At 37.7% G+C, this 72,089-nt stretch overlaps 3 protein-coding genes across 7 annotated transcripts in view; all 3 read left to right on the forward strand.

The window, feature by feature from the left end:
* Positions 1-2,431: 2,431 nt before the first annotated feature.
* LOC102692054 (calpain-9-like) lies at positions 2,432-44,839 on the forward strand. 3 transcript variants are annotated; one of them, XM_069178678.1, is made up of 24 exons: positions 2,432-2,635; positions 5,194-5,445; positions 9,455-9,524; positions 12,206-12,324; positions 20,270-20,403; positions 21,740-21,914; positions 22,620-22,697; positions 23,603-23,688; positions 24,255-24,329; positions 26,906-27,066; positions 30,458-30,627; positions 30,968-30,979; positions 31,089-31,297; positions 31,729-31,783; positions 32,687-32,701; positions 34,187-34,249; positions 36,190-36,247; positions 37,622-37,686; positions 38,546-38,614; positions 39,141-39,219; positions 39,359-39,475; positions 40,300-40,352; positions 42,209-42,278; positions 44,523-44,839. In XM_069178678.1, the coding sequence occupies exons 2-23, from the start codon at positions 5,209-5,211 to the stop codon at positions 42,233-42,235; spliced, it is 2,127 nt and encodes a 708-aa protein (XP_069034779.1). In that variant the 5' UTR covers positions 2,432-2,635; positions 5,194-5,208; the 3' UTR covers positions 42,236-42,278; positions 44,523-44,839. The 3 variants fall into 3 exon arrangements, with proteins under 3 accessions (XP_069034779.1, XP_015204861.2, XP_069034780.1); XM_015349375.2 differs by having other exon boundaries at positions 2,433-2,635; positions 42,209-42,283; positions 44,524-44,839; XM_069178679.1 differs by lacking the exon at positions 30,968-30,979 and having other exon boundaries at positions 2,433-2,635; positions 42,209-42,283; positions 44,524-44,839.
* A 3,210-nt stretch (positions 44,840-48,049) lies between these two features.
* LOC102691853 (alpha-1,6-mannosyl-glycoprotein 2-beta-N-acetylglucosaminyltransferase) lies at positions 48,050-57,883 on the forward strand. Of its 2 annotated transcripts, none has more exons than XM_015349302.2 (2): positions 48,050-48,155; positions 49,382-57,883. In XM_015349302.2, the coding sequence occupies exon 2, from the start codon at positions 49,675-49,677 to the stop codon at positions 50,959-50,961; it is 1,287 nt and encodes a 428-aa protein (XP_015204788.2). In that variant the 5' UTR covers positions 48,050-48,155; positions 49,382-49,674; the 3' UTR covers positions 50,962-57,883. The 2 variants fall into 2 exon arrangements, with proteins under 2 accessions (XP_015204788.2, XP_015204781.2); XM_015349295.2 differs by lacking the exon at positions 48,050-48,155 and adding an exon at positions 48,722-49,258.
* A 5,432-nt stretch (positions 57,884-63,315) lies between these two features.
* Positions 63,316-72,089, forward strand: part of rnf8 (ring finger protein 8, E3 ubiquitin protein ligase) — a 12,933-nt gene continuing 4,159 nt past the window's right edge. For both annotated transcript variants that reach the window (XM_015351261.2, XM_015351266.2), the window contains exons 1-5: positions 63,316-63,522; positions 64,370-64,498; positions 68,453-69,148; positions 70,160-70,222; positions 71,535-71,624. In XM_015351261.2, the coding sequence (XP_015206747.2) occupies positions 63,397-63,522; positions 64,370-64,498; positions 68,453-69,148; positions 70,160-70,222; positions 71,535-71,624 (1,104 nt within the window). In that variant the 5' untranslated portion in view covers positions 63,316-63,396. The remainder of the gene's footprint in view (positions 63,523-64,369; positions 64,499-68,452; positions 69,149-70,159; positions 70,223-71,534; positions 71,625-72,089) is intronic.

Below are 72,089 nucleotides of genomic sequence, written 5' to 3' on the forward strand. Positions count from 1 at the left end.
CTTCTTCTATCTTACTTAATGGGAGCACATAAAAAGAAAACTGTGATGTTAATGTTTGTTTAAAGTGGAAACAGTTCACAGCCTATACAAGCTAATAAACAGGATATGGGTGGAAGGAAATATGCCGGACGAGTGGAGTGTTGCCCTCGTTTGCCCAATTCGCAAAAAGGGGTCAAAACTAGACTGCTCGAACTACTACGGGATCTCACTGCTGAAAGTTGTGTATAAGGTTTTCTCGAAAGTACTACACAGTCGTTTAGATGCCCATGCTGCGCAAGTCCTTGGAGACTACCAGTGTGAGTTTCAATGTAATCGGTCAACGACGGATCATATATTCACTATCAGATGCATTTTAGAAGTGCTATGAATATAACACTGATGTCCATCAACTATTCGTAGATTACAAGTGTTGTGTTGATAGAGCATACTTGTACCAGACGCTGGGACAGCTAGGAGTTGATCAGGCTAGTAAAGATGACCATGACCAAAACAAGTGGTAAGGTGAAGGTGCAGAACCAGGTATCACGTGAGTTTCAGGTGAGACGAGGCCTTAGACAAGGAGATACTCTCTCGTGCTTACTATTCAACTTAGTTCTAGAACTAGTGATACGGAAAATCGACATCAACAGAGGAGGAACATTACTGAATAGATTGGGGCAGTATTTAGCCTATGCGGATGATGTCGATTTGCTGGGTAGAAACGTCCGAAACCTCAAAGAAAACTTTATTCAGCTGGAAGAAGCATCAACCAGGCTTGGGCTGACCATCAATATGGCGAAGACCAAATACTGTACATGGTGATGACCAGGAAGGGCACCATCACCAGCAATGCTTGAAATCCAGGGCTACCAGTTCGAGAAAGTCAGTACTTTTAAATACCTGGGATTGCTGATAGCTGAGAAAAATGAAATCAGTCTGGAAATTAGAGGGAGAATCAATGCAGGAAATCGATGCTACTTTAGTGTGCAGGACCTGATGAAGACCAGACTTTTGTAGAGGAGGGTATTGAAGGTGATATATCGGACCATTATCCACCCTGTGGTAACCTAAGCAGCGGAGACATGGGTGCTGACAAAGCGAGATGCGGAACTCCTTAACACGTGGGAGTGAAAGATCCTCCGAAAGATCTACAGGCCAGTCCAGGAATGGGGAGAGTGGCGAATAAGAACCGACGTTGAGCTCTACAAGCTGGATGAGGATCCCCCAATAACCGGTAAAAATACCGAGGTAAGAGAGGCACGGCTACGCTGGCTTGGACATCTAGAGTGGAAAAACGATACCAGAGGGGTACGGAGAGTCTTCTGTCAAAAGCCAGAAGGAAGGCGGCTTCAAGGGCGTCCCTGCAAGAGACGGATGGACGATGTTGAAGGAGGCCTCAGAAAGTTGAGAGTAAGAGGATGGTGAAGACTGGCTCAGGACCGAGAAGGGTGGAGGAGGCCAGGGCTCTACAAGGGCAGTAGCGCCATGGGGTTAGGTTAGGTAATGGTTCACAGCAGAGTCTTTAACGAGTAATTATGGAAAATAATGTTGAAGATGAGTCTGTATATAAACAATTAAGAATCTAATTTCTAAGAGATTGCAGAAGCATGTCTGCTTTTTGGGACTGTGACAAAGTGAAAGAATTCAAACATGTTCAATATGTCCTTGAATTCTAAATCATTTGTTGAATCTGAAATAAATCATTTGTATATTTACCTTTTGTTTTCCTTGTGGTTAAACTGTACTTTTTTTTTATTTAGGAAAAATATTAGTTCAAGTTCAAAAGTTATTTGCCATTTGTAACAAGTACATTGGAATTCTTATTCATGTTTGTTCCCTTAGTCTACCAACAGGTGAAGACAATATAAAAAATAGTAAAAAAGTAGTGCAAAAAGACAGTATCATCCAATATACAATACAACACAAAGTGGAATATACAACATACAGTATTGAAAAACAACATACCATATTAAACAATAGTAAATATTTTACAATGGTAAACAACAGTGTGCAGTAGACAGTGCAGAAAATACAATATTCAACAATCGGTCATAACAGATTGTAGTCAATCAGGTAGTGACTTTGCAATAAGCTATTAGTTATTTGTGACATTCACCCCTTGGGTATAAAAGTTATTTCTGAACCTGTCTCTCTGTGTTTTGATGATAATTGTAAACTTGCTTTCAGTTCTGTTGTATCTAATTGTGTCAATTTATATATTATACATTTGTGGATACTTTATCTTCTAGACAATTTCTATAAAGTACTGTACATAGTACATGAGTGAAAGTAAGGTGTAAGATGAATGTGTGTAGTGAGAGGGGAAACGACTTTCATAGCCACAGGTTAAAGAACAAGGTTTAGGTGAGCTAATATATTATGTTCCAATAAACTAAACCAACCTGTTTTAAAATTTTGAAGAGCATGTGGGAGGAGTCACCTTTAGAGTGCTCTGCCAGAAACCAGGGAAACAGACTTCAGTCAAGAGTTGCGTTTTCATGAAGATAATGTCATGCTAACAATTTTGACTGTCTGATAAGCATTTAAAGATCTGAAGGCACAGTGAAGACAGACACAAGTACCTTTTTTACATTGTTGTTCACGGGTGGGTGAAGGCCTGCTCAGAGTTTATCAGATTCCTGTTACGCATAAGCAGGTAAGGCTTTTGTATTCTTTCAGATTCTCATTCAGACAAAAACAATGTTTTCAGAAACTAAGTTTTGATGCAATGGAAAATGTAAAGTATGTTATATATTTATTATCAATATAGCATATATATATATATTTAAATGCTCACTTTTATTGTTGATTATTTAATTATAATTTCATTAAGTGACAGAAATTAGGATACTAATAATGCAGATGTAAACTGACAACTGCAGTAATTAGCCTTCACTTTTACAGAACAATTTTCTAGACACTTTATTGATATGCTACTTAGAGAATCAATGTATATTACTGATCTATGATTGAAAAAAATGGAGCAGTGTGTAGACTTTCTTAGAAAGTGTTTACTTTGCTAGATAGGTCTTGTTATTCTGTTACACAGCATGTTTCCTCCTAATTATCTTGTAGACCTAGAACACAGTTATACTGAGAGCAGGTACTTTCCCAGTGCCGGTTCATCCTGCAAGACTTCAAACTGGTTTAGGTTCAAACTATTTCAGAGCTCACTATTCAAAAATAGTTTAAAAAATGTTTTAGTTATAATAGATGCTGAATAGAGTTTAGATAATAGGCAGACGTATGTTTCTGTGAATCGGAAGAAGTGGTTAGAAAATTGGTGGAGTGATAAAATCCACAAATCCGCCTTGTGGCAATGGGCACAAGGCAGGGTAGAAAGTCCTGTCATGCAATATTATTAATACTGACTAATCAGCTGTGAACTTGTTTATTGGTAGTTAATAATAACTTAAAATATTTTGTCCTTTCAATTCTTCAGGTCTTCCAACTGAAAAGTAGTCTTTTTTTTGTCTTATTTTGTTCTAATTATTCTGTTTTGTATAGGAGTTTTTCTTGGAACTTTACCTCATTTTATTAAAATGTAATTTTTGCCTATCGTAGGCAAACATTTCCCGTTTTCAAGAGATGCAAAATTGTAAACTACTTTAGCTTGATTAGCATAGACATGGCTGGAGAAACCATGAGAAGAGATACAGAAACCAAGAGACCAGACAGAAAAGATGGCCTTTCCTCTGTCCGATTGGAAAACGTTAGGATATATAGTAAAAATTAGCAAGGGGTGTTATCTTAAAAATGTATTATGTACTAGTAAAGTCTCATTTAGAATATTTTGAACTTACTGTATTTGGTCCCTGCATTACAGAAAAGATATTGGTGCTCTAGAAACTGATAAGTGCAACTAGGTACTGTACAGTATATTCTGGATTTTAATCACAAGGGGAAAGAACTGAGTCTTAAACAGAGAGACAAGTACTCAAAATTCTTAAAGGGATTGAGACACTTCGTCAGAATGAATAGTGAAACACAAACTAGACAACACAAGTGAAAACTATGTGGAATTGCATTTAAATGGGAACTACTTCTTTACCCAAAGGATTGTAAGAATATGGAAAAAGTTACTCTGCCATGTTTTTAAACACAGAAACCCAAGGTTCCTTAAAAAGACAGCTGGATGAGATAGATCAATAAGCTATTAGATACAAAATGGTCATTTGTAAACACTCATATGTTCTTATGATAAGTTTTAAGTTAGTCCTAACAATTGAATTGTTCCTAATCGAACAGAATCCATATGGTCTATTCAGTTAGCGAGTTTACTTTAGGTTATCAGGTTAGGCTAAAGATCTGTAAAAATGTATTGTATATACAGCAAATAAACAAAAGCATTGCATCATAATGGTTAACATTTGCAATTTACAGTATGTCTTTTTTGTTTCTGATTAAATTAGGTATCCATCCATCATTTACTATATAAGAAATCTTATTCCTATTCTACCTATACTTATTTCTGGTAAGGGCTGCAACAGTGTAGTCACAAGCAGAAAACAGGACAACACCCGACTCCAGTCATAACTTAAAGTTATTAAAAACTTAAATATACTACACAATGTCACAATTACTTTATTTTTAATATCATTCACATACTGTCACATTCTGTATAACAGATGTAGTACAGTATATATCTCTAGGTCTCACATGTTTCAAAATTATTTCTGACCTGGGCTCAATATTTGAGAAAAAGTGTTGAAAAAATGTTTAATTGAGAGCAGTAAGTTTGAAGCAAGTGTGATTTTATGTTTTAGTTCTACAGTGGAATGTTTGACATCTTAAACTCTGAAACTCTTCATAGAATGCCTTTATGGCATCTAAGTAAGATAAAACTTGTGATTTCATGAATAATTAGATTTATTAATAAATAATTGATTTTAATCATTAGATTTTTTTATGACAAATTGAAACATTTTGCCTTTAGAAATAACATAATGCCAGTCCATGACTCACCTGCCTTAATGTAATTGAATTAAATTAACCCTGGCAAGAAAACTCACACATCAGACAACAACGAAGATCATACATTTATGATATGTGTCCTCAAAATACAATTAACAAAGAAATATTCCTCAGCTAGCTTCATAATGCCAAACAGGAAAATAAAACCCTACTTATTTTCTTGATGCTAGATTAAAAGATGAAACGCCAAAATATCACATGTTCATCTTTAGCTTTACTCTTCCTATTTTAACTCCACAGACTTGAGAAGCAATAATGCCTCCCCCTGGAGTCTGTCTGAACATTATGAGGGATCGTCAGAGGCAAGAAGGTCATGGATCTCTTAACAATCCAGAGAAGTTCTGTGGCCAAGACTTTGAACAGCTGCGCACCTACTGTCTGATAAAGAGAGTGAGATTTGTGGATGAGACTTTCCCACCAAGCAGAGATTCTATTGGCTTTGGTCTGCTACAACCAGATGAGATGGCAAGAGTTGTATGGAAAAGACCAAGGGTAAGTCCAGGGATTTAAAAAAACAATTCTGGTTCTCCTTACAGCTGACATAACAGCATCTATTTAGAAGTCACAAATTGACATGGAATGAAAAGCATTTCCACTTCAATACTGTTTACATAAAATGATAAGTCAAACAATGGCTAGCATTGTCCCTTGTCTCAGTTCCATTTGCATGGAGTTTGAATGCTCTACCCTTGTTTGTGTGGGTTTCCTCTGGATGCTCCAGTTTTCTCCCACAGTCCAAAAACATACTGTACTAGTGGTTAATTGGCTTCTGGGGAAATTACCCTGGTGTGAGTGTATGCCCTGTGATGGCCTGGCGCCCCACCCTGAGTGTATCCCACTATGTGCCAATAACTTCCGAGGGCACCCCAGTGACCCTGTTTTGGATAAAACAGTTAGAACATGGATGGCTAGATATGTCTCAACATGTGCTCTATACAGTAGAGAGGAATATTGCTCATTAAGGACCTAAGTCAGCTCTTTCCTGAAGGAAGCCAGGGTATGAGTTTCAACAACATGGCTGGGAAACTTGTTACACACTCCCACATCTCTTTAAGCCAGCGGCCATATTACCCTGCAACTCACATCTGGTGACCCCATGAAGCTAAGAAGAAGTGAGCCTGGTTAGTACCTGGATGGGAGACCTCCTGGGAAAGCTAAGGTTGCTGCTGGAAGAGGTGTCAGTGGGGCCACCAGGTGGTGCTCACCCTGCGGTCTATGTGGGTCCTAATGCCCCAATATAGTGACAGATTCACTATACTGTAAAAAAAGACACCATCCATTGGATGAGATGTAAATCTGACTCCATGGTCATTCAAAATCCCAGGCCATTTTTCTAAAAGAGTAGGGTTGTCACCCCAGTGTCCTGGCCAAATATCCCATTGACCTTAGCCAATCATAGCCTCCTAATAATCCCTACAATCTATGAATTGGCTTCATCACTCTGTCTTCCTGCCCCCCCGGATAGCAGATTGTGGTGAGCGTACTGGTGCACTATGGCTGCTGTTGCATCATCCAGGTGAATGCTACACATTGGTGGTGGTGTAAAGCACTTTGAGTGGAGTGTCCAGAAAACTGTAATTGTAAGCATTTATTATTAATTATAGGGTACAAACTATACTTTGAATGTATGCCTATTGGAAGGGTCTATATTGTGTTACTGGAGGAATATGTATAAAGAAGCTGAAAGGGTATCTCAATGCTCTTTTCCACATTTGTCTGTATCATTATATGAATTGAGCATAAACACCTTTAATACTTTTAAATAATAATTCACAATACGATCTCTCTGTTTATGTCTTATTGTTATTAACACTTAGACTATAAATCTTTCAATTATTTGTGAAATACAAAAAACATCAGAACAAATGGTTACTAATAAACTGAAGACATTATAAAGACATTATAAAGCTATTTCTTAAATGGTTTCAGTGAATCAGCCACCACAACATGATTAGGTAGTTTAGCAAACATTCATACCTCCTTATGCAAAGAAATTACCTGGATCTGGAAGGTACAGGATTTTCCAGCTATAGTATTTGTTTTTTTTTATATTTCGCCAACTACAGTCTTGTTCTGTGACAACATGGATATTGTAGCCTTGACACCTATCTAATTTTTAATAAATAACTTATTATTGATAATATGCATTTCAAAATATCCTGAATTTGGAAAATGATTCATGTTAGATATTTGTGCTAAGGCTTTGGATGAAAGACCAGAAAAGGTTTATGAAATTAATCATTACTTTAAATGTTTGATTTCTTCATTTGCTGACCCAGTAGATTATTAAATATAATAGCAAATTACAGCAGCTAAATGATTAAATAGACATTTAAATGGAAACAATAACCATCCTTTAGTGTGAAATCATTTATTGTTGTTCTGTTATACATAGCTATATTTCTATACATATATACATAGCTATATGTTTGTATCTTCAATCAGCAATCATTTTTTTATTATGAAAGAAAACATTTCTAACACATATCATACATTTCCTTTGAAAGTTTTTCAGTTGAGATGTTGTGCTGAATTTAAAAGCAAATTAACCACAGATATTTAAATATTCTCTCACATATCGAATAATTCTAGATCAGTGCAAGACTTTATATCACTGGCACATATTAGGCAATAAGACAATTTTATCTTAATTTTAGTACAGTCCAGTCTCCATCTTTTGAGGCAAATGTTCAACATCCATGTCTGAGTTTTGTAAGAGATGGGGAGGTTGAACAAAAGGATGGTTCTAAAATAGTGTCATTATCTTGTTTGCCTCAATATACAAAATATTACTTTCTGATGAAAAGTAAGCATCTCCTCACAAGTAGTAGTAGTGAGTGCTGAAACTGCAAAATGTAAGTATCAAATTTTAAAACATATTTAATAACTTTCATTAACCTTTTCATATTAGTTTACTCTCTGTTTGTAATAGATTATATGTCACGGACGTCCAAAGGGACTAACCGTGGGGAGCAGGAGAGCGGAAAAAGACCCAAATGCGTAGCGGCGAGACGGGAAAAAGGCCCGGGCTCATTAGTGCAAAGAGTTCAGGAATGCCGTATAGAAACCTATGCCCTCAGGGAGCGGACGTTGGGCGCCCTGGTGCTAGGTGGGTCTCAGGACATCCGAATGTCAATGCTGAGCCAGGACAGAGTGCAAGACCAGGAAATATATAGCCCAAGGGAAAGAGAGGGACAGGAAGGACAGCAGACAGGAAACTAGGGACAGGACAGAGAAGGAGCGCCCTCTGGCTGCAGAGGGCGTGACATTATATGCATCATATGCATACCATTGTCATGAATAAAATGATTCACTGCTCATAGTAAGGACTTTTAAAGTGTCTTTGTGCTGTTATTGAAAGTCATGAGTGTGGTATAAACCACATTTACCACTGGCTCCACCCACACTGCCTATCCCAGTGTTGCTTTCCCTTGTCCTGTGTTTACCTAAGGAAAGAAGCAGAAAAATAACCATAAAAGTTGCATTTGATTACAGTTTATTTGAACCATAAACTATTATTCAACTAGAGTGTCTATATTCAGAGTTAGGAAAGTGATCCTGACAAAATAAATAATTTTGTGAATTAATTCAGAAAAAAGAGCTTTTTGACTTGCAAGTATTGCAGTTTGCTTTGTCCTTCTCAGCTGTACAGAAAAATAATTGCCATGAGTAAGCACTGAGAATATCCAGATCATTCACTCAAAATAATAAAAAAAACAATGTACTGTATATACACCCTCTAAAGGTACAGTATAGTTTTATCAGAGAAATACAGTATTATGTTACCAAACATAACCTTATAAAAGGTGAAAGGGAAGGAGAAGGTGTCAACTACATAAGCTAACTGAGAGATTCTGATGTGCTGGTCTTTCCTGAAAACCAAAGCATTTAAAAGATCTAGTTAATAAAATTAATCAAAGTATACTGTATAAAGATTCTGTTAATCACTAAATAAGATATTAGCTGGCTGGTGTTTGAGGGAACTGTAATATCAGCTAACCTACCACTAGAAACTGGCAAAGGTCTTTATCATTTGTAATTATAGTAGACACTGTGAGATTAATTAATGAGATTAGTGGAAGAGGTCAATTACACATGTTCACAGGGGGTTCACAGTAATTAGTGGACCTCAGGGATATAAAGGGCTGGATGGGTTTTGAAAGCAGTCAGCAGGAGGAAGGCTTTTCAAGAGTGTTGTTTGCAAATCTGGCAAGGTTTCTGCACTAAATCCCCCTCTGGTGTCCAGTATAGGCCTTTGTGAGTTTTAACCTGCTTAGATTCATTGGTCACCACAGGGTCTGTTGCAGACATACTGTATAGTATCAAATACAAAAATGTTTTTGGTACTTGGAATTGTATGATGGCAAATATAAATGCAAAATATTGATAAAAAGTTGCATCTTTACAATTTTGTCAAAGTTCATCCCAAAATGCACAGGTTATAAGAGAGCAATATGTCAAAGTTTCCCTTCAATAATGATGATTTTTGTGTTCATTTTAGAATCTTCACAGTGATCCTCAGCTATATGTGAATGACGTCTCCAGGTTTGATCTTTGCCAAGGACAAGTGGGTATGTATTTTTGTTTTCCCAAAATTCACTCTGAATTGAATGCATGCTTTCCATATTCACCTTGAGTTGACTGATAAGTTGACCCATTTAAGTCCTACATTCCATATAAGTGATATTTTCTTTATTGTGAATGTTTAATGCAATAAGTCTGGTTATATGCACTTTCTTATCCTGCTTCCACAGAAATAATACATATCAACACAGCACCCTTCTTGCATGAATTCCCTGGATCCCTTTGGTCAAGGAAAGCTGAAAAGTAATTACTTCATACAAACCACCTTTCATATCAATGTTTTCTGATAAAAAAATATACTTAAATTTTAAAGTAAACATTGTGCTCAAGATATCAGTGTCAGCTCAGGATATATTTTATTGCAATTTTCTTAGTATTCCATATACACCAGCATAATCCTATGAATAGCACCAATTACATTTGTAGTTTGCACAGTTTGTAGTTTTTAGTTTGCACAAAATACTGTAACAACACCCTTTTAGAAAAGTGAAACCTTGAAAGTGATGAAGTGATACGCTGTTAAATGTGATAGCTGTCTACTAGTTATGATTATTTTGTATATATTTTTGTATATAAGGGATTTTGTGCTGAAAAATAACTAAAAGTGCCACTTCATAGCAGATATTCAATATGTTCCATATATAGTTTGAAAGTTATGTAAGGACATCAGCTCAGCGAGAGCCAGTCACCACTTTCTTTTAAGACATAGCTTGTGGTATTGTTATATCTGAATTTGTATTTTGAAAGTTTTGACACTGTCAGGAATCACTTCTAAAGGGTCTACTGACACCTATATTATTGTGTATAAAAATATCAACAATTACAAAATTTCAAAATCAAGAGATTTATTGAGCTGTGTCATTAAGGTTGTGTGACGATTATTTTATTTGATAAAAATAAACATAATCAGGACCCTAGTAATACAGAAGCTTGGATATTTTTTAATTCAACTTCTAGATTTCCTGAACACTTTTAGTCTAGCTTTCCTACTCCCAGGTAGTGTGACCATTATACTAGCATTGCACTGAAGGGTTTAATAAAATGAAGATAAATATTAGTCTCTACATTAATATTAAATGTACAACATCCATTTGTTATAATTCCACACCTATTTCAATGCATATGGTGTCAAAAAACAAAAATAATTTCCAAACCTTTGGTCTCTAAAATTTTCTAAAACCTATAAATTATTGTATACGGTATTTTTATTGAAAGATCAGTTTTGTAGAAACCTATGTATGGAGCTATGGCATATCATCCCTTGGAGGAAAATATTGTAATGATACGGGGTTCACGTGGGCGCCCTCGCCTCTGCCACATCAGATTGGCCCCCCCACCATCAGCGTTACAATATTTTAATATTTAAGACTGTGTTACAGTTATTGAAAACACATTTTCAAGTCAAGTAAAAAAATCTGTCGTACAAGTTTAATCAAATAACATTCATCTGACATGGTTCCCATTAAGCTGTTTTTTTTAAAAAAGGAAATTCATAGAAAATAACAATTATTTGTTGGTCAAAAAATGTTAACAATTCAAGTTCCTAAACTTAATGTATTCAATCTGTAGGTATTAATATTTTGAGAGCATAGTGGCAAAAAGATACAATCAAAATACACACTACCTATTCTCAAGATGTAAAACAATAAGCAAAAGTATTTTACAAAATATTGAGTTCAGGATTAGAAATACTTCTGCAATAACAAATTGTATTATTTTCTCTTCAGTTTTTGATGACATTGCTAATTTAAATATTTGTCAAAGGGGATGTTTCAAAACAAGCAAATACAAACTAATGTGCTTTGCACCATCATCATATCACTAAGAAATGTTTTGATGACCACTGCGCTGAATCCCTGTGCATAGCATGGATCCAAAATCAGGGTGTGCCTTGCAAACAATATTTTACCCAGTCTTTGATTTTGATGATTGGGTACATTTTGTTTTAAAACTATTTCTAAGTCTTTTTTTTTCTTTCAGGCAGTTGCCTGAGGCTTTACTTTGTATTGTTAGGAATTTCTCTGTGTAATGTTTACAATTTCATGTATTAAAAAAAACTCATGCGTGAAAAGAGATTCGAAGAACTTGACAGTCAGGAAAATTTCCCACCCAGTAATTAAACACCACTTAGTAAAATGAAACAATATGTGCTTCTAGTGATTCCATTACTAGAGGAATGTGTTAATAGTGAAAAACAAAACTTACATAAGCAGCAGCTAATAGATATTTGAGTCGGGGTGTGGTGTCAAACTGTGTTAGACGCACAGGATCGAGTGTAGGTCAATTCCATGCTGAAGAGCAGAATGAGTAAGCAGCCATAACTTTGTTTCCTCTGTCTACTTTTCAGCGAAGATTAAACCTTTACTTGATCCTGTCCAAAAACACTGCTATACTCAAAATTAAGTGACTTTGCTAGACAGTTTAAATATGTATTGAGGAATGTAAAATCTACAGGAGTGTTAAGAAATGCCATTGAAACTTGTGACAGCATGATTCTCCCCTCTTTTCCCAACAGATTACACTTTACATAGGGTGTCTACCCTGTTTGTAACTATTCTAGTCATTTCAAACAGTGAAACGTGCAATAACATGGATGGAATTTCACTCACAAAGAGTTAATGTGTACTGACAAAACTGACAATGTATCTTTACTTTTCTCATGTTTTAGGTAACTGCTGGTTCCTGGCTTCACTGGGTGCATTGACATTTCAGCAGCATATAAGGAAACAAGTTTTGCCTTGTGACCAAGGATTTCAAAAGGATTATGCTGGAATTTTTCATTTCAGGGTAAAGAACTTAAATACAATATAACTCTGACAGTTACTAGGGAAGGTTTAATTGCATTGTATCATAGTTATTAATCATATTTGTTTGTCCTGTTCCCCAAAGCAATCATTAACTAGATTATTGTTTTCTTAGTAAGAAAATGAAGTTTGAAAACCTTGTTCCTTTTCTAATTGTATTAATCTGTTTGTTTTTCATACTTCTTTCTGGGTTAGATAATATGATTTTCAAATAACAGCCCAACCAGAACAAACAACACAAACACACTGATAAGTGTTTAAACAAGTAGGAAATGACAGGATAGCAACATAGACATCTACTTAGCCTCATTGCACAGAAAGATACTTGTAAATTTGAGCTTTAATCATGACCTTATGAATCTCTCACAAAATTACTGTTAGGCCTTGTTTATGAACTGGAAGGCATTCAGTAACAGCTTGCATTCTCTAATTGATGAATGTGTGCTTTTTACAATCTGCATTCTTAAGTATATCTGTGTGTATTGAATGAAAATACTTTTGTAATTCTATAATCTTTTACATTATTATAATTTTATATTTTAAGAAATGCAATTTTAATCAGAAGATAATTTTTTCTTAACCTTTTCAGGTTCAAAGTCGAATGTTTTACTATGGGGCAAAAAAAAGTGTGTTTTTAATGAGTTAATGAGTGTGCAGTCATTATGTTGCAGGAACATATGCTTAGTTAACAAAACACCACTAGCCACTTCCAGTAGCTAGAAATGAGTAAAATGAAACATGAATGGTAAATGAACATGAATTTAAATTGGCTTTTATTCTCTTCTGAAGCTTTCTATACATTGTTTGCATTCTTATTGTTCCATTGTTTTTGTGCATCTTCAATCTATTCTGTCATTATGTCACTGTTACAAAGCCAACTACTCAACATATCTTCTGTTCACCCCGAGGGCCTGAGTAAACTATTATATTATGCACTTCACGTTGGTATTTTAGTTTGCCTCAGTAGAGGCAAAAATGAAAATTGGCACATATTGTGCATGTATTCAACTATTTACAAACAGGAGGATATAAAAAGGCTAATTCCAAACATTAATGCTTGAGAAAACTAATGCCATTATGAATTAAACAATTTTCGACAATAATACTACACTACATGTAAGGCTTGATTCATGCCGTTTGATTCACCTAAGTATGTGTTTTTACTTGCAATGAAATTTGCCTCGGGATGTTTTGGGTATTAGACCAATTATCCCTTTTCTAACCATCTGAGAAAGGACTTTTGTCACGTATTTCTGAAACAAATGCATTCTTGCATCATATAACCCTTTTGTACATCATAAGATCTTTCTTTTCTTTTTTACTGTATTTGTACAGGGCAATCCAGCTTCTGATACTCTAATAACTAAATAGTATGATCTCTATATGAGGTCACAGACCCACAACTTATTTTATATTTAAGTCTAGAAAGTGTGGTGTCTCTGGGGGAAAGTTTATGTAAATGAAAGTAGTACTCACACCACACTTTTCTTTCCTGAGTTTCGTGGTGTTTCGTCCTCCAACTCTCTTCCAAATACAGTCCGTAATCCGTTCCCTTAATCCTGATCCGATCCGAGTTCCAAAAGTCCGTAATAAAGCCAGTCCGCGATGTATCCTTATCCAGTGTCCATAATCCAAAACCGTAAACCTTTCTCCTTTCAGTAGTCCGTTATTCTTTAGCCCGATCTTAACATGCACCTCTTTCCTCTCTTTTCCTCCAAACCGCATTCACCTTATCGGCTTCCACCCTGTTCACTGCCTCCGGGGCACTTATATTTCGGTTCCTGATGCGGCTCAGCTGTGTCTCATTGTTTCTTAGGGTAGACCCTTTCCATTTACTGGTCAGCTTTGGCCACCATCTTGCTAAGGTCCATCTCTAGTATTTTCAGTGTTTCGTTATGGAAATACCTGTTAGAGATGACCCTTCCCCGGGTCCTCTTACATTCCCTCCCCCTGAGATCAGCCCAAACCTCGGGCGATCTAGAAAAAAAAATAAACAGTGCATTCGGGAAAGGGCGTCTACATTTCCTTGTTTCCTTCCGGGTCTATATACCGTTTGGAATTGAAATCTTTGCAGACTAAGACCCCATCGTGTAATTCTATCATTTTTATCCATATTTTGTAACATCCATGTTAATGGCGCATGATCTGTGTATAATATAAATCATCGTCCCAATAAATAATACTTCTAATAGTCTAGGGCCCATATGATTGCTAGACATTCTTTCTCTATCGTAGAATAGTATTTTTTGGCCAGATTCAACTTACGGCTGATATACAGAATAGGATGTTCCAATCCTTCAATTTCTTGCGACAGTATTGCTCCAACCCCAGTGTCCGAGGCATCAGTTTGTACCATGAAAGGCTTACTAAAGTCTGGTACCTGTAAGACGGGTTGAAAAGCGAGAGTTGCTTTTAAGTCTTGGAAAGCCCTCTCTTCCAAGTTGGTCCATTTTATTTTCTCCGGACCGCTCATCTTCGTCAGGTCGTGTAGAGGGGCGGCCATGGATGCAAACCCCGGAATGAAACGTCGATAGTAACTTGCCAGTCCCAAAAACGTTCGAATTTGCTTCTTGGTAGCTGGTTTGGGCCAGTTCTTGATTAACTATACCTTCTGATCTTGGGGCATGATCAATCCTCTCCCGATCGTATAACCCAGGTAATTGGCTTCCCTAGCCCCCAGACAACATTTATTTGGGTTGACCGTTAATCCTGCGGCTTGCAACGCTCCAGTCACTGCTTCCAGGTGGTGTAGATGTTGTTCCCAGGTCGTGCTGTGGATTACGACGTCATCCAAGTAGGCGGCTGCAAAATCCCGATACGGTCTCAGAATTCGGTCCATCAATCTTTGAAATGTTGCGGGAGCGCCATGCAAACCGAAGGGTAGGACCCTATACTGATATAGTCCCTCAAGTGTGGCAAAAGCGGTTTTGGCTTTATCTTCTTTGGCCAGCGGCACTTGCCAATATCCCTTCGTAAGATCAAGGGTGCTGATGTATCGAGCGTTACCTAATCGCTCGATTAGTTCATCTATACGGGGCATGGGGTATGCATCAAACCATGAGATCTCATTTAACCTCTTGAAATTGTTGCATAATCGAATAGTACCATCTGGCTTGGGGATCAGAACTATCGGGCTAGCCCACTCACTATGGGATTCCTCGATTATTCCCATCTCCAGCATTTTTCCCACCTCTTCTTTAATCAATTTCCTTTTGGCTTCTGGTACTCGATACGGGGGTAGCCTTACCTTCTTCCCTGATTCCGTGACAATCTTATGTTGTATAAGGTGGGTTTGACCAGGTGTCCGGGAAAAAACATCTTTGTTTTGGGTTAGGAATTCTTGTAGTTCCTGTTTCTGTGCCGGAGCCAGGTCTCCCACGGCTACCGCACCCGTTTCTTCTTTCAGAGGGTCTGAGGAAAAGTGGGTAGAACGTAGAACTTCGTATAAAGTGGGTAGTGAGCAGAACTTTGGAACCATGCCATTTTTTCAGCAAATTGACGTGGTAGATTTGATGCTGCCGTCTTCTGTCATGTTGCTTGACCTTATAGTTGACTGGCCCCACCTTTTCCACCACTTCATACGGCCCCTGCCAGGATGCCAAGAATTTACACTCTGGGGTTGGAACTAGAACCAGTACTCTGTCCCCAATCTGAAATTCCCTCGCAACTGCTCCCCTATTATAAATTTGTTGTTGTTGAGCCTGGGCTTTCTCCAGGTTTTCTTTCACTATGGGAACAATAACATTTATTCTTTCTCTCATCTGTTCCACATGCTCAGTGATAGTTTGTAAAGGGGAAGGTTGATGTTCCCACGATTCTTTGACCACGTCCAATAGGCCTCGTGGTTTCCGAGAGTATAATAATTCAAATGGGGAGAATCCAGTCAAAGCCTGCGGTACTTCTCGAACCGCAAACATGAGATATGGGAGCAGCTGATCCCAATTTTTCCCATCCTTTTGCATCGTCTTCCTAAGCATGCTTTTCAGGGTCTTATTAAAACGTTCTACTAGACCTTCGGTTTGAGGGTGATAAACAGAGGTTCGGATCTGCTGTATACCCAGTAGCTTACATAAGTCTCGCATGACTTTAGACATAAAAGGTGTTCCTTGATCAGTTAATATCTCTTTAGGAATTCCGACTCGAGCGAACAGTTGTACTAGCTCTCTAGCTATGTTTTTGGCGGTGGCAGCTCTCAACGGAATGGCTTCGGGGTACCTGGTAGCATAGTCCACTATTACTCAAATATACTGGTGACCTTTGGTGGTTCTGATCAGGGGCCCCACCAAATCCATCCCAATCCGTTCGAAGGAGGTTTCAATAATTGGGAGGGGAATCAAAGGGTTTCTATAATAAGGTTGTGGCGCACTTTTCTGACACTCGGGGCATTCCCGACAGTACTTCTCAATGGCCTTATAGATCCCTGGCCAAAAGAACCTAGAGAGGAGTCTCTCGGATGTCTTCTTTACCCCCAGGTGTCTGCCCAGGAGGTGGCTATGGGCCAAGTTGAGGAGCTTCATCTGGTAGGCCCGGGGAATAAGGAGTTGTTCCACTTCTTCCTGTCCCTTCTGCTGCACCTGATAAAGGAGGTTATTCTTTGTCATAAAATATGGGTAACTCACTGTATTAGGATCAGTACACCACTTCCCATCAATTTTCCTGACATGGCCCCACGCATGTCTCAAGTTCCCATCTTCTAGTTGAGCCATCCCAAACTTACCCCGACGTTCTGGGGGTTACCAGTTCGGTAGATCCATATTTTCAAACTCAACTCCAAGTTCAGTTCCGCCTTCTTGTGGGTCCGTCTCATCAGGGTCGTCGGTAGGGGCGTCACCACGGTATTCCGGGCAGGGAATTTGTCTTAGCCTAGCTGTTTGGACCTTGTTCCAAATCTGGAGGAAATGGGGACAATCTCGTCCCAGTACAACAGGGTATGGCAACTGCTCAACCACTCCTACCTTTGAACGGTAGGTCCCCTGTTCTGTAGAGATGCTCAATTTGACCGTCGGATAGACCTTAGTGTCCCCGTGAATACAAATAATAGGTATTCCCTCTGTTCTCGGAATCTCTAGTTCTCCCGGAAGTATTGTAGGGGTCACCAGGGTCACAGCACTGCCAGAGTCCAACAAGGCCTCGATGGGTTCTCCCCCATCTCAATTTTCGTAAGATGGGGATCCTCGCAGGTCGGGACCCGTGCTGTAAGGTAGTTACATTTGGCTTCACCTCTGGGGTCTACCTGCATGGGTTCGGACAGGCCGGGGCAATAGCTGGCTAAATGCCCTTCTTCCTGACAATTAAAACATCGCCGGGTTTCTTTCCATGGCCGGGGCCTTGAGTCAGACCTCCCCTGAAGGGATTTTTTAAACTGTATAGGTTCCTGATAATCACTATACTTTATTGGCCGATACTTTATTTCGGTTTCCAGACTCTTGGGGCTTCTTCTCTCCTCCTTCCGAAAGTCCCCTTTTCCCTCCCTAATCAGGGCCTCTGTGGCATTGTGTCTGTCCACCAAGTCCACGGCTTGATCTAGTGTCTGGGGATCCCCTTCACTTACTTTCCTTTTCAGGTGAACAGGCAGACTCCTCACAAAGTGATCCAACACCACCCTTTCTACCACCTGTCCTGGGTTTAATTATTCTGGCTGAAGCCATTTCTTTGCCAGATATACCAGGTCAAACATCCGAGACCTCGTAGGCTTGTTCATCTGGTAGCTCCAATTGTGGAACCGGACTGCTCGTATCACCATGGTTACCCCTAGTCTTGCCAATATCTCCTTTTTCAGATTCTTTTTCAGATTCTCTGCATCTTCCTCTTTTAAATCATAATATGCCTTTTGGGCTTCTCCAATTAAATAATGGGCTACTCTCCCAGCCCATTGCTCTTTGGGCCATGAATTTTGAGCTGCAGTTCTTTCAAAGGTGGTTAAATCCGCTTCCACATCATCAAGCTCGGTCATCTTTTCTAGCGTAATTTGTTCCACTTGAGCGGTGCCTCTCCCCGCTCAAGTGCCGGATTTCTTCCCCTAATCTGTGCAATTCTGCGAGTACTAATTTTTGCTCCTCTATAATTCGTTCGTTAGTTTCGCATTGGATTTGGTTCACCAAATAGATACTTGTAAATTTGAGCTTTAATCATGACCTTATGAATCTCTCACAAAATTACTGTTAGGCCTTGTTTATGAACTGGAAGGCATTCAGTAACAGCTTGCATTCTCTAATTGATGAATGTGTGCTTTTTACAATCTGCATTCTTAAGTATATCTGTGTGTATTGAATGAAAATACTTTTGTAATTCTATAATCTTTTACATTATTAATTTTATATTTTAAGAAATGCAATTTTAATCAGAAGATAATTTTTTCTTAACCTTTTCAGGTTCAAAGTCGAATGTTTTACTATGGGGCAAAAAAAAAAAGTGTGTTTTTAATGAGTTAATGAGTGTGCAGTCATTATGTTGCAGGGACATATGCTTAGTTAACAAAACACCACTAGCCACTTCCAGTAGCTAGAAATGAGTAAAATGAAACATGAATGGTAAATGAACATGAATTTAAATTGGCTTTTATTCTCTTCTGAAGCTTTCTATACATTGTTTGCATTCTTATTGTTCCATTGTTTTTGTGCATCTTCAATCTATTCTGTCATTATGTCACTGTTACAAAGCCAACTACTCAACATATCTTCTGTTCACCCCGAGGGCCTGAGTAAACTATTATATTATGCACTTCACGTTGGTATTTTAGTTTGCCTCAGTAGAGGCAAAAAGGAAAATTGGCACATATTGTGCATGTATTCAACTATTTACAAACAGGAGGATATAAAAAGGCTAATTCCAAACATTAATGCTTGAGAAAACTAATGCCATTATGAATTAAACAATTTTCGACAATAATACTACACTACATGTAAGGCTTGATTCATGCCGTTTGATTCACCTAAGTATGTGTTTTTACTTGCAATGAAATTTGCCTCGGGATGTTTTGGGTATTAGACCAATTATCCCTTTTCTAACCATCTGAGAAAGGACTTTTGTCACGTATTTCTGAAACAAATGCATTCTTGCATCATATAACCCTTTTGTACATCATAAGATCTTTCTTTTCTTTTTTACTGTATTTGTATAGGGCAATCCAGCTTCTGATACTCTAATAACTAAATAGTATGATCTCTATATGAGGTCACAGACCCACCACTTATTTTATATTTAAGTCTAGAAAGTGTGGTGTCTCTGGGGGAAAGTTTATGTAAATTAAAGTAGTACTTACACCACACTTTTCTTTCCTGAGTTTTGTGGCGTTTCGTCCTCCAACTCTCTTCCAAATACAGTCCGTAATCCGTTCCCTTAATCCTGATCCGATCCAAACTCCAAAAGTCCGTAATAAAGCCAGTCTGTGATGTATCCTTATCCCGTGTCCGTAATCCAAAACCGTAAACCTTTTCTCCTTTCAGTAGTCCGTTATTCTTTAGCCCGATCTTAACATGCACCTCTTTCCTCTCTTTTCCTCCAAACCGCATTCACCTTATCGGCTTCCGCCCTGTTCACTGCCTCCGGGGCACTTATAATTCGGTTCCTGATGGGGCTCAGCTGTGTCTCATTGTTTCTTAGGGTAGACCCTTTCCATTTACTGGTCAGCTGATTCTTTTTGGCCACCATCTTGCTAAGGTCCATCTCTAGTATTTTCAGTGTTTCGTTACGGAAGTACCTGTTAGAGATGACCATTCCCCGGGTCCTCTTACAAAAGGTATCAGCATCTTACTATATTTCCATCATCATCATCATTTTCATCATTCAAAATGTAATTCTACAGCAACAACACAAGCCCATACTTCTGCTTTCCGAAACAGTATTTTAGTATAGTGTATTACATAAGGTAACACCCTGAGAATATGCCAGTCTGTGATGTCTGTTTTTCGTTGTATTTGTTTTTACAGTTCTGGCGATTTGGGAAGTGGGTGGATGTTGTGATAGATGACAAGTTGCCAACCCTTGATGACAACCTTATTTTTGTCAGACCTAAAACCCAGAATGAATTCTGGCCTGCCTTACTGGAGAAGGCCTATGCCAAGTAAGTCTGTCCAATGTCTACATCTACTTGAACCAGAATATAATTCTAAAAAACATAATCCACCAACAATAAAAGAAAAGAAACTCATACTGTCAGTGCTCACAAAACTGATGATTTTGAGAAGTGACAACCAGAACCCTAGGAGAAATATTATATCTTTTGAGTACAAAAGAGCTGTTCCATCACCAGTTCAAATAATAATAATAATAATAATAATAATAATTGCTTACAGTTATACTGTATAGCACTTTTCTGGACACGCCACTCAAAACACTTTACAGGTAATGGGGACTCCCCTCCACCACCACCAATCTGAAATATCCACCTGGATGATGTGCCAGCAGCCATAGTGTGCAAGTACACTCACCACAAATCATCTCAGTGGAAAGCCAGTTGATGAAGCCAATTCATAAATGGAGATTATTAAGAGGCCATAATTGATAACAGCCAAATGGAAAATGTGGCCAGGACACCAGGGTAACACACCTACTCTTTTTGAGAAGCACAGGGAGCCAGGACCTCAGTTTTACATCTCATCCGAAAGACAGCACCTTTTTACAGTATATATAGTGGGGCATTAGGATCCACACAGACCACAGTGAGCTCCTCTGGCTGGCCCCAATGATACCACCTTGGCTTTCCAGGAGGTCTCCCATAAGTGTACTGACCAGCCTCACACCTACTGAACTTCAGTGGGTTGCTAGTTGTGAGTTGCAGGGTGCTGGCACTTAAGGCAAAAATTGTTATACAGTACACTAAAACATGCCTGAAATGCTTTGTTTATTTGCCTTCCTTCTTCCATCATTTCAAATGTGGAGGAAATAAGATGAAATAATTCACAATCTGCTTCCAGTTGAATTACAGACAAATAAAAGATCACACATTTAGATGTAAAGCTTGTGTTTAAATCAGTATGGATATTTTGGAGACTCAAAAGACATTTAAAAAGAAAGTGAAAGAAGGGGGCTTTGGCACTTCGTGCTGCTGCCTCACATGTGTTGGGCTGTAGCTAGGTTAGCTGCTGTGTATGAATTGTTCTTGTGAGTACATGAGCCCTGCAAAAGATTACCCAGCAGTCTGGGGTGTAGTCCCTTGTTTCCGGGACAGACTTCAGGTTTCCAGAAACCTCACTAGGGAACAGCCTCCTGAGGATGGATGAGCTGGCAGGAAGAGAAGCAAAGTTTCAACACTCTTTGTTGAAATGACCCAGCTGAAGAATTATTCATTGCTAGCTTTGAGTGTATTTATCCTCTGCCCTTGTATTCTTGTGGAAAGTATGCCCAATGTTCCATCAGAGTTGCAGTTTTTTTTACTGTTTGCCCGTGCTCTTTCTCAGGGTGTGCGGCTCCTATGCTGACATGAGCTCCGGAAGTGTGTCAGAGGCTCTGATGGACTTCACTGGAGGAGTGCATGTTCGCTTCAATCTGAAGGAAGCCCAACCAGACCTATGGGAAACCATTGAAAGAGCCGCAAAAGTCAACTCTCTCATGGGATGTGGAACCCCTCCAGTGGTAAGAATGAGATTTATAACACTGTACAAAGCTGAAAAGGTAGCCTGCTATATATGATATATGATTTTTTTCTTTTATGTCCTCATCAAGACAATATAGGGAAGCAATACAAAACAATGCTTGGAAACATAGCAATAAATGAGAAATTTAAATCCAGTGAAGTTACACTTAAGTACTAGAATGCACTAGTAAGACCACATCTTAAATATTGTGTTCAGTTTTGGTCAAGAAACCACCAAAAATATGATTTCCTAAGAAAGAGTACAAAGAAGAGAAACGAAAATGATTACTGGTATCAGGGAACTGTTGCATACAGTATGTTCAGTTTGAGGGACCTACATTTTTTCAGTCTCAAACAGAGATGATTAAGAGAACTGATCCAAGTATATAAAAAGGGTTATAGACAGGTTCAACCTGCATCGTACTTACACTAGTAATGAAACAAGGACACGGAGTCACGGCTGTGAAGGGGAATTAATTAATTAAAAGACAGAAACATTTATTTATACAAAGGGCTGTGGATATCTGGAACAGGTTTCTCTGTCAGGTTGGATGAAACTTTAGATTCACTTTGCAATCAAACTACCAAACAAGCACTAATAGTTACTAATAATTTGGGATATAGAGACTAGCAGATGTAAAAAATATGGGCGTATATCATTTACAGATATATTATTTTAATTTTGTGCTTTTCTTTCCTTTTAGAAAACATCAGGAAAAAATAATGTACTGCCCAGTGGATTAGTGGAAGGCCATGCCTATACAGTCACTGGTGTTGCAGAGGTAAGTCCATTTAAAAATCTATCCCAAAACATGGAACAACACTCCATATCTATAGAATATAGACTATAAACGCATCCATATTATTACTGCCTTCTTGCATCTTAAACAATACTGGAACTATCAAATGTGTTTGAGAGTGAACTTATTGAAGGTTTTAGTAGATGTTTTATTTCAGCTAATAAACAGTTAATTACGTTTATCAAGTGCACTTAAGAAATCAATAAATGCATTCACTAATGAGAGTGCATATACATCTTAATTGTTTTAATTAAAGTTTTTTCCAAGTTAATTAAACAGTTATTCAGTTTGGCAAATGGTACTTAACATTTATCGTATTTCATAACATTTAAAAGGGATAAATTAGTCCTATAAATCTATTCATCATTTACATCTTAGGTCACTTAATACTATAGAAAACATGCCCAATGATAACCTATGGGAGACAAAGGGTTTCAATACAAAATGGGGTTTATAACAGAAGTTTGGGAAGAAGGACAAGTCCTGAATTCACACACATACAATTGCCTGCATATATGCGTCTCACACCCAGATCTTCGCTGGGTGTATCTGTATCGCATTCCCCCTGCCTCCCCATCGACACCCTTGCAGCTGTGATGTGGGGGGGGTTAGATCAGTCTTTCCCAGTCTTTTCACCCAACTAGGCTGCCATTCCTTCAGCCGGGCAAGTCAAACTGAACACTCTAAAAATCTTATCCCCCTATCATCCATTCATTACAATCTAACCAAGCTGCTGAAATGTCTGTGATGGTACAGGATTTTTGTTAGTTGTTTTTTTTTTTTAATGTGAGAGAAGGAATTCTAGAAAGTGCCCCAACACCACTCCAGAAGTCTTGCTGGGGAATTTGGTGGAAAGGTCCGAATAAATAAATAAACTTTCTCCACAGGTGCTGAGCAATGGAGTACCAGAGAAGTTACTTCGGCTGTGGAATCCATGGGGAAGAGAGGAATGGATAGGAGACTGGAGTGATGAGTAAGCTCTCTGAGGAACCATAATTAGTTGTTTTTTTTGGGGGGTGGGGAACATAAATTCTATTGAATAATTCAGAAGATAAAGTCGAAAGGAAATATCAACATTTTTAATTGTGCATGAGTAAACATTTTTAAAAATTGATTCCAATATTTTATGCCATGTGAACAGTTTTGGGAGAGGGAAACAGAATGTTTGGAGTTTTCTGCATTTATTTTTTTTCCATTTACTCCAGTAGTGAGTATTACAGTAGTATTCAGTAGTAAAGATTAGTAAAGACTAAGCCAACTGACATGAATACAAAGTGATTCATTCCAAGTTTATTTTTTTTCTTTCAAGAATAAAGGGATGATTTTAAAAGGGTTCTGTTTTCAAAGTTGTTCCTGAGAACTGAAACAAGCTAAGAACAGCACAATCTCCGAAGACCTATCTATGTGCAGGACACTACAGAACTCAGACTGACTCTTGGTCATTTCTGAGTTTCTGGTGTTCAAGTCTGCGTTTTGTCAGATTACCCATAAAGCCATATAATTTAGTATGTAAATTATATTCTGATTCTTTTCTGACAGATCCCCAAAATGGCAAACAGTGGGTGCTAAAGAAAAAAAAGAGTTGCTACACAACAGTGATGACGGAGAGTTTTGGTAAAACAAATTCTATTTAAAATTTCAACAAGCCTTTTTATGAAACTGTAGAATGAATCATTCAATATCAAAAACCTTTTTTACATACAGTATATAAATTGCTTAAAATGTTATTGTAACAGGTTCCTTATGTGAGCAAGAAAATAAAGCACAAAACCACACAGCGTACAGCAGCCATACGTTAGAGTATAATAAACATAATGAATATATTTCAGGTGGGTAGCTGCATCAGCATGCGTAGGAACAATGCTGAAAAGAGAAGAAAGAAAACACAACGTTTCAGCCATGGAGCCTTCTTCAGGCGTGGTGGTGACACCTGAAGAAGGCTCCATGGCCGAAACGTGTTTTTGTTGTGTTCCCAACAAGAATCTGGCTCCAAATATTTGAAAGTGTAATCCAACCCATTGCCCTATACGGCAGTGAAGTGTGGGGTCCCCTCATAGACCAGGATTACACCCAATGGGACAAACACCCCACAGAAACTCTGCACATGGAGATCTGTAGAATCATCCTCCGTGTGCAGAGAAAAACTCCTAACAACGGGTGCAGGGCCGAATTAGGCCAGTACCCACTATTGATAAACATACAGAAAAGAATATTAAAGTATTGGCTACACTTAAAAAACAGCGACCAAAATTCCTACCACCACAAAGCCCTGGTGAGCCAAGAGCTGAGCCCAAAACAGAGCCCCCTGAGCCAGCTGGTCCTGAGGCTCACCGACCTGAGCCACACCGACACTAACCAGCCTCAGGACAGCACTGCTAGAGCACCACAACCCAGACTCAACCACATCACAGCACAGATCAAACAGCAATATCTCACACACTGGGACACACACACACAAACACAGCATAAACTGGAATGTTACAGAACCTTAAACAGACAATACACACTAGCTGAATATTTGACCAAAATAAAAAATAACAAACAGAAACAGACCCTGACGAAGTACAGGCTCAGTGACCACAACCTGGCCATAGAAACTGGGCAATACAGGCAGACCTGGCTGCCCAGAGAGGACAGGCTGTGCTCCCACTGCCAGCGGGGAGAAATAGAGACAGAGGTGCACTTCCTACTGCACTGTGACAGATACTCTGGGATTAGAGAAACATTCTTCCCGAAATTCAGAAATCTAATCCCTGAGTTCCCACACCTGCCAGAATCACAACGGGTCCCAATCCTACTGGGAGAGGGAGGAGGGAACTCAGTTGATCTGGCAGCCAAGTATGTGATCTCCTGTCACAGCCTGAGGAACAGTGAGTCTGTCTCCCAATAATGCTCCAGCTGCCTACAGTATATGTCAATATTTTATCATATGTCTTTGTTGTAAATGTCTGTAACATGTCTGTACATTTTATTTTACTTCTATTTTTTGTTTTGTTCCATGTTAATTGTATTATTTTTTATTTGCTTTGGCAACACTGATTGTACCCATCGGTCATGCTAATAAAGCACCTTGAATTGAATTGAATTGAATAGTTGTCGTGGCTACATGCAGAGAAAAGAGATCTGTCCCACCTTTGCATGATTTTGAACTATACTTGTCTCATGGGGAACAGCTTCCTTAAGATTAGAATTTCATCCTCTAAACCTTGGAGTTCCCAGTTTCGTTATCTTTTGGATTCTACCTCACCTTTCAGATTTTCCTTGTACTTTGTTCTGTAGCTCTCTGGGCAAACAAACATGTTTGCATGTTTTTGACTTTGTTTTGGATTTTGTTTTTCTGCTTGTTTGCTTGACACGACAGGCTGTCTGCTTGCTCATCATGCCAGTCTGCCTGTTTGCCTGCTCATTTTCCTACTTTTCTGCCTGCATTTTGACTCTTCTCTCAGCCCTGCTTAAATCAGGTACAAGCAGTGTCTTTACAGAAGGTTTGTGGGTGCCAAAGTGGCAAAATAGTTGTCTCCAAGGTATTAATGACGTAGAGAAACTTGGCACTTTTTAAAAAAAGATAAGCTATTGTCCTGAACAAGAGATAATTCCATGTAACTTTTAAAACCTTCAGACAGATACCTGGCTGCCTGCCTGGAGGACAGGCAATAAATAGTCTGTCATTCACAGGTTTAAGGTTTCAGTTAATGAACTGTTCTGATCTGTTATTCTTCATTTTAACCAACCAAAATTTATCGTTATAATTCTCTTTCAATTTTTTTTCAAGAAAATTTGTAATGAGATCCTTAGCTACCAAATGGGTCAGATGGGCCTAATAGTATTATTATTTGTAATCCTTTATGTTCTAAAATTGTTTCCTTATCTTAAAACATGTAATATTCTGTTTATGTCATTAGAAAATCCTGTTTACAAAGGACAGAAGACTTTTTTTTTTTCTAGCCAAACTCACAAAAGAGTGAGTCACATCAAAGAATGTCAGGTTTCCTTTCAGCAATAAGCATTATAACCCATTTACAATAATTTTCAGTTGTTTTTTTTCAGTAATGACATCTGTGTGTTATGGATTTTGTTAACCTTGCCATTACAGTTGTAATCTGGTTTTCAAAGTTGTAAGGAGAAAGTTTTGAATCCACAATTTCATATTTTTCTAAACGAATGTGTTACATTGTAGTCTTTTTTTACAGGATGTCGATAGAGGACTTCAAGAGGCATTTCACAGAAGTAGACATCTGTAATTTATCCCCTGAATTTCTGGATTCAGGAAATAAGTGTGTCTGGGACTCTTCTGTCCATGAAGGAAGATGGGTTCAGGGAGCCACAGCTGGCGGCTGCTTGAACTACAGTGGTAGGCTTGAGTTGTAATATGCTTATTCCATTTCCTTTCCTTTCAAGAGCCCTTTACTGGCATGACAGAAGAACTGAATATTGAATATTGTTTGTCTTGAGAAGACTATGGGGGAGGGGTAGGAGGTCCTGATTCATCCATTAATCCATTCATCCTTCTGTCCATCCCTTTCCTAATTGTTTTATCCAATACAGCATCACAGAGGGGCCAAGGCCTATCCTGCAAGGCGATACACACCCTGCACTAAATGCCAATCCATCACAGGGTGCTCATACAGACACACACATGCACACAATCACACCAGTGAAGACAATTAACCTACCAGCATGTCTTTTTACTGTGGGAGGAAACCAGAGCACCCAGAGAAAACCCTCATGAACATTGGGAGAACATTAACTCCACACAGATAGCACTGCATGTCCAAAATTGAATGCAGGGCCCCAGCACTATGAGACAGTAATGCGAACCACTGTGTGCCACCGTGGTCTTGATTCTGTATTTAAAATCATTAAAAAAGTTTTTATAGACCTCTTCGTAATCAACAGTGAATAGCAAACCAGAGGACAGAAGAGGGAACTACAGGGAAATACATTTAAAATGGAGAACTGGAGATCCTTGTTGAGGCTCTTACCCTATTTTTATTTTTCAAAGAATGGATGAGTGAGCTCATAGGATCACCTAGCTACTAGCAGCTAATTGAGCTAGATAGGATGAATTTCAACCTCTCGTTACCTTTGTGTTCTTATGCTCTGTAAAAAGATACTATGTACTCCTTGGCACAAGTAGCCCATCCTTAGTTGAGAGGGCACAGACGCACAACAGAAATATTAAGAAAATGACAAAAACATACACTTTGGTAATTAATAAACTACTAAATGTTACATTTAAAACATTTCTATTGCAATTGAGCAAGCCGTGCACGTAGTCCAGAATCATGCATATTCAGAATAATTTGCTTTCTGGAGCCCTACACCCTCCACAGAAGTAAAAGCATTAACATTGTACTGTAAATAGGCACACTCACACAGGCATCAACCTTTACCACTTGTTAGCTGCAAATTTCTGAGGCTGCATGTGTGTTTGTGAGTTAGCACAGGAGTTTCTTCACAGGATTTTTTATTCATCCATTAATAATGTACAGTATTTGGCTGATGCTTTTATCCAAAACAACTTATATTGGTACCCATTTACCATATACAACTGAGCAGTGTTCAAGGGTAAAACAGCAGTGCCCATCTGAGATTTAAATCTTTAACATTCCAGTTTTTAGTCCAAAACCCTATTCAAGCAGGAAATACCGTAACAAATGGCCGGCCATCCGTTACAATACTAACTGTATAAGTCATACTTTACATATTTCTTGGTAGTAAGGGAAGTTTGAATAGTGCTTGAACACATTAAATCATCTTATAACGATTTTCATATTTACATATCTTTTCATTTCTCCCATTTAAATTATTTATTACTACATATGTTATTACATCACCGTTACATTTTAAGTTTAGTTTCAATGTACAATTTTCCTATTGGCAGGAGTGGAAGGCTGGCTGTGAAATACTATAGCGTGATAGTAATGAAAAAGCTTCAATTGAAGGAAGAGAACTGGTGGTTCCTGACACATTTACATTTAATTCAACATAGACACTGTTGAGCACAAAAATACATCTGCAGATCACAAGAACTTGTATTACAAAAATCAGATAAAGTACTCTGAAACTGAAAGAGATGCACTTGAAAATGATCTGCTTGTGTTGGCTCATTATAGCTAAGGTGCAACTCTAGAAAATGAATTAAAATTACATCACATGTTATAGCATTGTGTGAAGACATACTCTTCACATTATAAACAAGTCATTGTTTATACAACCAATTTCAAGGAAAGCATTTCAAGGAAAGCAACCATTCTGGCTCAGTTCCTCAAAGTATTGTCATATTGAGGAAGAATATATGAGACATATTTTACAGTCATTTGCTCCAAGGCAAAAGTAGGCATGTCCAAATAAGGGACCAGACCTTCTATCTTTCCACTTTGAGTTACCATCCTGGGAGGCTCAAGGTGAGACAGATCTTCCCCCAGCAGATAAAGAGTGTTAGGTACACTAGATCCTTAATGGGAAATCAGTCCGCCACAGAGTAGGGACACAAGAGCAGGAGGCGTATATGAAGTGTGGGAGGAAATCCAAGAACTGACTCCACAAGGAGAGGTTCTTCATATGAGGAGGTCCTACATGCTCCACAAAGAATTCCCTCCACTGAACTTGGAGCCTGGGAGCTGTGCTAATCTCCTCTTCACTATGGCTCTGATTATGTGAAAAAGTTTATTTTCACATCTCTGGGGTAAAACACAGAGTACCTTTGGGCTCTGGACGTAGAAAAGGATGACTGTGGCTTCAGTTCCCTACTGCAGACACTACTGGAGCATCCTTGAGCAATTGCTTCAGTGTGCCGCGCAGTATAAATGGTTGACAGCAGTACTAGAAATAGTGCTCATGTCCCATCCAGTGAGGATCCACATACTCTCAGTCTGCTTTACAAATATATACTGAACAACAAGCTCCAGTCATGAGGCTGAGTTGAGGTATGAGGCCTCTCAACTCAAGAACAGACTTTACCCCTCACGCCTCCAGCTTGACTGACATCTTCGTATTTTAATTACTTTCGAAGCACCTAGAAGCACATTCTGCTGTGGAGCAAAATATTTGAAATCCTCCTATAAATCTCTTTAGTTTTCAACAGAGATTACAGCATTCCTCAATAATTGCAAAGCCCTGAAAACTGTCAAATTGTCAAGCTCAGTAATGAAACAAGAACCAAAGTCTAGGTGAACATTTGAGGTACACTGAAAGACTAGGTAGAATGTTTCAAACTCTGTGGGTGATGCACTAACAGCATTCAGACCTTTAAAGCAAGGACTGAATGAGCACACAAAATATATTTCAATTACAGTTTAACCTTTAAGAGAAAGGTTAAAAAATAATGCAAAAAAGTGACTGCATTGCTTACAATACAGTACACTCACCCTGTTTCTGCAATTAAATGGATTTAAAAGAAAATTAAAAATCATAGAACTTACAGTCATTCAGACTACAGAAGCAAAGGTGCATCTCTTAACCTTTTTCTTATTTAATTCAAGCTTAAACTAAGTCTGCTTCTTATTTTACATTTCATTTTCGCATATTCCACATCTCACCTTTCTTTAAACCTATTTAATGGCTGCAGAAATATCTCTCGGTCTCACCCTTGGCCTCCTTTAACCTGTATTGATTCAGGCGTGACTACACATTGAATGACTCACTGGATTTTTTTCTGTATTGGATATACAGTCATTTTTTCTGCACTGTATCGACAATTGTAGAGGAAGAACTCTGAAAAACCAAATGTTTGCTTGCAGATACATTCTGGATGAATCCACAGTACCGAGTGACGCTAACTGACATTTTAGCACAAGAGAACGGCCACACCTCGGGCTCTTGCAACATCCTGGTGTCACTCATGCAGAAACCTCAGGAAAGGTTCAGACACCTTTCTCCTAATGCATCCATAGGTTATGTCATTTTTCAGGTGAGGTGGGTTTTTTATTTCTTGCTCTCTGAGGATCTAGTCTCTCTTCATTTCTAATTTGGCCTATTTAGACAGCCTTCTCAGAATTTGGGAGACTAATTATTTAATGAAAAAACAAAAAATGCACAAGCAATAGCTTGTTCTTATAAATTTAAAAACTACTAAATGTATTATTTACTATACATAGTTACATATTTAAATGCCATTTATTGACATTTTATGTATTGAACCTTTTACATACTGTACATGTAGAGATCATTCTCTTTGCAGTACGAGTACTTCCAGTTAAGAAACATACTTAAATTTAAAATTAACGTGCCTTTTAATTTCTTTTTTGTAGGTACCACCTTCAGTAAGTATTTTGCTATTCACCTTTTGTTACAGATTTAACTTATTTTATTCCTTGAAGAAATACAAATTGTAATGTGTGTTTCTGCATGCTATTTCTTCTTTTTCCAAAGTACAAGGAGCAGAGGGGAAAGTTCCCAGCAGCATTCTTCAATAGCCAGAGCCCCATTGCAAAAACAAAGGCATTCATAAACTCCAGAGAAGTGACAGAGTGCTTCCAGCTCAAACCTGGGGACTATTTAATTGTCCCTTCCACATATAAACCAGATGAAACTGCTAACTTTATTTTATCAATTTTTTCCAAGACAAAGAACTACACAAAGTAAGACTTTTAATGGATTGTATTGTCAGCAATGATATATTATATATTAATATCCCCTATAATATAATATTTTCTTCTTTTACAATTTTTGTAAATTGCATTTTAAGTCTCTTTGAAAGCAAACATTTACATTGTTTTTTTTTAAATAGCTAATGAGTATTTGACATAACATTCCTATTGATTAATTTATCACATGAGCCCTTTGAAATTGCTTAGGATTTAAATTCTATGGACAAAGTTATTTTTGTGCCTTTAAGCTAACCAAAAGGTGTTTACAATAAAAATATGGTGTTCAAAAATTTTCTATTGTTCTTGATTAGGTCTTCTCAATAAAAAGGAGTTTGCTACAACTGCATATTTACTAAGGCACGTTAAAAAACACAGTAGACTATGATATGACTGAAAAATGCAATATATATTTTTCTTTTCAGAGATAGTAGTACCAATGTTCTGGAGTCCAACATCCCCAACCTGGAGATGCCTAAGGTGTGTATGCAATTTAATTGTGTAGAATACTGAAAAAAAGCTGGAGTTCACTAGTGTTTGTAGTTTACTACTGAATAAACATATTCCATCATGTGTTATTTATATATATTTGATATAATTCTTACAAAACTTCCAGGGATCACATGAGTCTTTCTTTTCAAATTGTGGTTTTTGCTTCACTACCAGAAGCATTTTTGGCTCTGATAGCCACAGTTGCTTCAATAATTTTGTTTTCACTATGCAATACTGACCTCTTTCAGCTTTAATGTATTTGTGACTGTCCAGCTTGGCCATGACACATTGGGATATTTAAAATAGACTGACCTTGGAAAACAAGCACAAACAGACAGATGTAATCTGTACTGTATTAATGGCTACCCACAAAAGTGAAAAATAAAGCACTGTTTATGTTGTACTCCAGCTGCAATTGTTGATTTCTCCAGAAAGAGCCAAGGATATACAAATATACAACTCTACGGTACAAATCAAATGCTCTTTTATTTACAGTGGGGGAAATGAAAGACCAAGCAAAACACCAATACAAAAGCATAATCTCCTTTTTTGAACTGCTAGACTAACTTCTAATTAGGCTCTCTATCACAGCTGGGCAGCTAAGCTGCTTACCAGTTTTCCAGAACAGGTGTCTTTCAGATTCTTCACAAAAATTCATGTCAAGAATATATAGTATGGATAGTATATAGATACCCACAGACCAGACAAGACAGTAGTATTAGTTACTCTCCTTGTTAAAGTCTACCAAGTGAGCCATGACAACATCTTATACTACCTAGCTAATACACAGAACACATGATACAAATGATGCACAAGGGACACACTACACACTCATGACCTGCACAAAGGCGAGGTGTCATGAAGATTTGTCTCTTCTTTGTTTTCTTCCAGGACCCACTGCCCCAGGTACGGACCTCACTGGCTCAGCACCACCACACACCTCAAAGTGCAAATTCCTTACAGTGTGGTAGTTGTGTGGTCTCTAAGCAAACAGTGTGCTCCTCTATCCTTGTTGATTAGCACCTTTGCCACTATTTGTGCTTGAAGACATTGATCAGAGGGAGTATACAGACACCAAAAACACTGACTGCTATATGCAAACTTGAATTTAAATATGGTTACTGATACCTGTTGCCTAACATTCTTTTGTCACTCAGTTTCTCCAAACCTTCAGTCACTTTGCAAGATTCTTCTAAAAACACTTTTAAAATTTCAAACTTATGGACTGCTTTGTCCCTTGGTCAGTTGCTTCCTTCTCCATTCCCTCTGGTCCTCCAGACAGCAGATCTAACTGGCACTTGGAAGCCTTTGCTTCCTGGTCTTAAAACAGTCTGCCAACAGCTGGTCAGGTGACTGAGGGCAGCAGCTCGTTCCACACAGCTTTCTGAACCAGAATGGCTCTTACAGGATCTACTGTGTAAAAGACAGGTTTGCCTGTAAAGTATTATATTGTATAACGAAGCAAGAAAAGAATACCAGAGTATTTTATGAATTCTGGGATGCCTTGAGATCTGTCCAGCATGTTTTAAAGGTATTCATTTATCACTTATCTTAACCTTGTGTGCAATATCCTTGCTTCAGAATATCTGTCAGAGACTGCCACACCTGAGCAGAGCTAGGTGACATAGCAGAGTCCAGTTGGAAATTGACTTTATACCGTACAGTCATATATTAAACAGTATTAGGAGGGGCACTGATAGAGAACCTCTCAGGAACTACTTACAGCATTCTTAAAGTGAGTTGGTTCATTGATCATGGTGGAGGTAGAAATCTTACAAACAACAATGTTTTGAATCTTCTGGCTTCTTTTTATTTTAGTGCTATACAGTTCTAAATTGTTCTATAGTACTAATCTCAATGCATAAAGCTTTTGGAAGCCACAAGTAGCTGCTGAAGGTAGTTTAAAACCCATCATGTTCATTAGTACATCTTTTGGAAATTGGACATGTTCACTATAACATAAAGGGTGATATAATCCACAAATATTAGCATTTAAGAATTCTGTTCCTTTGATTCAGCAGAGTATCCAGTTAAGTGTAAAGTATAGAATATGCGATTTAAGCATTGAAGTCTCGACAGATTCAAGGTTACAATGTCAAGGCTGTGTCCTTGTTAACTGCTTTGCTACTTTTCTGTCATGAACTGCAAAACTATTTGTTTCTTTTTTATTTTTAAAATATAACTATATATTTCCTAATATATATATATAACTAAGAAATCCTGTCACTTAAAATTTCATTTTCAGTAAGGACCTGTCTTAAAAAAATATTCATAGAACAACTTTTTTAATTCCATGGGATAAAATGTGATTAGATTTTCGGAGATTATAGTTGTTGGTCATTACTGATATTAATTTATTTTGTTTAATTTTTTTATTCATTTTATCTATAGCAGCCCATTTATAACTATGAAGACAATCCCCACAAGAAGGTTTTTCTGCAATATTCTGATCAGGTAAGAAAATCCATACATTTTCTAACCATATCCATTACGGGGTTGCAGGGGTGCTGGCAACACACCAAGGCAGGATACACCCTGGACAGCAAGCCAGACTACTGTAGGACAGAATCACAGACACAAGCACACATACACAGTCAGGGCCAATTTTCCCAAAAGCCTATACTAAGCATACCCTTTTCCCCATACCTAGCAGTATGCCTTAGAACTGTTGGAGGAAATGCACACAAACGAGGGAAGAATATACACTCTCTACACATATAGAGACATATATACTCATATACTCTACACAGAAAGCATCAGAGGACTTGAATCCAGGGCCCCTGTGATGCAAGCCTACGGTCCAGTGCTAACTGTGCCACCATGCTGTCTGTAAAAAGATCCTGCTGTAACAATGGAAGTATGAAGTATGACACTCATTTTTAGAGGACAGCCAGTTCTGGGCAGATTCACAGTTCTTCCATATTTTCTCATCTTTTTAATGATAGACTTCACTGTGCTTTGAGGTATATTCAATGCCTTGGAAATTTTCTTATATTCTTTCCCTGACTGGTACAGTACTTTTCAAGAACCTTGTCTTGGATCTGCTTGGAATGTTCCTTGGTCTTCAAAGTGTAGTGATTCCTTGGAAATGTTCTAACTAAGCTCCCAGACACAGGTGTATTTATTCTGAAATCATGTGAAACACCTCAACTGCACACAGGTGGACTCCAGTCAAGTAATTATGTGACTTGGAGAAGAGAGTTGGTTACTTCAGAGGTAATTTAGGTGTGTCAAAGAAAGGGGGTGAATACTTATGCATTCAATTATTTTTCAGTTTTTTTTTGTTAGTTAATTTAGTAAAATGTCTGGATTTGATTTCACTTTGACATCATTGAGTAATTTGTGTTGATGAGTGGCAAACTTTCTCAGTTAAATACATCATGGTTCCATCTGTAACACAATAAAATGTGAAAAAGTCCAAAGGGGCTGTAATATTTTTATAGGCACTGTAGTTAGATAACCTATTTGCACATCTTAAAACTGTACACGATGAAGCACTCCTGATGTATGCCAGGAGTGAAATATGGTACTCCTGGTACCATGGTACCATAAATAGGACTGTGTGGAACACATTTCCATACACTACCACAGTACCCATCAGACAATATCAACATGATCTGGGCCTGTGATGGCTTGTAAACATTCTCTGGTGGACAATGATTTTGTCATTGTCCTCTGTAATGTTATTGTTCATCAGTTCCCCTTGGTGCCATTTAAATGTATATCAAGTACCATAACTCCATGTTATTTTGTTTTAGATTGTTTTATGTGAAGCCTGTTTTCTCATCCTTTCAATCAATATCACAACATTGACACCAAATGTGTTACAATGTACTTGTTTGAATAGTCTAGCTAAGTAAAATAGCGTCATATACATTCCAGAAACTGTAATACAGTAAACGTAAGGCATACTGTTAAGTTCCATCATTTTCCACATCAAGTTAATAAATAATGTGTTCCTACTGCTGCAAGGCAATTCTCTAATGATCTACAGTATACTCAGTTTTATGACAGGAAGAATGGAGAACATACAGGTACCTAAAAATGAACTTAGCATCAAACAGATAAAGAAATGTGAAATATGACTAAAGATATGGAACACTGAGAAAATTATGCAACTGTGCAAGAAAAAAATGCTTCTCTTTTTTATAGCAGTTGTACACTATAACAAAATATTTCTTTACAACCTGGTTACTTGCTTCAAAGCCCTTAAGCAACAAAACACCATGCGAAATGTATTACACTATAATAAAGTCACATTTTAAGCTAAGGAAGAGTAAATGATCTGAAGAAACAACATTATACAGTATTATGTTATTATGTCCTCTTTATGTTTAATCTGTTGCTTTGTCTGTCTGATAATATGTGCCCCTGTTTGTTGTTCTTTGACACAGTATGAAGAAGTTGATGCTGAACATTTGCAGGCACTTCTCAATGAGAACATTCTCAAGGGTAAGCTAAGATATGTTCTGGGTGTGACTGGGTTCAGATACATTATTCCTCAAGATTACGTTTTGGCAAACAACACAATTATTTTATTCATTAGGGATGCTGCATGAGAGCATTCAAATTCTGTTTTTGATTAATTCTTAGGTCTCCTTGATACCAAGATCTTCTGTCAGATATTTATACAGTATATGTTTCCTTTTCCTATCATGGTCTACAATTTCCATGCTTTTTATGCTTTGATATTTGCTGTATTTTTATTTTTCACGCATATTCAATGCATTTACTTGCTTTAACAAATTTAGACTGCCTTAATCAGCTGATTCAACTGATAATTAATCTAATTATGTTTGGCCTGTGTTGGAGTCATGTTGCTGTTTGTATGACTGTTTTTATATAACACTTTTCTTGTCATTGCATATGATTCCCAATGACCATTAAAAATATTCAAAATCTAGAGTCAAGGCAAACAAGGAACCACTCTGTGCATTCTTCTGTGTCCATGGAGAGAATTTATTTCTCCTGGAACACCCACTTTTCTTTTATAGTTAGTTGACAGTTTTGTCACTCCTTGACAATGTACAGTACATAGTAATGAATACAGTGGACTTTGTGTTTATACAGTTTTTTTTTTAATATGTTATTGGTGGTGATGTTAACTATTTGCCTAAATGTAAGACAATATACTTTAGTAACGTTTGCTACTTATATGTCACAACCATTTATAGCACCGTTCTCATGTTTTGTTTTATGTGATGGCATGCAGATCTGATTGAAAATCTCTGCTGAGAGCCCTACAAGAGTGCTGTTTTTTTAAGGGACCTGCATTCATGCATTCGTGTGAATATTTCATTTTCAATTGAAAGAGCTACAATATATTAATGATTCACAATGTTTAAAAATAGTCATAAGAGCATAAGAAAGTTTACAAACAAGAGGAAGCCATGAAGCTCATCTAGCACATTTCGTTTTTAGTAAGTAATTCATCCAAGATTCTCATCCAGACATTTAGTGAAAATAGTGTCATGACTGGACAGGTTATCCCAGTTTCCCATAGTCTTATGTTATACAAATTCAAAATACACCCTAATTATACCAGAGGTGTGCATGGATGACTAACTGGATGTTTTTAAACCCATGGCACAGACAATAAACAGACGATCACTCTGCCTTATTATATCTGAATGCGTTTTGTTAATTATATCCATTGGATTATGAGGTTGGAAGGTCTTCTGGGTGTTATTGAAGTTGAGATTGCAATTATATAATTTAACCAAGTATTTGTTTAAGGTCTGCAGCTGTTGACTTTTAGAAATGTGCTACTTCCCATGGGTTCCCATGGAAGCCCTTCTGTGAAAAAAACTTTCTGTTGTTTTTTAGGAAAAACATTTCAGAGTGGAGGGTTCAGCTTGGATGCTTGCAAAAGCATCATAGCAATAATGGATGTATCCTTTTATAGTTGTGAAGTTTAGGAGCCAAACTTTGTTGTGAGATTCAGTTTATTACTGTAAACGGTTTCTAAAGATTCAGCTTATTGCTGTAAATGTTTTCTAAATCAGACATTATATGTATAACCTCTTCCTGCATTTTTTAGCTTCCTACTTTCTTCTGCATCTGCGCATGTACAGTATATTCTCCTGCCAACTATCACAACAAAACTATGTCAAAAATATCTGTTTTGTGAAACTGGTTATACGCTTGTCACAATTGTGATAAACAGTGCATCACAGATCCTTCAAGGTTCTACACAGAATCTAAATAATACCACAGAGATAAAACAACACTACAACAGTGTTTTTTTAGTGTGTTTCTCAGCATACTACAACAAGAACTACTTTGAGAATATTGTGTACATTGCGTAAACATTACCATCATGCCTCGAATACTGCAACTGTTTTGTTGTGGTCCTTTAAAGAAATGAATGCTAGATTAATATTTATTAAAACAGTAATGCCACATATTTTCTCAAATGAAATAGAATGCAATGCAATTATAATATTATTTTTGATATAGGTTAGACAATTTGTTCAATTGAGTTTACATTAGTTCAAGTCTTTATTAAACAGAGCTTTACAGCATGCCATCACTATGGTGTATACAGTGTATTATAGTCCAGAGCGGTGCTCTCTGTTTTGTTGAATTGGCTGTTCTAAATTATTTTTATTTCAGTTATTTAAATAATATGATTAAGTATTTTGTTTTACAGAATGTAATGAGTGTGAAATACAGGGTATTTAGACACACAAAGCATTGCATTAGTGTACTCTTTTAATACGACTAGCTGTTCTTTAACCCATTTTACAGCTTTCAACTACTGGAAAGTTAAATGCTGTAGAATTTGTACGTTTGTGGAAAAAGGTCCTTGCCTACCAGGTAGGAAGAATTTTGCTGCAGTACTTCTGCCATTTTTTTAATGAACTGCTTTTACATTACACTTATCCTCCCACAGAATCACAGAGCACTTCATCCACCACAGACATTCAGCTCTCATTCATTGCAGGTCTCAGTTTAGGCAAAATGTTATTCGTGTATATAATCCATAAGTCACTGCTTACTTCACCGTGTATTTTTGGTAACCCTTCTTGTTAAGCATTCACTAATTAATGTATTCAGATTACATACAACACTTAATAACTACACCTTATACTTGCACATAATTAATAATATTATTATATATACTGTAGTTTAAATGTACATGTGTATATTTGCGGCATATGTAATTATGTGTGCTTTAAAATGTGCATTTGTGTATTTGCATATATTTTTACATAATTAAACTTTAATTACATTGACACCACACATAATCAGCATTATATGCAAGGAAATTAGCAATATTGAGTAATTATGTAAGTACTTTTTAATTACTTTCCAAAATGGCCTACTAACATTATTTTCTCAGGAAATGTTCTACCAAAAAGATGTGTCCCACACAGGACATCTGTCTTTGCCTGAGCTACAAAATGCCATAGAGAGCATAGGTAACTGAGTTACTTTTTCTGTTATTTCCCATAAATTTTAATTTACAACATTGAACTCTCTATCATGCTTGTTGGCCGCTGCAGTTCGGCAGCTGAGCTAAATCATACTTGTGTTAAAAATGCCATGTTCTTTCCTCAGGGATCAAAGTCAATGATGAGCTGCTGAACCTCATGGCGCTGCGTTACGGGGACTCTTCCGGTCGCCTCACTCTCGAGAGTTACATGTGTCTCATGCTGCGCCTGGAGTGCATGGCCAGTACGTCTGAATTAATCTCAGTGAACGTTTGACTCATGCTCACTCATTACATCTTCACATTATTGCGTTTTCCAGTCACACAAGCACAGGAGTACAGAAGCTTATTAGCGCCACAGAGAAAAAAAATGAACTCGTTATTATTGCGTTTATACGAGAAAAGTATCTAATTTATATGAGAAAATCACAATAGTTAATTTGTAAAAAATGTTGCCTACTATATTAATACTGTATATTGCATTGTACTGTATATGCAATAACATTGTCCCAGTAGAATATCGTCACACTCCTCTTTTTTGGAGAATAAATAACCTAAAGGAGCACGTGTTCTGACTTTTGTATACATGGCATGCCGATTCGCTTCTTGTGCAGCTTAACAAGAAGTGCAAACAGGTATTTGACATTAACCCCTGAGTCAAACTGACTCTACAGGTAGTTGTCCTAATTTCTCTGACTTTGTTGGCCGTAGTTTTGGGGAAATACACACTCCTGTGATTGTGATGCTTTCAGAACTGTCAATTAAATGCTGTGTTCTGTCAAAGCAACATGAAACATGTAAACTGACATGCAAGAAATAACATGTAACATTTTCCATTGCCATTTCACCTTTAAATAAAAACATTTACTGCCTTAAAGGGTATACTGTATGTATGATCTCGAAGATGTCATATCAGTATTATTTGAATGTTCAGCTTGATCACTTAAGTGTGGTCTAACAACCATTTGCCATTCAGATAATGCACACAAATATTAGTGTCGTAAGTCCAGTGAATATGAAAGGAATGATGTAAGGAGTGGAAAAATATGGTATTTTCTATTTTTTACAGAAATATTTCAGAATCTATCTGATGGAAAAGGCATGTATCTGCGGCCATCTGAGGTAATGGAAAACGTTTTTCATATGCTCATACGGCCATATGAAAATGGCTATTATTCAGCTATTCAAAAATGGATAAATACGTTAACAGGTTGTATGTACTGTATGTGTCTTATATGTGTATTATAACATCTAGGCTAGAGAATCAACAATATGGCAATAATATTCTAGGAAGCAGCATGGATTTTGAAGTAGGTCTTACCTGATCTTATTAGACTTCTTTGAACAAGCAACAACAGTAAAAGTTTAACATAAGACATATAATATAGTGTGTTTAGATTTTCTAAAGCATTATGAAAAAGTTCCTCATAAAAGATTAATTAATAAATAATTGGTAGCAGACATTCAAAGAAATGTGAGTGTTATTGAAAATTGTTTATTAAATTGAAAACAGAGTACCGATAAGGGGTGAACACTCAAACTGGGGTGATGTACAGTAACTAGTGATCTCAGGGATCTGTAAAAGAACCACTGCTCTTCTTAATTTACATCAATAATCCAGATTACATACAGTAATACTTAGTAAACTGGTCAAATTTGCAGATTATGCCAAATTAGGAGGATTAGCAGACACCTAACTACAGTAGAAGTGGGTATATAGTTATAAGCATAAAATCTGAATAAAAAAAGTTAAAACTGTATAGCAAATTAGTAAAGGCCTCATCTAGAATTTTTGTGTCTAGTTTTGGTCACCACCTCTTAAAAGAGATATTGCTGCTCTGGAATCTGTTCAGAGAAAAGCCCCTGGATACATTCCAGGGCTTAAGGGAAAGTTCTACACTGACAGACTGAAGAAACCGAACCTTTTAAGACTTGAACAGAACAAGACTACAAGGGAACCTTATACAAATATTCAAATGTAAAAAGGCATTTACAAAATCAACCCAGGGGATTTCTTCAGAATGAACAGTGAACATGTACCAGAGAGCACAAGTGGTAAGCAAATGGAAGTACATTTAAAACCATGAATAGGAGGAACTTTTTTATGGGTACCCACCCATATTGTTGAAGCCTATACCCTGTTTCCTTCACAGAAGAGGCTGGATTAGATGCTCGGCTCAACCACAAACAGGCTAGACAAGCCAAAAGGCCCCCTCTCATTTCCAGATATTCATATGTTCCTAAGCATTCAAAATCAAACGAATGGACAAGTCATCCCAAATGATGTAAGGATCAACAGTGAATTGTGAACCAATTGAAAACAAAACAAAATTTGAAACAATGTAGACATGCATTTCAAGCTAAGAACAAGAGACACCTTTGTAAACAAAAGGCTGTGGAGTATGAATTTAAGCCATTTTATTGATGTTGATACCCTGACTTCTTTCAAGAAATATCTGGATATGATCTTTTGATCAAATAACTACAAGAGCTCAAAAGAGATAAATGGACTAAATGGCCTCCTCTTATCTGTAATCTTTTTTTGATATAATTGTGCTTCATCAAGACTCAAAATTGCCCTGCTTAATGAAACCTAAACTTAGTAAGGGTGAAACACAGGAGTAAGTAATTACTACCTTTGACTTTGTTGGTGTGACACAGAATTATACGTTCATTTAGATGGTTCTGCTTTTTAACATTGTGACACTGTGAGAGCTAAATGATCTTCAAATTCAAATTCCCAATCCATTGCAATTTCTTGCTCTAAAAAGACGTTGTGACCGTGATATGCATTTCCTGCTAGACAGAAGCATCTTGCATTTGTGACTAAAAATGAACATTTTTCTTCATTATTAAAGAAGGTATAAAGGCAGTGATACAAGTACCTTTAAGTTAACAAAATGTTGCAAGTGTACAGTACATTGTCTGCTGTACAGGAGTTTAAGTATAAAGTTTGAACTAATTGTTTTCTCTTTCAGTGGCTGTTTCTCACCATGTATTCATGAAACTTCAAGAGCTGGCAACAGTTAGACAGATTCCAATGATTTTGGAAGGTAAAAACGAACAAAAAGCAATGTGAAATATTTGAAGTGTACACCTGCGTACATTTGAATATGCTGCTCTACTAGGCCACAGCCTATCAGAGTTGTCATTTACATTCTCTCCTTCTAGTATTTACTTTTATTTTCTCAAACACAAAATACAAAACAAATTTAAACATCACCCCCTGCCCTCCCTGTCAGTGGTTCTCATCTCAAAGTTTCAAGGACCCAAGCACCCATAAAATATGATCGGTTATGATGGATCCCCCATGCAAGGGAATTTGACCTGAAGTCAAATACAACTTTTTGAAGAAGTTCAGTCAGCCATAGCTGTCTGAAACAAGTTCATAACGTGCTTGTATAACATTATCTTCTTAGACGTGATGATTTTTTGCATGATATCTGTGAGAGTCTTTGAAAGCTTTCTACAGAAAAAAAAAACTAATTTTGCCCTTCATTTGAGATTGATCATGTACAGAATTATTTTTTTTTAAGATTTTATTTCTTGAAAGACATTTAACTTAAAATACATGTCATTGCACTGCTCCCATATAACTCCTGGCTCCTGGGTTCAATTCTTACTGTGGCACCTTATGTGTAGGTTTTTTCTGAGTGTTTCAATTTCCTTCCAAAGTCGGTCTTGCTATTTAGGTTGATTTGCACCTATTAATTGTCAGCATAAACTCTGCTATGGACTGGCATCCTGTCCAGGGTGTATCCTGTCTTGAGGCTTTTGTCTGTAAGGTTAGGTTGAGACTGTGATGTGATTCAACCCAGGAATGTTGGGATAAGTGATTAAAAATAGCTGGATGTATGCTGTAGGAAACATGTCTACACATAGAGCAGTGGCTCTTAACCTGGGGTGTACATACCCCCTGTGGGTCTGAGATTCCAGATTTTTAGGTAAATCATCAAAAACACAGTAACTTCAATTATTTTTGGTTTGGGGTGTGAGAACATCTTATCTTTAAGAACTAAGATAAGATCACTTTATTGGCCATATACAATTTCTGGTATTAGGAATTTGTCTTTTCACATACCCCAGCTTGCTCTACATGAGACACACAGACAGGGAGAGAAGCTTGGGGTCAGAGCGTAGGGTCAGCCATTTATACAGCACCCCTGGAGCAGTTGGAGTTAAGGGCCTTGCTCAGGGGCCCAGTGGATTCCTCTGCCAGCCGTGGGATACTAACTGATAACCTTCCAGCCACAGGTGCAGATCCTTAGCCACAGAGCCACTGCACTGCCCTACAAAGCATATGCTGTAGTCGGCAGGATAAGAGGTGCAGACTGCAGTAAGGTGAAGAACCACTGATATGGAGTGTCCTGTATGCTGTAAATGTCCTCACATATGCTGAACAAAGTATACTGTACTGCCCCCCTGTGTTTTAAAAATAATATACTGTAGCAACAAGCACATTTTATATAAATTCGTTCTTGTTACAGATAATGAATCATAAAACACATACATTAATAAACATAGTAAAATATGTTTTTTAAAACAAGAAAGTTATCACAGAAAAACTAATTTAGTTGAACTTCAGTTTAAAACTAAAATAACCTCTTAGTCTTAATAAATGAATATGTATTAGAGTTGTTTTTTTCTTAGTCTTACTCGTCACTGGCCCTGTTTGTTAAATAACTTTTTGCAGTTTGTTTACAGTTTCAGACTAACTTAAAACTAAATGAAATTCTACATAAATTATGACTGTATTTATGTTTCCTACATTTAAAGACCCGTTAAAGCCTGGGAAAAATAAAACAAAACAATAATATTTGAGGTTGAATCACTTTAATGAACATGTAGGATTACTTATGCCCTAACCAAAGAATTCACAGTTTTAGTTTCTCAGTGTGTACACCTTGAATCGATTTAATTTGTTTATTTCAAATTGAACAACATTTAAGTTGGAAATACAACATTTTACACCTGTTAAAGTCAAAGAGACTTCTAAAAAGCACAAAAGTAGCAATTAACTTTGGCCAGAAGTTTCATTTTTAAATTCTGTGTATTTTAAATGAGATTTTTTTTTCTTTTACACAAGGGGTGCTGATTTCTAACCATCAATAGCTGTTAATTTACAGGTTTGATTTATCAACACTGATATTGTTCAGTATGTTTTGAAGAAAAGAAGTAAATAAGAAGCCGTAGTTTACCACCCTGGTGTCTACTTGGCATTTAATACCATGTATGCATCCTTGAAATCATGCCTTCTTAACATGTAAAAGTGTTTTTTTTTTGTTTCTTTCAGTGCCTCCTTCTGATTTCTAACACAAGACAGAAAAAAACCTTTTTTACTAATCATGTGAATTTACACAGCACAGCAAAAAGGACTGATTGACTCATTACATTCATTGTTTGTAATAAACTAAATAAAACATATTTTCAGGGACTTTTAATTTTGTCATGTGTTTAACAGGGTGGACAGTTTGATAGATATTAATGCACTTCTCTCCAGTCTCCAGTAGTTAGGTAGCTCTGTGCTGGCGTGTTTGAAATGAAACAATTTTGGTTTTGTACCTGTTCTGCCTGTGAGCAAAAATAAAAACAAAAGTATCTGTTTATGATCTTGGCTTGCTTTGATTCTGTTCTATAGTAATTTTATTGAATAGGTTATTTCAATCTAACATTTGTTTAGTATTTCAAAGACAACTAACTTGACTTGCACTTGCACTTATTGAATTGATTATGCAGTACAGTAGGTAGTGACATTTAAGTTCAACAATACTGCTGTGATCGGTACATTTAAAAGTTTTCTAAATAAAACATCTTCAACAACACAAAATGAAAATGCCCAAACTGCAAAGTATCGAGTTAATGAGGATGGCCCTTTAAACTAATTTCTCTTGCCTTAAATACGATGTATCTTGATTTTATTGGTTCTTCTAATCTTGCCTGGCACACCGAATACAGAGGCAGTCATGTTCAAGTTTGCTTTTGAACCAACAGATGGCAGCAATGCATAAAGCCTTTTTGACATTACATCCTAAAATGGGCAATTTGGTTTGTCTGGTTCGTTTGGTTGTTAGCAATTAATAATCCAAGAATTGCATCAGACTGTTACTTAACCAATCTTGCAAAGTCAGCTTGACCAGTTCAGCTAGCGTTTCCCACTATCCCCTCTGTAATAATATTTTTGTTTTGTGCCCCGAATGCTCCTGGTCGTAATTTCCACATTATGTTTTCAGGTCCTTTTATTGTTTCTGATCTTGAAGAATTCCATGGATTAGACTTGCTTAATCCCCTTCAGAATTTTGACTATATGAATCAAAATGAGCTTCAAAAGCCGATAACACTTTTTTACAAAACACATCTTTTTGAGATTAGCGAGTGAACAAAATTCTAGAAGTTGACCTGGCCATAATTCAGGACAACGGTAGCTTTTCTCACCACAGAGGATGGTTGCTCTCTTAAGATAACCAAACCTTTTTCTAAAAGCAACCATTTATAAAATTCTGTTACTCTCTTGTGTATAAGTGTTACTTGGCGAGATGTACATCCATTTCATTTCCTTTGGTATAACCTTTGGTATTTTCCTTTGAGAACTGGGCTGAGGAAATGCTATTCTTGAGAAAGCAAGAGAGTGACATGATCATCATCGTACTCTTTATTCAGAATGAGGCCTGCTTCTACTTATTTGGGGGTTCACTTGCTCTCAAGAGATTAGCTAGCTGTCCTTTCCTTTTATCTGTTCATGCCCAGCAATAATTAAAACAGATAGGAATAACATAATAGCAAAATCTGAGATCTACATGTGAAACAACTTCAGTACAAAAGTTTAGATGTCTAGGGATTTTTACAAATGATGTTCTATGTGCAACTGACATACTAATTCCTTGTATGTGATTAAATAACAAGCATTAAGACGTTAGCATCTGCATGGAGGAAAGAACCACCTTTAGTTGTCCCTCTTGTTATGGAGGAAGGCATGCTTGGCTTTTACAGTTGGCCTCAAGGAGTAATAGGAACCCATTTCAATCTCGTGAGACAAAACAGACACTGCTTGAGATACTGTTTTCAAAAACATGACATTACAACACTGAATTATCAGAAATTTGACTACGGGAATCAAAATGAGCATCAAAAGCTGACAAAATGAGATTAAGTGTCTTTTAACACGTTTAGAGATTTGCGAGCGAACAGAATTCTAGGAATGGATCTGGCCATAATTTGGGGCACCGATAATGTTTTCAGCCACAAATGAAAAAGAATAAACAAGGAGAAGTTCCACACTGAAAAGAAGAAAAAGAAAATGTTTGTCATCCACAGGGGTGAATGAGAGATGAAAATACCCAGGATATAAAAGCACATGTGAACAGAAAACAGACAAGAATAGGCACAGAGCAGGTGAGAAAGAGCATCCCAACAAAGGGAGATCTTGGGAAGAGGTGAGAAAAGCTGAAATCTGCATATGAATGGGGAGGTTCTACAGATGACTCAACCAAAAGGCTTAATGATCAGGTCAGAGGACTCTAATTGTAACGGACACGGACTGGAATCCGTGTCAGATCTTGTAGAAGACCCTATGCGATGCGGTAAGAGCTGGAGAAAACAGGAGGCGTGGTAAAAAGTGAACACACAGGGGTTTAATAGTGCACAAAATAATAGTGACCGTCCGTGAGACAGTGTATGGGGAAGACAAAACGGCATCCAAATCCAAACGGGTCCAAGGGCAGGTCAAAGCACGGTCCGAAAGTCCATAAACTGGAAATCCATCCTGGAACGCGACAAAGTTAAAATCCCTGGAAGGGGGGAGCACACAGACAAACGAAACATGGAGGTCCAAGGGTGACGGGGCGAGATCCTCCAGACCCCGGGCTCAGGAAACGGGAGGTGTCGGGGATGAGGCCTATGCCCTCAGGAGACGGACGTAGGGTTTCCTGGTGCTAGGCGGGCCTCGCGACATCTTTCCCTAATGATGAGCCCCAAGGACTGGAAGAGCTGGTCTTTAAATAATAACACTAAAAGGGTACACCTGGAGAGCTAAATGACACGAACAATAATGAGAGCAGTGGAGCGCCCTCTAGGGAGGGATGTCGGGCGTGACACTAATCTTCATGGTTACAAATAATTAAAGTGGGTTGAAGTAGAGAGAGATCACTTTCTTGGCCATATACAATTTCTTGTGTTAGCCACAGGCGCAGATTCTTAGCCACCCAGCCACCGCACTTAATTGTGAATTTTCTGATGTCAATCACTCTTATATGGGGACACGTTCAATTTATCAAAACTATGGCACCGTCTTACAATGCAAAATAAATTTGCACGTTATTCCTGTAAACATCTTGACCTGAAAGGGCTCACTCAAAACACACAAGAAGAAAAAGCTCCAGTAAAAAGTTGTTTGAAAACATTAAATACACTGTAAATGCAGAATGAGCAGCACAAATGGTATTGGGTTTCTTTTAAGCAAGTTCACATGTTTTTAAATGTCATTTTGTAAATTGACATTCCAGTTAAGTTTAACTCACAAGGTTCTTTTAGGGACTTTCATTTTATAAGAAAAGTATTGATATGTCTTATATCGTATTATGCTTCAGCTAGTGGACAGCCTATTCCACTGCAAGGCACTATTTTTAATGAAGAATGGTGTCCCTCTTGCCCCTCTTAGTTGTCTCCTATTGAAGTAACAATGGTTCATATAGTATAATTGTATTAGGCAATCTCAAAATGGCAGGAGTTACAGTAGATGAAACAGTCTTGCTAAAAAGGCGCAGAACAGGTTTATCTGTTTGCTTATCAAGTGGTCTGTCTGGTTTTGTCATGGCACATTTTAGTTGACCTTTGAGCCCTGTATGCTGGACTTTACACCACAACCCAAGGGACTACACGTCTAGCTTTAAAAATGCCTATTTTTGTAGCCTGCAGAGAGAATTTGGGAAGGTAAGTAAATTATGATTCCTTCTTACGAACTACTCTTTCCTGGTTCATCCAAAATGTTAAAAGACTGATTTCCAAGAATCATGTTTTGAGAAAGGTAAAAGTTCAACATTTTCACATAATGTTTGAGTTTTTATATTGTGCTTACATTTATTGAACACTTTTGGTACGTTTTGTCTGCTAATTTTGATCGATAATAACAGAAAGGAATGCGATTTTTCCCCTTCATCTGCAGCATGCTCTGTAGTAATTATATATGGCGTAGTAGCATAGTACTTTCAAATAACCGTTTAGATATAGTGCATCTCGGAATTTATTTTAAATTATAATTTACATTTTATCTAGAATTCATATAAAACACGAAAAAGCTAATAAATGTTATTACTTCAACCGTCGTGTAGCAGGAATAAAAAAACATTAAAGCATAAAATTAATCATTCGCAAACCATATTAATTTAACTGAAAATTACTTAAACGTGTTGCAGGGCATGCACACTAGTTAAACAAAAGAATGTTAGAAGGAAAATCAGATATACCTTCTCATACAAGTAGTTTGGGAATAGCGATCAATAATACAGAACAGAAAGTGCGAAGAAACCAGACTTAAGGACTCGATACAATCTTGTTATCTATACCTGCTAAAACAACCTCATATCGTGCAAATAATGCAAAATAATGCATTATTTTTTCAGGTCTTTTTAGACAGTAGGTTAAATGCAATCGGGTTACAACAGGACGATGAAAAGGCTTCACTGTCACGCAAGCAGCATTTACAGAAATATTTAATTCTAAGACCAACTTAAACATTAGCTATTTATCGCCTTATTCACCTTATACAAGCAAGTGATAGGGGTGTAATATGTGGTTAATGTGTGTTTCCCGTTCTCCTATTGGCTGAGCCCAGGTTCACTCCTCACTCACATTACTGAGACCTGCAGGTCCCTGATTCGTTAAACCCGGCGCTCCGTGTCCTCCGGTTGGCTAAAATGTCCACGTCAGCAGTCAATTAAGTCAACGCCTTGCACTACACGAGAAACTTGAGGTAGAAACTTTTTCACAGTTCGTGTCTTCCTTCAGGAAGTTGTGACACATGATGGTGTTGTCAGGTATGTTCAGTCGGTCTTGCGTTTAGCATCACTTGTTAAACCCATCTATGTATAACCGCACGAAAGGGAAAACGTCATACTTTTTTTTTTTTGCTTATTTTGTTCTGTGTTTTCGTCTTGTAGGTGGTCCGGTAAACCAGATGAAATGTAATTGTTGCAAACCAAAAGTCACACCTACTTCCTGAGTCGAACTTGTGCTTCTCGGCAGAGAGGAAAGTCGTTTGAATTTTCTTTGAACATTGGTTCTGCTTCTGTTGGTTTGCAGTTTTTAGAACGAAGAAAAGGTGAATTTTTCTGAAGACCTTAAAATTCAAACTATGTTTAATGGGACGAGATTGAGATGGTGATCATATCCCGTGGGTGTTCGGTTTGAGCACATATACGTCCAGAGTAAAGTCACAGATTTTGTTTTTAAAATGAGATTTAAAATAAACAAGAGAAACGTACTGTTTTTATCTTTTACTGCCCTTATTGCACTGTCTCTCGGCTACATTATTCGTAAGAGTAACAGCTCACAGCGAGACAATGAAAGAACAGTTTTAAGAAAAGATATTGAAAATGCCAATGAAAGGGGTGTCATCCCAGTTTCTACGCCGAATCAAGTCCGTAGGAAATTCCAATACGGGACTCTGTTTGAAATGAAAAAATCGGTGTATGAAAGCAACTTGAGGCAGTTTATCCGAAATGCTGACAAGTTCCCTAAGGACCCCGAGCTGGTTATAGTCGTTCAGGTCCACAACAGACCTGCCTACCTCAGATTGCTCGTGGAATCTTTGAGCAAAGCTTTCGCCATCCACAACGTCTTGCTCATTTTCAGCCACGACTATTTCTCAGAGGAAATAAGTGACATTGTACAAGGAATAACGTTCTGCAAGGTCTTGCAAATCCATTTTCCCTTCAGCATGCAGCTGTACCCCCACGAGTTTCCGGGACAGGACCCGAGAGACTGCCCGAGAGACATCTCAAAAGAGGACGCCAAAAAGAAGGGGTGCCTCAACGCGGATTGCCCTGACTCGTACGGCCACTACCGGGAGGCTTCCTTCACACAAACCAAGCACCACTGGTGGTGGAAGCTGCACTTCGTGTGGGAGCGAGTGAGGGCCCTTCAGGGGTTCAGCGGCTACGTCCTCTTCCTCGAGGAGGACAACTACCTCTTGCCGGACTTCTACAGGTTTTTCAAGCGGATGACGGAGCTGAAGCAAAGCGACTGCCCCGACTGCGACATGCTGGTGCTCGGCAACCACGAGGCCCCACAGGAGTTTAGAGACTTGACGGACAAGTTGGAGACGTCGGGCTGGTCGTCCACCAGGCACAACATGGGGATGGGCATCTCCAAGGAGGTTTATTACAAGCTGATGGGCTGCGCCCACGAATACTGCACGTATGACGACTACAACTGGGACTGGACCCTCCAGCACCTGTCAGGGTCCTGCATACCGAAGCCCCTGAAGGTGATGGCGGCTCGAGCGTCCCGGGTGCTGCACACGGGAGACTGTGGGCTGCATCAGAAGGAGAGCTGCAACCCAGAGCAGGCTCTGCAGAAAGTGCAACAAGCTCTGCAGTCCTCCGGGAACTTCCTGTTTCCCCACGCTTTGGTTCTAGATAAAGAGAGCTTGGTGGAACACAAGCCACACATGAAAAACGGAGGGTGGGGTGATCTCAGGGACCACACACTATGCAAAAATTATGCCAAAATTCTCTGAAGGAACAGATTTTTTTCTTTAAAAGACAGGTGCCATTAAAAATATGAGGGATATTTAAGACCCTGTGTGTGGGTATCGCTGTGCTTTTTTAAAAGGGTTTGGAATCATTAGCACAGTATTTACATAACTGTTACAGGTGGACAAGAGCCCAGCACCAGGTAATAAAATTGCCTCAAGACCCCTCCCCCCTCCCATCTAAAAATGATCCTCAACATTCCAGCATTCTTTATTTCCATGAAAAAGTCATAGGTTTTGTTTAAGTTTTATTTACATTGAGAAAAACTCTTTGGGTGTTCTTCAAGTAGTAGGCAGCTGGCTTTAATGGAAAACTGCACATTAAGAATATATACATAATAGTCATAGGAATGTCAGTCATGCTTATTGGAAAGAGCTGTGGTTATAGAATACCAAAGAATTGCATTTCTTCTCATGGGTTTTCTTCTGATGACAGTGTGCCCTGCACAGTTGTTCTGTGACATCCTGTTAAACTGTGGAGTGGATTACAAGTGTGCTTTTTGGCATTTAAGACTTTGGGCAATATTTGTTTGAGACATTAACGGGAAAGATGTCACGACTGTTTCATGAGATGAAAATACGCACAAAATATGATTAGTTATTACCTCACTGTTTTTTGTGCAGGCTGTACTTGCTACATGCTTTACCCTGGTACATGCTATAATTTGATCCTAGCACTGTTCCAATGGGGAGCATAGAAATGCTTAAACTGCCTTTTTCCATCCATTTTCTGCTGTCCAGCATTTTCTGGTGTCGGTGTGATCCAGTGGTGCCCAGCTGCAGACCTGGCGAGCAGCAGCTATTTCTTTCCAGTTAGTTGAGCCAATCATTACCTTAATCAGACCAATTTCCCTTTTTCAGAAACTGTTGAATTGAAAAAACCTACAAATTTTGCTGCATTCTAGTGATCAAGAACTAGAGATGCATGCCTACTGTATAGAGCAATCCAGGTGCCTCAAATTCAGTTCATGAGAGACCTTGCGTCTTATGGTTTTCGTTCCAACTTATAAAGACTATTAAACAAATACTGTGTATTTTATTTGCTGTGTAGAATTTGTCTAAAGGTAATTTGTGGTTGATTACTTAAAATATTTTCTTTGTTAACGCCACTGTTGCCTACAAAGTCTGGTTAGAAGTTTTACAGATATGGTAATTGATTAATGGACTTTGATTAGAGGTAATTGAGTCCACTGGTGAAACAAAATCAGAAGTCCAGGAGTGCACAATTCTAGTCCTGGGGTACCAGAAAGTTTCTAATGTGATTCCACCTGAGCCCTTAATTATTTAATTTAACTCATTATTTGCTCATCTATTAATCAGACAAGCTAAAACCTGCTGACCAGAGACCCTTGAGGACCAAAGTCGGGCACCCCCATCATAAGCCCTCCAGCAATTGTCTTTGAGAATCCTTGTGTAATTAAAACAGTGCTATTCTACTTAACAGGTTAAGTTAGTTTGGATGATTGTGTACCTTAGTATCTAATATTGGAGATTCAGTGCATCTTCATGTTGTCAATCCAGGCCCTTAATGACAATTCTGAGCTAGTTACATTATCCCAGTTCTTCAGTTACTGTTTTATGAAACCTAGAAGGCCATCAGACAGACTGGCTCTCCAGAGCTAGCGTTAACCAGCTGAGGTTATCAGTTGTTTGACAGGGCCATCATTAGACAAAAATATTTTTGTATTTTTTATCAAAAGGTCTGGACCTCTTAATATCGCACCAGACTATACGTCATTGTAAGTTGTGATTTCGGGATCTTGGTTTCTGTGGTTGTGTGTCACACGAGAAATTTGCTTAAGATAAACATCTTCAGTGGAGTTAAAGGAGGAAGGCAGGTTTATTTTGCCATGGGGTTTTTGTGTAATTACCTTTTGTTTTCATTTGCCCAGGACCTTTTGAGTTCTCGTTCATTATTACAGTCATGCCACTAGTATTTGACTATGAGCTTTTCTGTTTTTTTAAGTTGGAACTTTTTTGGGGGGGATCACCCATGTCTGTTTGAATATTCAAATCAAATGCTTTCATTTCCCTGTTGGTGTGGCACTGCATACGACTGTGCACAGCTAATTTGCTTTTACATTGATAAATGGTGCATTTCTAGGCATCAATAGGTTTGTGAATTTAAAAAGGACTATATAAAGGTGGAGTAGTTGCGTTTATCCTTTTTTACACTTTGAGAATTTCTTGTAACTTTTTTATATACAAAAGTTCAAATTAATTGCTGGTGTTGGTGATTTAAGAGATCAAGCAGCCAAAATGGTGCTTTTTATTCGAACAAAAGCTTTTATTCTAAATGTGGATATCCTTAAGGCTTGCTGTTGAATAGAATTAGTACCAGTTCGTAACTGGGTGCGTTCATGCTGACAATGTCAGAAAACTAAGCCTTGTAACATATTTGGTCCTCCAAGGACAAGATTGTTTTTCTGTGAGAACACACCAGTCATTACCCTATTGCACATCTGATACTGGATTTACTAACATAGATAAATAACTCATAGTTCATTAACTTGCTTTGGCTGTATACAGAGTGCTGTAAATCTTTAACAAGTCTGTTGTAACACTATTTTTTTTTTAATTTCATGTGTAGACATTGTATACCTGGAGCTACATCTTGAATCCAAATGAAGCACAAATGAAGGATTTTCATAACTTTTTATGGCAATTCCACTCTTTCTCCTGTTTTCAGTAACAATCCAGGGAGTGATATCGCTGACATGACCTCCCACTGCCCTAAAGGTTGTTTTCCTTTATTGAGCTGTATACTGAGAATTTTCTTTCTTGCTGACAAGTTCCTCTGTTGCATTAAAAATTAAGCCCTAAAACGACATGATCTGTAGCAGATGTCAGAACGTACTATATTAACCTCCACACTCTGCTGTGGATGTGGGAGGGACTTGTATTTACTGGAATCAGCCTTGTACTTGCATAAAAAATGAAAAAGGCTCAAAAAACTTCCATGGGGATTCCTTATTTCCTCTGAATGTGCTCTTGGGGCCCAAGCAATCTCACAGAATTCTGGAGGTATTGGCTTTTAAAGAAACAAAAGGACGAGAGAATTGTCCCTGATGTTTATTTTTTGTCGTGATTAGGACAAATAATTGGTGGCACATTGGTGGTGGTGGAGGGGAGTCCCCATTACTTGTAAAGTGCTTTGAGTGGAGTGTCCAGAAAAGTGCTATATAAGTGTAAGCAATTATTATTATTATTATTATTAAATAATGTGTGAAACGTTGTGGATTGTATCGCCACTGACAGAGTACCCTCATACCCTTCAAAAATAATAATGTAGCAGAAAGCTAATGTAACCCTCCCATTTTAAAATGGACTTGTTTTAAGCAAAATTTTGTATTTGCAAGTTGACATTTTATAAGATGTGTTTTTAGATCTTTATTTTTATCCTTTTCAGTTAATTTAATTCATGGAAAGCTATACAAACAGAAGATTTTACCTTGCCCAACTAACTACCTGCTTTCCAGAAAGGTATAGAAAATATTTTGATTGTGGACCAAAAACAAATCTGAATGATAATTGAAAACAGAACATGTCCCATAGATGTGGTAATGTATGTTGTGCAGAAATTATTCTGATTTCAAAATTAGAAATTGCTGTTGTGCCATTTATATAATTTTGCTGTCAGTGGGACCACAGGAAAGGTTAATGTAAAATTTTCAATGGTTGCCTGCCATTCAGATCCAGGTGAAATTTGAAAATCCAAGTATCATTCATAAGGCTCATTCATAAAGTATTGTTTCCTTCAGCCTGCTATCATTTGGATTTATTTTAAAAGATATAAATTATGGACAGCGGGTCATATCAACTGAAATTTAAACTATAGGAAAGCGTTTACAGTGGGTGATCATGAGGTCTGAATACACTGCATTTTCATTTTCTTCCTGATAATTGAGGTTTCTTAAAAAAAAATTGAATGGGAAGACATACACTGAACTTCAGACATTTGATTGTAAATAATGCAATTGCAAACATGCTTTCTGCTGTACTTCATACTAGTGTAATGTGCAGTGCCATTAGGAGAGTTTCATTCCCATTTTAACTATTTTGTTACTGGGGTTTTTCCAGTTCTTGCTTCAGTCAAAGAAAATACAGCTGACTCCTACCTAAAGGTTTACAAGATCAATGTATGTGGTAGTCATAAACTTATTTACTTTTTAATGTTGTCCTTCTCTGATAATGTTTTGCCTTCTAAACGATATTGGAAGATACGTTATGAACTACATTTTGACAATCATACTGATGCTTTGTTTCCTTGCTTGGCTTAATACTCGCCCTCAGTTGGGTCTTAATGGAAAAAAAGGTAGGCATACCTTAGGCATGACAGATGAGAATCTGGTTTAGGATTTAGACATGAAAACAGAGTCATGCCTACAGAGAAGTTGCACTAATTAGCTGTTTGGTTAGTCTAGTCATTACTCGATGGGGAAAAGACTGGAGCCTCATTATAAATGATAATCACTCCTGCCCCATTGTAATGTATCCATGGTGAAATAGTAACATTTGAGGTGGTGGAGATGTAGGCTATGATAACAGTACAATAGCTGCAGGTGCAGCCTGCATTTTCAGTGCTGTGAAAACTGTCACTGCCGGTTTCACCCAAAGCTGTTACAATTCCTGAACCTTTATAAACAAAATGTTGCAGCGCATTAGTTTTAAAATACTTCTGGTAGTGATATTTTGTCATTCAGCTGTCAATGCTGTTCCCTTATGTGCCTTATACTTGAGAACGTTTTTGTCTTTTGAAATGAAATTGCTTTGCTTCATGAATATTCACAATGGAAGGAACGACAATCAGTGGGTTAATCTATGAAAATGAGCTAAACTCATTTTCTACACTCACTAAGCTTAGATAGGAAGTTAGGAAATGCCTGTGATGTATGTTTAGAGTACTGACAAAGCCAGGATCTATGATGCACCCAGTTTTCAAAGTACGTAATACAGTATGTCTTTTCCTGATAATACTGTACGTCAGTGGTGCTAGTTAACACTTTTTTCATACAGCATGTACCATCTTATCTTTTTCCCTGTTTTTGTATATTGAATCCACTTATGTGCAGTTCCATTTATGTGTGGGCTTATGCACTTTCCAAAGCCCATAATTTATAGACGGAAAAATGCTGCCATTGAAACAAAAAAAGTAATTCCCCAGCAATGTACCTGAGAAATTTATCCTGTCTTAAGGATTCTTGATTGTAGTTTAGGTGTGTTAGTATTGCCACTTGAAAACCATTTTTGTGTGTTGGGGAACCATCTTTCCATATAGGTGAATATACACTTTAGAGTTTAAAACTGTTATTAATTTTTAAAACATTAGCAGAGCTATTAAATACCTGATTTCTGTGTTTTAACATTACATGGTGCAGTAGTCTCCAGATTTATTCATACCCTCAAAGAACTGTATTGAAAGTTGTTATACTTGTACAATCCAGGCATGTTATTTTCTGATTTGAACATTTAAAAGTCTACTACAGATCTATTGGAATGTATTTATTGTGAAATTCATATAAAGATATAACTTCTGTTATTGTTTGTATAATTAGAACATCTGTGAGAACCATTTCCATGTATTTCTGAAAGGATAATGTCCAAATGTATTCATACTCTAACAACCCGATTTTTGTGAACTTTCTTTTTACTTTGATTACCTTAAGGAGGTGCTTCCTGTATCAATATTATAGGTTGTTACAAGGCGGTAGGTTGCACATCCTGCACTTATGATCTGCTTTATTCAGTAAATACCAGAAATGTTGTTCTGGAGACTGTGGTGAGACTTTCTCTAATGGGGAACAGTGATATTTTTGCTCCCTTAAACTTTTGGTCTTTGAGTTTGATGCATTGTTTTTAATCTAATCCCGTAATAAAATGCACTTGCAACCAGACATGAGCTTCATAACAGAGGGCACCAGCTTTTCATTGAAATAGCATAAAAAAATTCTAACTAGGACATCTGAACCAAAGACCAAATTTATTGCAGAATGGCTCTATTATTCTTTACAGAAGGGTTAGCATTTCAACATGAGCTTCTACTTGTTCTAATGATAGTCCCACTGACACAGTCCAAAAATTCAACTCGGCTCATCCAACCACATCATTTAGCTGGAAGTCCCCTTGGCCTTGGAAGTCTGTTTCTGTTTGGCAAATGTATGTTGTGGATTTTTGCCATAGACCCCAGCTTCATTAAGTCAGACTTGAATGGCAGTCTTGCAGATATTGTAGATTAATTATTCCAGACTGCAAATTTCAAATTGCCTCTGCGTTTGCGACATCTTCAACATTACTCTCTTCACTGCCTTCTTTTTTGTACCACTCTACCACTCTTGCCATTAGCATTGAAGTTGTTGGTGAAAGGCACCATAAGCAAAAGAACTGTAAGAACACTGTAAGGCTTTGTGAACATACAAAATAATTCTAAAATACTAGATGACTATTTTATGGCATTTGTTTTCAACTTTTTCTGGGTATGAGTACACTTCAACATTGAAGATGTTGAACAAGAAACAAGTAAAAAAGTAAAGATGTACAGTAAAAAAGAGAGAAAAGAATGTCTCAGCTGTCTGCAATAACTTCAGAGCTGCTTCATTTTTGATGTTTGCTTAATGAACTTTTTAAGAGCAGAGGTTTATTTCACCCTAAGCCTGCAGGCCTAGATTTCTAGAATTCATGATGTTGTGTTTGTTACTTTGCCATCGGAAGGAGTGCATTCATACAATGTGATTTAGGGACATGTATTTCTTTTGTATTGCATTTAAGTGCAATAGAAAATGTGGTGTAAAAATATAGTGTCATTGTTTTCTGTTTGTATTTGATCTGTTAATATTTCTCAGGAATTATTTTTGCAAGTTGTAAATAACTGAAATTGCAGACCTATGCAACAATAAAAATGTCTGCCTGATGAATGTGTATCATAGCTTTTTGTAATTCCTAGCAGTAATTCGTAATTCTTGTTGGTTTAATATAAAATATGGAGAAGGAATTCAGAATGTCTTGTTGCCAAAGTTCCTTTATGTTGTATTTTGCTTAATGTTCACAGCCAATGGACACCAAGGAGCTTTAACTGCGCACAATGTGGAATCGTTATTATTTTATTTGTTAACTGACATGGGGAGCTGTTTTGTTGTTCCAAAGTGTAGACATGGACTAAATTTGCACACATTTAATTGGGTTGGGGAAAACTTGAAAAACGCAGGTTGTTTATATGCAGATTTTTTTTTCATTGTTAGTTTTGATTACAGATTGCTCCCCGTTATGTTAAAAGTAGATTTGCCAGACCTGTGGGCTGGCCTTAATTATTTTAGGTACATTTGCAAACAACATCCATTCCCATGTTGCAAATGATGTCCTGAAATCAAATATGCTGACAGCCCTAAAGATAATGGAAAAACTTTTTTGGAGCAAGCTTTAGACGCTTATCGCCTTCCAGGGTAATGAAATTTGTTTTTGCACATTTTCTCTGCTTAGCAGTTTTAAACTGCATTTGGATGACCTGACTAATGAGATTTTGTCTTTTGATGCTGTCCTTGAATTGGAGACAAACATATACAGTACACGTCAATACAAGCACAAAATGGAGCAGATGTAAGCACTGTGATTTTGTGCTTCGAGAGGGCTTCACTGACATGCTCAGAAGAGAGGTCTGTGTTCATGTTGGAGAATGTGAAAAGCAGGGTAATTTCATTGGGTTGAGGGTTGCCCATTTTAATGTTTTATTTTTTTAAAGCTTCATCAGTTCTGGAAAAATATTAAGTCATTTTTATTGTATTGATTTTTATATTTTAATGGCACAATAAACCAATACACTTTTATTCGTAAGTAATTTGTTTATGGAGCAACCTTTTATTATACCACTCTTCTTGGTGTTCAAATTTAATTTCTTTACCCGAAGTTTCTGAGATGTGTATGAAATATTTACATCGTCTAAGTTAGTTCTGACACAGCTGTTGGCCGAATGGATAACAATACATGGAAAAGCCAATTTTATGAAAGGTTAAGGTTAAGAAGATTAAAATGGATTTCTGAATTAACATCTTTTTTTTTTTTCTGTTAATCCTAAATGCCTGTGTGGATTAAATCTTAAATTACTCTTCCTTTCAGGGGAGCAGTAATTCATCAAATTAGTTTGCAGATTTCATTGTACTGTATATAAAGACCCTGAAGCTAAAGTTTTAAAGGCGTATGTTGAATTTGCCAGTAAACGTTTATTTTGCATTGCTTGCCTGTCTTTATAATTGTACTGTTTCAACATAAACGGTACCATTATAAAACATTTTCTTGACAGCTGTATGACACGGTAACAGTGGGTAAACAAGGCTTGTGTTACCTTCTTTTTTTTTTAATGACATATCTATGTATTGCCATATACTGTATATAGACTCTCTTATCTTGAATCGTCACCCCAGGGTTACAGAATGCAAACCACTTTCTGTGTGTGTAAAATACAGTATGTGCAAGACATCTACTGAGATTTTAAGTAGCAAAATTCATAAGGTAATGTAACTAAAATACAGAAGATTTTAAAAATGAAAGCATCAAAGATTGATAAGAAATCTGGCAAGCTTGTTTAATTCCAAAGTGTAATTAATTCCTGGAACTGCTAAATTTCTATTCATTTTCTTGTATTTTACCATGATTGTTTTTTCTCTTTTTCTTTTCTGTATTGGCACCATTACTCAAAAGCAAGTATGTACATTAGAAGGTTTCCTCTAATGAGACTCAGAACTGCAAACTACTGTAACATTATTCTTTGTGCACATCTGTGACTGCACAAATACATTATATTTCATTCTTAAATTAACAAAACCCTGCAAAGTATGAAAGTGTATGATTTTCATCTGCAGGTAGCTGGAAACTAATATTTTGGTGACGGCATTCTCAGATTACTAAGAAATGTAAGCCTTAAATGAATTTAAGGAATATTTCAGAAAGAAACACTATATGGAAAGAAAGACAAAAGCTTCAGGGCTTCAGTTGCTCCTGAGAACGTTCACTTCAAAATCTTTAGCAGTTTTAGTTGTTGCTTTCCTTTCCAAGAAGCCTGTTCAATATACTGTATTACAGACAATAGATCCCATTCTAGTGATGTGGAACTTTATCATCCCCATCTGTTTTGTCTCCTTTTGTGCAACTCTGTCATTCTGAGTTTATGTTCAAACTCCACATCTCTATTGTGGAGAGGCTTGAGGGATGGATGCAGATGCATGGCAAAAAGAGACTGAAATTTACACCCGTGGGACAATAAATGAATATCAGTCTTCCAAACCATGTATTGAAGCTTAAACTATGTTTGACTCGTGTAACGCCTGACATTTTCTTTAGATATTAAGAACTCAGATTAAGGTTAGTCACAGTCAACAAGGGGCTTGGATTTATTTTCTCTAATTGTTATGTGCATATCAAAACCCCAAACAAAATAAAAAGGTGCCTTTGAGAGGACAGAGGGTTGTGCAAAGTACAAAAAGCATCTGTGCTACGATGTGAAATTCCCACACACACGAGGAAAGCTAGATCAATGACCTCTATATTCGAGGAAGCAACAGAAAAAACAAAAGGAATTAAATGTGCTGACAATGCCAAACCGTATTCATTTGCAGGGCTAAAATAACAATGTGTTATTTGGTCAAAGTGACTTATCTGACTTACATTGTTTATTGCACACAAAATTTTATAGTACAAACATTGTTAATGGAAGTATAAGCAACCACACCTTTTTTGTTCACATTTAAATCTCACCCAAACAAGCCATCATCACTTTTTCTGGAAATGATCAAAAAGTTGTTAGAGTGTTATGATATTTTAAATCAGTTTTTAAAGTGTCAAATTAAATAAATTAATAACAATTACACTGTGCAGTTTTCAATATTGATAATACACCTGATAATTAACAATACAATTGCATCACAAAATATAAACATTCTTTGCAGAAGTCTTTGATTTCAAAAGCTGTGGTAGTTAAACATCTAAATTATATATTTTGTTTATTATACCTTTTAGGTGCAAATACTCATATAGAACAAAGAAACACTCTCCTTATTTTTGTCTCCACTAACTCTAACTTTTTCTAACTCAAGGACTGATTCACAGGATTTGTCAGAAGGTGGAGTTAAATTTAGTGTTTTCTTGAAAGAAGCATTTCTGTAGTTCTTAGTAATGTAATCGCAAAACGGAAAAGTCTACTTCATTAATCAACTGTAGTCTTTCACAAATGTGTCTTAATATTGCTCGATGAAAAAGAAGGAAAACTGGATTGAAAATATTAAATATTAAATACTATACTATATACTATAATATTATATAAATTTGAAATACAAATATGGTATGTTTAAGAGGTTCGAGTGTGGGAGCTGAAGAGCAGGAACAAGGAGAGGTTAATTCCATGCTGGAAGTAGAAAGAAAAAAATATTAAAAATGCAACATTTCAGCTGTGGATTCTTCTGTGAGTATGTGAAAGAAGGATGGAGAGAAAAGGGATACAAGAAAAGGGGGCTTTAAGGAGAACACATAGAGGGTATGTAAGGATGGGCACTGCAGATGAAAAAAGGTGCCTCACTCCTTCCAGAATCGGGATGGTTTCCAATCCTGTTGTTGGAGCGGGGAGGAAACTCCCCAGAACCGGCAGCCCAGTGTTGTCCTTTCACAGCCTGAGGAACATATAGTGAGCCTGTCTCAGAATAAAGTTTTATATGATGTCTTTCAATGTCCAATAATAAAGTATGTTTTTTTTTTACTGTAAATGTAAATGATTTGTTCATTGTTTCTGCTTTGGCAACACTACTGTATAATTCATCAGTCAAGCCAATAAAGTTCTTTGAATCTGAATCTGGGTCCTCCAAAGACATGGAATTCGGTGGAGCAATGTTTAAGGCAGAAATCTGTAAATGAACGGAGAGATTTCAAGGATTGCAAGCTGGCAGAAGATGTGAAAAAGACAAAGTTCAATGTAATAATGTCTGAGAGAGGTGCAGTATATCAGGGAACTGTTGTCTTGGTGAAACCTTTGATCCTTACTGTTCACATGTTCTGCCTGAAACACATCGCCAGTTCTTCAGTGTTAATGGCAGTGCTGTCTGCAAGAGATCTATGAAACGAGATTGTGGACAAGCAAGATACTTCTTAGGTGACGTTGATACAATGATGAATTTGTTGGTGCTGCTACCTGCTCTAGCAATCTACTACAGCAATTTTACATCACTTCACCCACTTCCATCCATCTCTTTCACTCCTCTTCTTTTTCTGCACATACAAAAAGTAGGTATATTAGCCACCTGGAACTGAAGGTTTCTGTGTATTACAAACCTGCTGATGCACTCCATACCTCCTCTACAGCATGTTCTGCCTTACAAAAATCTATTTTTCTTATTGTTTCAAAGACTTTGTAAGTCAGTCTTGAGAGCGGATATCAACATCCTTTCTATTCTCACAATCATCAAAGAAAACATCTCCGTTGTTTTGCTATTTTTGTCCACTGTTCCCTTAGCCATCCACAGCTACCAACAGAAGCAGATAAATTGCCTAGAAATGCACATTCAGTAGCACATATACATAACTAGTGTTTGTCCCTAATCTCATTTATTACATTTCTCTTGCTGAAAGAGTCCCATCATTTACATTGTAAAAAACACAAAGATGTGTCGACTGTTTCAGAGAACGCACACATTTCTTTATGTGCATATTTAAAACAGATTACAGGTACGTAGGTGTAGCTATTGTGTGCTTACAGAAAGGAAACCCTGCTCCTCCTGATGACTTCTGTTCCCCTTTCTACATTTTACTGTTTGTTCTCTAACTACTAATGTATGTGGCTAAATAATGGATTACCATTCCTTCTGTACAAATATGTTCCAAGGAGCACAATTCCGAAAAACAGAAAAAATCTTGCAAAATGAGAAATAGAGAGACCAGTGATAGCCAACAGTATTTTTCATTCATTTTCAGTTTAATTGTTAGATTCGCTCTGCACTTTTAAATATATACAGAACCTATTTACCGCCAATATTGATAAAAAGTTATCTCATAATGTATGCCCATTGTCTCCTCCTTTTGATAGAAAATATTCAGTAATGGAAATGGTGTGGGTTACATAATAAATTAGCTTTGTATATTTGCACATTATATTTTTTAGAGTATATTAACACAAATACTTGATTAACAAAGAGAAATGATCATGTTTTAAAGTGTAATGAATAATAATGTAATGAATTCTGAGTTAGATCTTTTTTGTCCTCCACCCCACCAAGATGGCGCTGATATTCCTTCAGATACGTGACGAAACGCTCCTTTTTTTTAGAACCTCTATGGTGTTCAGCGCTTCACGCCGGAAAAGCGCGCAGGAACGTGAATACCACAAGAGAGCGTGGAATTATGGGCGTTTAACTTTTTGTGTTATTGAGGTAGTGTCATGGGCTGAGGATAATGGCAGAGGAAGCAGAGTCTGGAGCGGTTTCAGGCGAGGAAGACGATGCCGCGAAAGATGAAATTTGGTGCCTGAGAAGAGTCGGAAAAAGGGCTGAGTGGCTCCGTCTGCCCGAGAAAGAAGAGGTCTTGTTCTCTTACCTCTCATTTACTCTTTCAGTACTAAACACCCCTCCCCCTTCACACTTTTAGCTAAGTGGCGTACCTGCAAAAATGTCTTAATTGTATTTTGAGTCGTAAAAAGTTGCAAATATGATCCTAATCACCGGAGCTGCGTGCTTCTGTTTTCAAGTCTTTTACTTTTTAATACATCTCATGTGTGTTTTGTGCCGAATGACGATGATTGCGGAGGGATGGGGTTACATGGGATCGCAATAGAAGGTGTTTTTTTAGTTATGCAATAATATTTTTTTCAGAAGCATATCCATGTTTGTATTCTGGGGTGTTTATCACTGCAGAACGGAACTCGTCACCTGAAAGTGATGAAAATGTGGAATTGGTGAAGTCCCCTAACTCCTGTTTCCCCGGTTTACACATCTACCTGGATCCGAGTGTAATTGAAACACTAGCGACTATTCCTTGCACATACATTTACATGTTTAAAAATACAAACAGATAAATAATTTGTTTATTTTGTTATACCTATCTGAAAGCCCACCCTCTTCATCGTTTAAAGGATCAAAATAACATTTGTCTTCGTTAATCGCCTGCATACTATTGGTACAATTTTAAAAAGCACGTTGCAATAATCGGATTTAGATGATTTAAGCTTTCAAACAAAAATAAACTCCCTTCAAGTGGCGCATGTATTTTGCAACTGCACTAGTAAAGAAATCTTATCTGAAGTTCCTCAGTGCTTGTCAAGTTGTAAAGTCAAGCTACATTTTAAAGTTCAGGAGAACAGTAGTAATTCTTTGCCTAGAAGCCCTCAGTAGTAAACCTTGATTTTTAATAATGCCTCTTCTTGTCTTAGGTGACACTTGGGCGAAGCTTTGATGTCACTTATCAAACCCTGTCAAGGAGCTGTCCTTTAATGATTTCCAGAAACCACTGCAAATTCAAACAAAATGAAGAGGGACATTGGACAGTGACAGATAATAAGGTAGAGCCTTTATTTCAGTTTCATACTATGTTGGGTATTATTTGCATAGGTTTTGGATTTTGTGTTTCAATTTCTGGTAGACTGCTAATGGTCCCATAGTTGTTATTCTGCCTGAAGACACTGTGAATGTTGGCCGAACATTCCTGAGATGTGGTTTGTGAATAGATAAGATAACAGATAAGATCACTTTATTGGCTATATACAGTTTCTTGTAATAGGAATTTGTCTTTTTGCATACCCCAACTTGCTCTCCATCAGACACACAGACAGGGAAAGAGGCTTGGGGTCAGAGCCCGGGGTCAGACATTTATACGGCACTCCTGGAGCAGTTGGGGTTAAAGGCCTTGCTCAGGGGCCCAATGGAGACGGATTCCTCTGCCGGCCACGGGATACGAACCGGCAACCTTCCAGCCACAGGCACAGATCCTTAACCACAAGGCCACTGCCCCGCCACACTAAAAATAATATTTAGTTATAGTTGACCTATAACTAAATATTAGTATGGGTTGGTTTTGCTGCATATGTAATATGATCTCTAGTATTATGAAATGCAGTTTGTACGTGCATTTATGAATTAATAAGAACATTAATAAAATGATGTACATGTTCAGTATTTAATCAGGTTATTGTTCTGCAAATTGTAGAATTGTAGAAAAATCTTAGAGGTGTTTCCTTGCATAGCAAGTGACCTAAAGCTAGCGCTGGATTCCATAAACCCTCCTGTAGCATTTTTTCAGATAGGTACAGATATGTTATGAAAAAGACCAAATGAAAAAAATGTTGTCATATACACACTTTACAGTGATAAATCGTAATGCTCTGAAGTATTGTTTTCATAAATCACTGGACATCATAGAGTTTGTCGCATCAGGCATCGCAAGATAAGTATGAGCCTTGTTTTAGACTAATATTCCACTTGTGAATTGAATTCACAAAAAAAGATGAAGTCCCCACTGTGCAGAGGAGTAGACCAGTTTCTGAAATAGACTCCCCCTTTCAACACTGCCTCCTTTCCTAAGCATTAAATTCAGGGTAAAAATGGTTCTTAGAGATTAACAGTTTAAAATGTTCATATAACTTATTGAAACTTAAATCAAGTGATCTAAAATCTGCTAACCCTTACATTAACCGTTAATAAACAGTTACTATAAATGCCTAGTTAAATACAGTAGTCTAGTCGAGACGCAAAAATAACATTTATATAAAGCCTTGATCATTTTAAAACCATTTAAAAAGAGATTTTATTTTCTTGAATGCGATTAATGACGATGTGTTTCTGTTGCCTTACAATATGAATAATTTGTTCACCGATCTGAATCCAAGACAGAAACAAAATTATCCATATAATCCAAGCTGTAGAATTTTGAAATACAGAATATTTCTACATATTAATATATACCTAAATATATCTACAAAAATACCTGCTGTATATTTCTGTTAGGATCAAATTGCAGTGTTTTTTTTTTGTTCCTGTAGACGCCATTAAGAATATAATAAAGCAATTAATGTAATATGTATCGAAATGTTAGAAGAGGTTACAGACAAGAGGAGGCCATTTGGCGCCTCTAGCAAAATTGGTGTTAATGTGACAGAACGGACAGCAACACATTTGTGTAAAGAAAGAAGCAAATGCTTGGAGACGTATATCTCTTTGAAGCTTGATGGATTGATCAAGTTCTCCAATTTTTAGTCGGATACTGACAATTCTATTCATCAACAGCAACAGTTATTGTTTGTGACCATCGCCATCAGCAAGAGGTAGACTGGAAGCTGGACAAACCCCATGAAACACGTAGACCCAGCCAACACTACAGCTACAGCTTATGCCTCAGTCATTCTTCGCATGTTCACTGCTGATGGACTAAACCCGATACGTAAAGCTTAACAGATGTATAGGCTACCGTAATCGAAGATTTAGAGAAGGTTTCTGCATTGTGTATGAAGTAGATATAAAATGCAGACAGGTTTACTAGTACACAGATGCACTATTCTAGTTCCGGATGGGCATTTCTTGGGTTTCGTGCTTATAGGCACTTCCCAGGGATCTAATCAAATGTGCAGACTAAGAAATGAACTCAGGTGCAGTGCAACTAGGCAACAACTCTCAGGCAGTGGCACATGTTTACACGGAAATAGCAATGGCTCATATTCCACACACAGCCAGGCATCAGACTAACACATCACAGAAAAGAAGTTGGTGCCTAACAGCACCCAGCAGCCATGTCATCGTGCAACTTCCAACCAGCAACCCACTGAAGCTCAGTGGGTGTCAGCCTGGTCAGTACCTGGATGGGAGACCTCCTGGGAAAAACTAAGGTTGCTGCTGGAAGAGGTGTTAGTGGGGCCAGGAGGGGGCGCTCACCCTGCGGTCTATGTGGGTCCTAATGCCCCAGTATAGTGACGGGGACACTATACTGTAAACAGGTGCAGTCCTTCGGATGAGAAGGAAAACTGAAGTCCTGATTCTCTTTGGTCATTAAAAATCCCAGGGTGTTTCTTGAAGAGAGTAGGGGTGTTACCCTGGTGTCCTGGCCATATTTCCCATTGGCCCTTACCAATCATGGTCTCCTGACAATCCAAATCTAGGAATTGGCTTCTTTACTCTGCTCTCCTTCCCACTGACAGCTGATGTGTAGTGAGCGTTTACAGACAGGTTATATTTTTGTGTGTGACCACCCCTGTAGCAAGGACAATATTGCAGGAAAAGTTGTCAATCAACTTATTCCTTCTGACCATGACTTCATTGTGTACAGGCCAGGGACTATGAACCGAGCCACTAGATGTCAGGCAAGACCACCTTCACCAAAGAATCTGTGAGGATGCTTATATTCTTAGAAGAATCCTGAAGTAAATGTCACTGAAAATGAAAATAAAAGTGAGATATACATGTGTTTACTCTTTATTTTGTAAAAGAAGTGTAGAAATGTTTCAGGACATGTTGAAATGTGAGTTATAATGATAAATGGGTGAGACACAGGGAAAAACATTGCAGTGTATTTTGAGCCTGCTTTTTGAAAAGCATGCTATGTGGTAGGACCCGAAAAAAAGTAGATATAGGGGTGATTTTTAACTAAATGGGGTTTATTGCCTGACACAGATTCTATATTTGTATTGCTGTCATCAAAAAATGTAATAATTCTGGGAGAGTGCTTCTCACATTGGAAGCAATTGAAGAAAACAGTTAATGAGAAATAATAAGTCTAAAAAAATGTGCATGAAACAGGCAGGGATTTTACCAAAAGTTGTGATGTATGCAAATCATCGCAGTGTGAAAGGAAGGTCATGTTTTATTTATATTTTTGAAGTATGTGCATTTTTTGTGTGGTAACGTCTTTTCTTTTAAATGAAGTTGCATGGTTTCAGAAGCTTGACAAAAAAAGATTTAAAGTAGCCTTGCCACAGTTTGCTCCCAGCCACACTGATCTGGTAAAAGCTGTGATTCAGCCCCATTTCGAGGATGTACTAGTTCAAGAGTGACATGACGTTCTCAGTTTGCAGCATTCTCAGTTCCAGCATAACCTGAAAGTTTTACTTAACGCCAGTTCTGAAATGAGTTCAAGGCATTTTGTTGCATCAAATTGCTCGTGAAGGTTGCATGAGCAGTGCAGCGACAGTGGTCCATTCACCTTATTCTTTACACTTAGAGCCATCTGTAAAGAGTATTGAGTAATACCTCAAATTTAAATGTGTTCTGCATCTGGCTCTGACGGCTCTGCATCTTTTCACATAGTTTTGGAACAACAGGATTATGCTCTGCAGATTAATTGAAGTCTTTTGATTTTATAATAACAAAGGTTTCTGGCCAGTACACAATTAGAGCTAATGTGCTCGTAGGAAGCAGTTTGTCCTCCTGAGCATCAGATTCAAAAAGACTGATATGAAATCTGCAGTTGAAATTGATTTTCTCTCATTCGGCTGGACTTTGTGTGATCCTTTAATTCTCTCCCACCCTAGAGCTTGAATGGCGTGTGGGTGAATGGTCTGCGTATCACTCCCGAGAGGACGCACACGCTGCACGTGGGGGACACCATTCAGCTGGGAGTGCCCCTGGGTGGTAAGGAAGTGGAGTTCGAGTACGTTCTGGTGCGGGACTGCTTGAAGAGCGTCAAGCCTTTCTTGTTAAAGGAGCCGGTCGAGGAGGAAGCAGCGGGCTCCAGACTGAAAAGGACCAAGAGGAAATACAGCGGGGGGGAACTGGACCCCGGGAATACCTCCGACGCCAAAGCCAAACTGTCTCGCTGGTCCCATGCGGAGCCACAACCCCAGGGCAGCTCATGTGCTGCAGTTCAGCAGCCGCCGGTACAGAACATCCAGACCGCGGAGCCGGCTGGACCCAGTAGGACCCCCCCGAGCTCCCCCGCGGCCGCCGGCGGGTCAGAGAAGCCGCAGAAGAACACCCACTGCAGCTCGGAGCTGGCCTGCTTCCAGAGGTACATCAGGAAGATGCGGGTGCTGAAGAAAAAGGTCCAGGAGACGGAGCGGCGCGCCGCGAGCCTGCAGGCCCAGCCGGCGCCCCCTAGCGAGGAGCTGGAGCAGCTGCAGGGCCGCCTGGAGGTGCTGAAGGAGCAGCTGCATAGCGAGCAGCAGCAGCAGCTGCGCCGGGTGGAGCAGCTGGAGAAGACCTTCTGCGAGGAGGAGAGGCGGCTGGAAGTAAGAGCGGATGGGCTAGAGGTGGTGGGGTCGGGCCAGGCTGTGCTGAGGACTGCTCCTCCGACATTCAAACCGTTTTAATATTCTCACCTCCTCCACAGCCGTATTTTTCAAACGTGCAGCGTGGTTTCCAAAACCCAGATCATCAAAATTAATTTTCCGTGACACACGTGCTGTTCCTGGTCAATGTACATCAGCCTTTAAAGAGCCAGAGGCATTCTTGAACTCTTTAAAAGGTTTTGCATATTTTCTCTTTTCCAATCAGACTTTTTCCAGCATTACGGAAAAGGGGCACCCCGGAAATTAATCTTGAAGGGTCTGGTTTTGGGAGAGGTGAAATACACGGGAACATTTTGAGTGGTCTGTATTTTCTGGAGAGTGGTGAAAGGTAAAGGCACCAGTGATGTTTGAAGCAGGTGGAACTCAGGTTTTATTGTCACCTTGCAGTTAACCTTATTTGTGAACTCTCTCCAAGAATAGGTTCAACGGTAGCTGTGACATTTGTTTCTTGGTGCAAATATAGTGCTTAGAGCCCATATCATCTGTAACGAATCCCAGATTACAGTTCAGGTGTATGTTCGAAGACTGCTGATTTGGGCCCATAACTCCTTGTTTTGTCCCACATACCTGGGCCAAATTACAGACCTGTTAGTTGATATTGATTTTCTGGTGGGTGGAAGGAAGGGTTTGCTATCAAACAAAACCATGGCCTTCAACACAGGGTGTGTAATTTGTGATTTGGTCAGAACTGTCATTTAATCTGGCCCATGGATGCCTCAGTGTGTTTTTTAATGCAAAATATGTCTTAAGAAGTGCAAAACTAATTAAACAATGTATAGTTGATGCATAGTTGTTCTCAATTTGGGAGGGAGGGCAGAATATAGTTGTCAGTTTTCTTGAATATAAATGGTGTATGATGATGCCATTGTCTAGTGTGTCAAGTTAAAAATATTTTTTATATGTATCTTTCTGCTTGAAGATCTTTTAAGCACTAATGATTACTTTTTTTAGGATGAAAAGAAACAACAAGAAGAAGAGAGCTTGAACAAGAAATTGGACGATGCTTTGCAAAAGGTAAAACAGAGAACAGAGCTCATGAGCCCATAAATTATCTAAATACACGTAAAATAGCTGCTGAAAAAAAGAATGGGTTTAATTTAGAGCTTCCAGTGTAGCCACCTGTTCTTTGTTACACTGACAGCGGTGACCAGGGTTAGAAACAGCTTGAAATAGGACATTTGCAAATCATTCAGGATGGTTTGGGATAAATGATTGCAACAGAAAATCGATGTAATAGTGTTTATTACAGTATGATTTTTTTTTCTTTTTATGCTTACAGAACTGCTTCATTTAACCAAGTAAACTATAGAACAAGAGCAGTTTGGGTTCCTCACATCATCTAATGATTTTGCTAAACATCCTTTCATTCTTTATGTACGTCTGTTAACAACAGACAAGAAACAGCAGACAACTTCGGGGTTGTTCATATATCTGCTGGTTTGTAAACATTTGGTTGATCTAATCCAGTCATTTCTTGAAAAACTAATGGTATCATCCTCATTAAGAGATGGGTAGCTTGATCCAGACTTCAACAATTCAGTGCAAAAAACGTTTGTGTGCATCCTGTTCTTTGTTATAAATATTTAGTCTTTAATGCTTCTTTTTATTTTTTGGATTGAGTGCATCAGGGCTCCTCAAAGACTAATAAAGTTCATTTTCTTTAACCTGTAAAAGTATGATGTGATACTGGTGTATTGTATAATTTTAGTATAGCATCGCTTGATATTAATTTTATGCTCTTAACTATTGTAATGTTCTTTTTCCCTTTTTATTGCTTCACTACATTGTCTAAAAGATGTACATGAGCTCTTCATGTTCAAACCATTTCTCTCTGGCAATCTGGAGTAGTTTGTGCACTCCTTTTTTAAATAGATACTCAGCATTTTTTTGAGTTGTACTTTTGGAGAAACACTTTTATCGTTTGGTTAGGATGTAGGCCTGTTTATAAAAACGTATTCAAATATCTGAATATGTGTCTCATCACTAAGTGAATCACTTTTCATTTCTGTTTCTCATTACTGTAATCAACACTGATGTTTTTACTGAACTAGATAAGTTTTATATATATTGAAATCTAGCCATTATGAAGTTAGTATTTTTGCTGTATCCACTCTTAAGTGTGGGAACAGCTGTTACTGCTGTTATGTTCATAGTTTTCTGTCTATATGCCCCTGCAGCTGCCTCTTCCTTCATTTGAGGGCTTTGGCTGTTTTGTGCTAGTGACCAGGCTCTCTCTTCTCAGCCACACTGGTTAAAGCCTAAGCAGACTCATTCCTGCCATTCCTGGTCTCTGACAGTCTCTCAGTCTGTGTTTTCATTTCGGTAGCATCGACAGGTGATAGAAGAACTGAGACGTTCCCGCAAAGACTTTGAAGAAATCATCCAAGCTAAAGACAAGGAATTGGAAGAGACCAAGGTAGACAAAGCATGTAATTGCCAATAGCTGCATGATCTTTGTGGGATTAGAAGTTCTGAGAATTGCTTTGAATGGTTACCATTCACACAGGTGGACCTGTTGTTTGACTTCCTTGGCTGTTTTGCTGATTTTGTGATTTTCCCAGACAACCATGTTTTATTCCATGATTAAATATATAGTTCAGGGTAAAAGTATAGGTATAGGCATCCCTGGTCAAATTTGTTTCAGTGAATCTCTAAGGGAAAAGAAGTTGACACATCCTCTGCATGGTACAAACTTAAACATGTGATCTTTTGCAAATTTCAATGGACAGTTAGTATTTACAGTTTTGTAGAATTTCAAAATACTTAAACAGTGAATATGGCACATGCAATAGTACTTAGTAACACCTCCTTTCACAGCCTTAAAATTTTTCCTGTAGTCAGCTAAGAGTCTTTCTGTTCTTGCTTTTAGAATTTTTTTCCC

The sequence above is a fragment of the Lepisosteus oculatus genome, chromosome 2, assembly GCF_040954835.1.
Source record: "Lepisosteus oculatus isolate fLepOcu1 chromosome 2, fLepOcu1.hap2, whole genome shotgun sequence".
Lineage (NCBI taxonomy): Eukaryota > Metazoa > Chordata > Actinopteri > Semionotiformes > Lepisosteidae > Lepisosteus > Lepisosteus oculatus.

Coding starts and splice junctions, on each gene's coding strand:
- LOC102692054 (XM_069178678.1), top strand. CDS start 5,209: ATGCCTCCCCCTGGAGTCTGTCTGAACATTATGAGGGATCGTCAGAGG. Junction 21,915..22,619: donor GATGTGGAACCCCTCCAGTG/GTAAGAATGAGA, acceptor CTTTCCTTTTAG/AAAACATCAGGAAAAAATAA. Junction 34,250..36,189: donor TTCTGCAATATTCTGATCAG/GTAAGAAAATCC, acceptor TCTTTGACACAG/TATGAAGAAGTTGATGCTGA.
- LOC102691853 (XM_015349302.2), top strand. CDS start 49,675: ATGAGATTTAAAATAAACAAGAGAAACGTACTGTTTTTATCTTTTACT.